The sequence below is a fragment of the Amblyomma americanum genome, chromosome 9, assembly GCF_052857255.1.
Source record: "Amblyomma americanum isolate KBUSLIRL-KWMA chromosome 9, ASM5285725v1, whole genome shotgun sequence".
NCBI lineage: Eukaryota > Metazoa > Arthropoda > Arachnida > Ixodida > Ixodidae > Amblyomma > Amblyomma americanum.
Window position 1 is genome coordinate 64,912,757 of NC_135505.1, and position 72,089 is coordinate 64,984,845.

General features: G+C 46.1%; 1 protein-coding gene and 1 long non-coding RNA gene across 2 annotated transcripts; both read left to right on the top strand.

Moving 5' to 3' along the window:
- The first annotated feature begins 6,438 nt into the window (after positions 1-6,438).
- LOC144104898 (uncharacterized) lies at positions 6,439-12,674 on the top strand. Its single transcript, XR_013308650.1, has 3 exons — positions 6,439-6,542; positions 9,831-9,921; positions 12,509-12,674. It is a non-coding gene; the product is annotated as an uncharacterized LOC144104898 (long non-coding RNA).
- An 8,033-nt stretch (positions 12,675-20,707) lies between these two features.
- LOC144104472 (uncharacterized) lies at positions 20,708-50,854 on the top strand. The gene is made up of 11 exons (XM_077637511.1): positions 20,708-20,823; positions 21,976-22,279; positions 34,788-34,942; positions 38,306-38,496; positions 39,924-40,008; positions 41,672-41,788; positions 45,216-45,305; positions 45,750-45,828; positions 46,926-46,998; positions 48,354-48,444; positions 50,661-50,854. Exons 4-8 carry the CDS (start codon positions 38,473-38,475, stop codon positions 45,770-45,772), a joined length of 339 nt encoding a protein of 112 aa, XP_077493637.1. The 5' UTR covers positions 20,708-20,823; positions 21,976-22,279; positions 34,788-34,942; positions 38,306-38,472; the 3' UTR covers positions 45,773-45,828; positions 46,926-46,998; positions 48,354-48,444; positions 50,661-50,854.
- Positions 50,855-72,089: the final 21,235 nt, after the last annotated feature.

The following is a 72,089-nucleotide window of genomic DNA, read 5'->3' on the forward strand; positions in this document are numbered from 1 at the left end:
GTAGACGCCGTATTATTCTCGTTTCTTTCCATGCGATAGTATAAGCGGCATGAAGGCCCTTTTGCTGTGTGCTCCTGTACCATGAAAAAGTTATCCGTAAAATTAACTCCTTTTAGCGGCCGTTCATTTTCAGCCCAAGCTCTCACAGCATGTCATTGGAAACTCTCAAAACTCTCGCTTCATTCAAAAACGTTTACATGTTATTATCAGGAAACTGATGATCGGGAAACAGCTTCGACTATGGATCCTTTTCCTATGTAAGCATGACAGTTTTCTCGACATGATTGCTTAACCGCGGCATATGCCTTGAGGCTACATGCCCACAAATTCTGTACAAGCACAATTTTCAACCAGAAGTTGTTGTTTTTTTACACGGGTTTTTTGTATACTCTTAAGTTTCATATGATTGTCATATATCCACAGATCTCCCTTCTGTAAGCTTCCATTTTTTTTGCTACTAACATTATTGCGATCACAAAACTGGTTCATCACACTATCGATGCACAGTGAAGCTTTGGCCTTATGTAAGCATTATATGTCAATAGTTTATCATATCTAAACGTTTCTAAGTTAATACCCAGAAAATAGCCTCCTAAACGCGAACCAACACGTTGTCATTGTGTTTCAGGCAAAAAAATTTTAATTATTGTTACAGCTGCAACGACAATTGACACAATTTACAAACTCTACTATACAGTGACTCGCCTGGCTGAATTGTCAAAGAAAGTGCGTCTCCTTTCCTTCTTCTGAAAAATATAATCGCATGCTTTGTAGTTTCAATCGCTACCTACCCTACTAGTAGGCCACCACAAAGTGTAGTACGCCACCCTGGTGGCTGAGTAGTTATCGCGCTCGGCTTGCTGACTCGAAAGACGCGGGTTCGATCCCGGCCGCATCGGTCGAATTTCGATGAAGGCGAAATTGTAGAGGCCCGTGTATTGTGCGATGTGAGTGCACGTTAAAGAACCCTAGGTGGTCGGAATTTCCGGAGCCCTTCACATCGGCGTCCCCCATGACCTGAGTGGCTTTGGAACGTTGAACCCCCGTTAACCGAACCAAAGTGTGGTACTACGGCTTCAGAGCCGCCTCGTACATGCGAAGCGTATATGCACGCTTGCCAAACTCTCTACGAGCTTGTCATTATACGGCACTAAGATTCGCCTAAGCAGGCGCACGAAGAGTTTATAGCTCCTGTCCTGATGGGACGAGTCAGCTTTCGCTTTTGTCTTTTTGTCCAGAGGCACCAACGCCAGTTGTGACGGCCTCTGAGGAGCAGAAGCGGCGGTGCCCTCGAATGGAAAACATGCATGGAAGTGCATTCTTCACGTGGGTGCGAGGCAGTCCTCCGGAACGACCCGACTCGAGGCGCGCTTACAGCGGGGATGGGTGAGCACGACTGACGCATCAGTTGTTTCCTTACAGTAATGGTCTATATACAGTCTATAGAATTCTTATAGACTCCATTTCCTTCCTACGGAGATTTCTTTTTGTCTATTCGTAGTCTATAGACAAAATACCACTCAAAGTGTATCAAACATTTAACCTCGCGTTTGGGGCAAGATAGTCTTTGGCTTATGTGTCATTAAACCCAACACACGCACTTAAACTCCAGCCAGTAGCTGAATGGCCATATATCCATAGATTGTCTATAGACCGCATCTGGGATTTGTATTGCCTATAGACTGTTCTCTAGGGTTTGTTTATAGAACGAATAGAGTCTCTGGACAGTCTATAGACTGTTTAAAATTTTTTTAAGGGTTAAGTGACTGCCCCACGTGTTCTATAGAGTCTATAGACATTATAGACATTATAGTACATAGAGGGTCTAAAATGTTTTTGAGGATTGACTGCCCGACGTTTGTACTCGTCGCCAATGAAAGTGAACGAGGGGTAAACATAATATGGCGCTGTTGCAAGAGCCGAGATATAGTAAGTTTTTTTTAAGAATGAAGTTTTCATATGCTCAGCGAAGTATTAATTACTGAGCCTTTATTTTGTTTTTGTATTCGAAGCATCGTGTTTTCATTCTTATGGTCTTCCCGATGGTTCCCTGGACCTGTATAGACTTCGAGAGCGTCGTGTAGCCGTCCTCATTTCGCGTTTTCCAGAGCGCTGTGAAACCTGTCACTTTCATACCGAACTCTTGCCTTGTGCGAGTGACACTGCGTGACCGTGTGTGATGTACGATGTCATGCGCCTGGCACCGCCATGTATGAGGCAGACTTAGCATATGCATATACTCACACCTGCGCCCCTACACATGCCCTATACCAGGTGTTACAGGGATGATTTTAAGTAATTTTTCATAATACCATTTCTGATGTAAAAAGGTGGCTTTTGCAGCATGGTATTGCCAGGCTTGCCGGGCATACATGCACAGACGCATACATGCACAGAGGCTTCATTCTGCTCAGCAGGAAGAACATGTCCAAGCGTGCCAACCGCGGCAGCCCGCGCCGCAACTCGGCAAGTTGGCGTTGTTGAGCATGTGGCTCTTCGGACAAATGTGGCTTACATGCGGAAGAGGTCGCACATTGGGTCTCTGATGTCATTGTTTTTTAAAGAAGAGGCGTGACTGTTGGGGGACGAGCAGAAAATGTTCGTGCCATAGCACCTTTAGAGGAAGAGAGAGTTCGTCCACTCCTGGCGTTGGCTCGAACATTACCAGCGCTATTTTGTCTGTACAAGTCGGTTACTCTTCAGATTACGCAGTGTGCTGATGAGTATTCACCGTATAAGCTGTTGAAACAAGCCCAAGTCTAAAGCACACCATCCTAACTTTCATTCACATCGTGTGCTTTAGGTGTAAGTTTTAGGGTGTTTAACATCCCGTAGTGACTCAGGCTATGGGGACGACATAATGGAAATTTTGACCACCAGGGGTTCCTTAACCTGCACTGACGTCGCACAGTACACGGTGCTCTAGAATTTTGATGGAGGCGAAATTCTAGAGGCCCGTGTATTGTGCGACGTCAGTGCATGTTAAAGAACCGCAGGTGGTCGAAATTTCCGGCGCCCTTCACTACGGCGTCTGTTAGCCCGAGTCGCCTTGGGAGGTAGGTTAAACCCCCCTAAACCCTAAGCCTAAAGCACACGATATGAATGAAAGTTAGGATGGTGGAAATTTCGTCTTACATAAATTGTCATTGGCGATACCTAGTGTACCAAATTTCATACGAGCAATAGAGCTTAAAATAGTTGGTCATCAGGCCTGCTCTCCAAAGGGTACTATATATTGCATGGGGCGGTACGGAAGGTGGGTGACCACATGTGATCCGCACGTTCGCTTGAAAAAAGCGCCAATTTCGGAACAGCGATAGACCAAGGGAAATCGGAAGAAGCTGTCATCCTCATTGCGCATCGATAATGAACGAGAGCATGAAAAAACAGTATTTCCGGCACTGAAACACTCCGGATCTTGAGTAGGGTTTTGGTCCTCGCAGGGGCGGTATTTTGTCGCCAGTCAGGAAAGTGAAATTGTGGTAAAATGTAAGGGCCACCTCTGCCTCTGGACGGCTTTTTGTCGGAATCTTATCTTTGGGAATACAACGACGTACTTGGACATGATTGTAGTTAATGTGGCTCATGAAAAATGGAGTTGCAGATATACCCTACGATAGTGTGTTGGACTAATATTGCGATAAACAGTAGCAAACTATATACGCAATGCCACTTAATACAAACTATATAATGTACCTTGTCCGTCTTGACGCAATACCTAGGGCGTCAAAAAATGAAATACATTCTCTCTCCTTCCCTTGGAAACAGTGAAGTGATGAAGGTAGAAATGAAAGAAGGAAAGGGGAAAGAGGCGCCATGGTTCTGTCCCGGTTAATTTGAGCCCCCTGCTGTTTAGTAATCGGGACACATCGCACAGCGCATGCCCATTCTTGGTGCAGGTCCATATGGAGTAACGGTACGCTACTTTTGAATTGTTACCTACCCTCCAGGTAGGCTACCAGAAAGTATTGTGCTCGGGCTTCAGAGGTACCTCCTACTTACCATGCGTATATAGGGTGTTTCACCTAAGACTGCACACAATTTTTAAAAATAGATTAATTTGAGTTGGGAGCGTGCTTTTTTTCGGCATAGCATTGTCAGCAGCGTAATGCATCAGAATATGTGCTATCTATGAGCTCGTTAAGTAAGGTTGAACTTTTTAACTATTACTGTTAGGCTCCGTAATTATGGAAGGCGTGTAGCCTACCGCAAGGAATATCCATACCAGTTTTTAGAATTTCGGAAACGCGGTTACCTCTCCGCTGTGGCCCAACCAGATTTTGCTGTTTCGAAGAGTTACGTGCACTGTAAAAGTTGCATTGCGTGCAAGCTTCTCGAAAGCCCGGGTATTGTAGAGCCATATAGCCATAGCTTGTTGGGCGAAAGCGCCCAGTGTAACCACGTTTTCGAAATTCTAGAAACTGATATGGGCATCACTCACATTGGACAAGGCACCTGTCGATAATTAGAGCCTAACAGTAATAGGTAAAAAGTTAACTATTCATTATTATTTTACCAGCCTGTTATTTAACACATCTTAGCTGTGTTCTGACGTACTAGCACGATGACAAATCTACGCCAAAAAAGTGCTCTTCTAACTCAAAAAGCCTGTTTGTTTTTTTTTACACGTCTTAGGTGAAACACCCTGTATACACGTTTAAAGCACGCTCTATTCATGTCATTATATTTCACATGATGCACGATTTTTTTGCTTCCAGTTACACGAAGAGCTTGTATATTTGCGTTAATGGGATGAACCAATTTTTCGCTTTTGCCTTTATTTTCAGGGCCACCCACGTCACTGGTGCCGGCGCAAAAAGAGCCGCGGTAGCCTGGAATGAAACGCATTCGTCACGTGGGTTTGGCTCCGATAGCGACAGCCGGACTCAAGGCACACTTGCAGCCGGGAAGGGTGACCACGGCTGACGCATCAGTTGAGGTGACCGGCCCACGTGTTCACTCGTCGTCAGTTGAAATGGACGAACGGCAAACAAATCATATTATGGCAGTGCTGCAAGGGCCAAGATATAGCAATTATTGAAGCAAAAAACTTCACTACGCTAGGTAAAGCAGTCGTCGCGTAGGCCGGAGAATGGCGTTGAACGACGTTCAGCCCAACCACTTTAGCCGTGTATGACCATATGTGGGACAGTGATGGTTTCGAACCCTTAATTGACCCCTGATCTTGACGCATGCCCTTTCGTTGACTAATGACCTATACTTGACCATTTACGTTAGGTGACCTTTTGGTTCACATTTCAAAAGAACGTCCGATGGGGTGATGTGAAGCCACGTGATGACATCCGATGGCAGTGTCAAAAGACCGTGTGCTACCACGTCACAGCCACGTGGTCGTGTGGGTATATTTAGAACGGCTGTCGGGAGCCTATAGCGGAGCTGCTATGGACGAGCCTCATACGCTTAGCCAGCGTCCTTGCTTTTTGCTGGATTCCAGGGTTGGCCAATTTAAGCCACTACCAATTTTTTTAAGAGTGAACTTTTCATATGCTCAGCGTAGTAATTGCCAAGTTTCATCAAGTTTTTGTACTCAAAGCAAGGTGTTTTGACTCTTACGGTCCTCCTGCAAATGTTTCAGTGGACCTTTTTGGACTTCGAGGAGGGTATCATTTAAGCAGCGCATTACGCGTTATGCAGTGCACTGCGACGCCTGCCCCGTCAAACGGTAGCAAACGAGGCGTTGTTTTGAATCGTTTGAGAAGGGTACTGTATAAGGCGCCACAATCTAGTTTCATGTAGGCCTATTCGAACAGGCCTTAATCACATCGTGGAGAATATTTTCCCCAATGTATTTGTTTACATTTGATGCGCGATAAGGGGCGTCCTTTTTGTTACCTCTTCCAGTGGTGTGCCGCACTTAGAACGCTCCAGTATGTGCACTGTCAGTGCAGGTTAAAGATCCCCAGATGGTCGAAATTATTCTGCAGCCCTCCGCTACCACACCTCTTTCTTCCTTTCTTCTTTCACTCTCTCCTTTATCCTTTCCCTTACGGCGCGGTTCAGGTGACCCTCAAGACATGAGACAGATACTGCGCCATTTCCTTTCCCCAATAAGACCACTCCTTAAAATAGGCTGCATGCTTTCTTCTTCAGACGCCATTTTGTGGAAGTTTCTCTGTGTCATAATCAGGCTTAACACTGCGCTTCATCATATATCGTTGGTACAGGTGGACATGAAGTAATGATATGCTGCATTTGAATTGTAATAGTTTTCGATAGCAGTAGGCAACACATCAGGTTGTATGATATTGCATACTGGTTGAAACGACACAAAGCAATACAGGGTCACTTTTAAGGTTTGTCTGCATATCAAGTACTCTTGCAGCCCTGGTTGTCATCGTGGAAACAGCCGGCTGATGACCCCAGTACCCCTGTCATACCCCGGCACCTGGTACTTGCCACGAAAGCCGTGAACACCGACAGAACTTGGTGCGATGGGGAGTGGCTCAAGACAGCCGAGTTCGGATAACATGTCCGCGCCGACGCGGCAGGTCCACATTCGCAGCGCCCAAGGAAAGCGAATGGTGAGCACTTGCCTTTCTAGACAACGGTCGCACCGTTGCGTTGAAATAAGGACATGCCGAAGAATATTCGGTGAAGTCTGCTCCCTGGCGCATATTGTTATCAGTGGTAACCAGAATGAAGATTCCCGATAAGCTGAACAGTCATCCGAATAGGATGTAGATGTTAGTCTGATATCTGTGAGCAGTTTTGAAGAGACACTGAGCACGGCCTTTTCTGACTTTGTTGATGTGTGTCCGGCAGGATGACATGCATTTATTTCCGAGCAATATGGATAGAAATTTTTCCATCACTGGCCTCAAAGAGCGAAAGAAGCTGCGTGTGATCACCGTTTGCGAGCGGAAACTGATGTGGCCTTGACTCGGAGATCCGAGCTACCAAAACCTCTCTCGAAGCGCTGAAAATTACTTGCGAAAGCGTCTGGTGGTGACCACACCTGTGTTTCATTTTTTTCTCATCATCGCGGTGATAAAACATCCGCTCTCAGCAAAAAATTTTTGAAGCTTTATGGGGTCGGCACATATTAGGCGTAGTACAACACCATAGTCATCTTCGCTTTTCGAGTCCTTGACCTGAAAATTTTGGGTGACTATAGTACCTATGCTGCTGTGAATTTGTAGGGCTACTTCACACGATATTGTAATATCGAACACGAATATGCAGCACTTCGCTCATTGGCCACTACTTCAGCTTGTCCAATCGTCTCCACACACCTGAGCGACTCGGGAAGGAATTCGTAGTGCGATTGTTCGAAAGTGCTCTGCAGATGCTACACAGGCATGCTTGGCACTACAAAAAAAAAGTGAATAGAAGCGTAAAAGGTGGTTGAGAGTTTTATTTGCAAATTCTGCCACAAGCATGACGCGGTACAAAACTTTAATTCCTGCAAGTCAGTAACACTGCAGAATCCGTGTATTAATTTTCCTGTAGCTAGCAAAGTTTTCCTTTGGGCGAGTTCTTTTTTTAGATAGGTAGTACGTCAATTCTCTTACACCAAAAATCAGGCCTACCAAAGCCTGAAAAGGCTTGAGTGGCAGCGCCTGGCAGGCAGCGAACATAGGCAAAACAATGGGAAAAAAGAGATATTGCTACAAACTCAACACCAGAAAAAAATTACACAGAGAGACAAATATAGAGATATAACTATTAGAAGGGATGACAGCAATTTCTAAAATAAAAGCGCTACGCGCAATTAGCATGACTCAGAGCTTTTTTCAGTGAACACCCACCTGCTCAATGAGATTCAAAATCGACTTGTTTTATATTGACTAAAATCATACAAGTGATGTCTCACGTTAACACTGTTGGATGTGATCCTAAAGTCCAGGCCAAAACAACCAAATATTGCTTGTACATAAACAGCAACATTTTGAAGCATTGTAACAGACAACGCACGCATTACTTACTTGCCCTGTCAAGTTCTGTCTTCGTTTGTCTTTCTTTTTCATTAAAAAATCGGTCTCAGTATGCAACATAACAACCGTGTATATCACGGTAAAATGTCGAACGACAAGCTTATTCATTTTTATTTAAATGAAGCGATGTGTATTTTGCGGCTTGCGCATCCCAAATTCTTGTTTGCCTGAAAACCCCCAGCTGAGAAGGAATCGCCGCATCATTTATTATGTGAGAAATTGGCTTACAATGACCTCTACTGTTCAGATTTCGTCGGATATTATCAAACGGCATAATACCTGCGCCACGCCCAGAAAAAAAGGCAGTAATTGCTTTTTGTCTAGAATTTTGTTAAGTCCGGAACCTCACTACATGCAGGTAGAAATTATTACTACTATAAAACAGTGAAAAAGTTTTTATTTCGTAAAATGCAATGTTCGTAAGGGCAAAACCTTGTTAAGGCTGTCCATTTGTACTAAAATTAGGATCCTTTTGCAGAAAATGTTACCGCTCTTGAGTAACCAGTCGATAAATAAGGCATTGACTCACGCATCGACCCGCAAGCCACGAGTTTGTCAGAAGTGCCCCAAAAGCTGGATCCAGTCACAATGGAACTACAGTGCAAGTGTCTCATCTAACTGAAATCTTTGAATAAAACACTTGCTGAACGACAGCATGTTCTTTTTAACGAAGTTTCCTGCTTTTCTGCGTAGTACTGCTGCTGCGGGAGGTATTTCTTCTGCAAAGGAGTTTTGTAGAACTCTTAGCTGGCGAACGGCAGTAATTCTTGGAAATCCTGTTAAATAAGGAAATTGGGCGAAATTTGTGATTTAGTAAAGCACTAAAGTTGTCCGCTTTACACGGGTAAGTGTTTCGCTAGTCCAAACACGGTCAAGGCGTTCGCGTGTCCTGGAGTGTGGTGTCCTCTTTGTCGACCGTGCATTAAAGCAACAGATCTTGCATTCTTATAGGCGAGATTGAATGCTGGCCCTGAGAGCTGAGCTGGCTCACAACAGATGTGGCACCAACTAGCTCTGGATAAATGGAATTCAGTGCGTGGATGATTACGATTTTGCCATAACTGTGGAAAAAAAAGTTGCCGCCACTGTCTGGAAGACGTTGCAGTAACGAGCGTTAGCTGTTGACTTTACTAGATTTGATATACTTCATAATCACGTGGTTTGGCTTCTGTACGCCACATTGCATTTTTACGTCGTCATTGGCACCCGAATTTTCCCGCCATCTTGGATTATGACGTCGCCCAAGCCGGCCGCCTCTTGGAAGAGTTACTGAAGTCATAAATTAAATACCATTATTGGCCGACACCTTGGATTGATAAGTGACGTCACCGATCAATCACCAATTGGGTATATCAGCGACCTCATCAGTCACCAATTTTGTATACTAATGGCGTCACTAATCAATCGCCAGTTGGGTTGCTATATGGATTTACTATGGGGCCGCCATCTTGAATTCCTCGGACTAGGAAAATTCCACGCCGAAGAGAGCTGGTAGCAGAGTCCAAGAAATCAAGAAACGTTATGAGTAAGAGGTAACGCTCAAAAGAAAACTTACATTTACCTCCTGGGATCATCACAGCCCTCTATCTGCCATCGCACATAACAGCCAGCAGCTGTCGACTGCGACTGATTTCCAGAGCAGCAGCTAGGCAGCATTCTGTAGTTTCCAGCATTTATACGCTGGTGCCTCTGCGCCGTCCCACATTTTTCGTTATATTTGAACGCGCTTAGCCATAATTAACGGCGTATCACAGAAGAGCGACAGCTCTAATTTTTAGGAAGAAATTTAACTCCACGCTGGCTAATGGTAGGTGAGAGGAAATAGGCAATTATACTGCCATGTAGACGCAAATTTCTTTCAATGCCTTCTCGCAGTCGGCGCTCTTCTGGGCACCGTGCACCGATGCCGACTTCATCACGGGACCGAAGGCAGTGCTTTCGGCCTGCTGAACATCTTCAGGCAGGGGTAAGTTCTCTTCTCTTATTCTGCTGAGTCAGGCACGACTTGCAAACAGGAGTGCGGTTATTCCTGGTGCAAGAAAGAACCGTAACTGTATCCGCCCCTCCTACGAGTCTCCTGCACAAATTAGCACCTGCTCAGTTTGTGCCATTCTTTGGGTGCACACACCAAATCATTCAGCTTGTTTCTTCAGCAGCTGCCACTGAAGCTATAATAAGTATTGGGGTGACAGGTAATAGCTATAATAGGTATTGCATTCACACAGAGACCTGCCGCGGTTAACACCGAATTCGAGCAAGAGCAAAAATATTAGCGTCCACGTATGTCGCTAAAAATCGTACCGCATGTGATCGCCGACGCTTCAGAGGCTAGAGTGAGTGTGTCGTCATGCATGCGCCGCCCACTAAGGCGCAGCCAGAACCGAAACTAATAGCAACAACTAAAAATTCACAGTTAGGTTACGACAGTGTAACGCGAGATTCAGATGGAACTGCTTAGGACCACTGGTGTAGTGTTCACGTGATGACCCCTGCACTGGCAGGCGGCTGTTCCAAACAGAGCGACACTCGTGCTAGAACGGAGCAAGAAACTCGGAGAGGTCATCAAGAAGGAAAAGCGAGACGTTCCACGTAATGGCCGATTTAAGAAAGGTTCTCTAAGGACTTGGGGACTGTGGGGGCTTCACGCACGGAACCTAGTTTGCTCTAGAGCGTCGCCACAATGACAATTTTGAGTGGCCGGCCGATGTTCGGATCATCGCTTCTGACTAAAAACAGCTCCGTTGCATGTTAAGGGGCGAGCTCGATTTTGTGTTTGGGCCATCGCCGAAAGCCTTGTTGCTTGGAAAAAAACTAAGGGAGAATTCAAGATGATGTTCAAGATGCGCTACACAAGCACGATAGAAAGCCGGAAGATATTTCAAAAACGTTTAAAGGCGAATCCGTAACAGTCTATATTAACGAAAGGAGTCTGCTGTGTGAGAACGGCAAGACTCAAGGGAAGAAATTCTTGTTGACCAGCGGTCGCGAGAGGCCTGCATTTCTATGACGTCCAAATAACATAGGGATGAGGATTCTCTGAAGAGGTGAGCAACAAGCACTATGACCAGGATTCTATGAGAGGAAGTGCGTTCGCTCATGATGAAGAGCTTGGGCAGGATCAGCAGTTAACCACAGTTACGTTGGTGACCAAACAGGTACCTCGACGCATACACAGAATACCGCATTGACTGGGGCACTCACAGTTCAGTTGTGTGGTTTTTAAGATGCCCTTGAGCTGCACACAGAAGCAAGCATGAACGGGTTTGCCGGAATGTTACATAAACAGAACTCAGCGGGACTGTGGCTCTTGATTGCTGTGAAATATGTGACAAAGTTTGTGTACCCTGTGCGCAACACATCCACGAGAAGTGTAGTGCGAGTTTACGATGCCACATAAAGCACGTACAGTTTGTTTCGCGGAAGGCAGAGCTTTGGCGAAACCAGAAAAGTGATCTGGGAACAGTGGGCAGTGATCTGGAGGAATTGCTAGATGTACGCTGGGAGGCGCGCAGCTCTTACTCTATAGTCATTAAAGTGCTGTTCTGTAAACTGTAAAAAGCAGTTAAATTGAATGGCGCGCATTTCAACGCAAAAATACTTGTTACCCTTGTGCTGCGCTTCACATAAACGCCATTTCGAACATTGAATAAGGAGCGCTATGCTTTTCTCTAAGGCGAGGTCACTGAAGTCTACCCAAAGGTTGTGATTAGAGCAGGTGATATCGCTTTCATGTTATAGCAAACAAATGTTTGTTGCTTTTAGGGCAGTGACACTTCTTTTGATGCGGTACCTGTGCACTAAGTCATTGGTTGTAGAAAAAGAGTGACACCAGCGGCTAATTCCTCATGGGTAAGATCGCTCACAATTCCGCTGCGGGGCATTCCTTTTTTCCGCGCCTGCCCGTACATGCCAAGTGAGAGTATCTGGCAGGTCACTATTTTCCCAGCAACAACACGGCAGCAGCACATTTCGCAAAAGAGTTTCAAACGGTGACAAGCAAGGTCTTCTTTATGTCGTTTCAGAATGCTTGTTTTGAAGGCGATGCATTCTCGGGCTATTTAGGCCTCTTTAACATGGACTGAATCCTACCTTGGCCGGACTAATGTTGTGTTGTGTTGGTTTAAAGGTCTCATAAGGATCTGAAGCTACCATGCTACAAGCTAACGGTCGGGTTAAAGGAGGCGTTATTGAGCACAACGTATTTATTTACATGTACGATGTGATACGGCGCAGCGCATCCTTTTATGTTCTCTGTCTCTCTAGCATGCAGCATGTAAAACCGTCTGGTATGCTTAAAATAGGCTACACACTCCATGGTTCAGGTGGTACTTTGTTAAAATTCGCCTCTCTTGTAAGCTAACTTAAACTACGCTTTACCGTAATGATGTTAGTGCAAGTGCATATGAAGTAACAGCATGCTGCTTTTTAATGGTAATAGTTTTTCATAGGGATGGGTACTATACAGGTAGTACGTGATCGCATGTTTATGACAACGACATGAATCAATACAGAGGCACTTTTAAGGTTTGTCTGCATATCAAGCACTCTTGCAGCCCAGGTGACGGGTGCGGCTTTTTTTTCGTCATGGAAACAGCCGTCGGAGGCACCAAATGCCCCAGGTGTACTCCGATACCTGGCCAGGAAAGGCGTGCAAACCGACACAGCTTGGTGAAACGTGGCGTCGCTCGAGCCAGCGGAGTTCGAATAACATGTCCAAGCCCATACACGCTGTTGCGCCGAAGGAAAGATCGAATGGTGAGCCCTTGCCTCTCTTGAAAAACGTAGCTCAGAGCCGACGCATTCTCCTACCGAAGAATTGCATTCCGTTAACCATAAGCCACATATCACACGCATCTGGGGAGCCACAAAGTGCAAGAGATCCCATTTCTTTTCGAACACGCAAACTAAGTTGCCCGAAGAGTTGCATTCCCGCCTGTAAATTTGTGGGCGTAGGTGCCCTTTAGGGTCCGGTGGAAGATTAGCCTCCTGGGATGCATATACAGTTTAGCAAGGGACCAGCAGCTCACTATAGGCATCGAGGTGCTGGAAGTGGTGAAGGAACACGTCTACTTAGGGCAGGTAGTGACAGCTGATCCAGATCGTGAGAGGGAATAACTAGAACGATAAGAAAAAGTGGGGTGGAGCTCATATGGCAGGTTATCTCAGATCATGAATGGCAGTTTATCAATGTCCCTCAAATGAAAAGTGTACAACAGCAGCATCTTACCGGCAGTCACCTGCAGGGCAGAAATGCGGAGGCTAACAAAAATCATTCAGCTTAGGTTAAGGACTACGCAGCGAGCCATGGAAAGAAAAATGAAAGTTGTAACGTAAAGAGACCGGAGCCGGCAGAGTGGGCGAAGGAACAAATGCAGGTTAATGACATTCTAGTCGAAATCAAGAGGAAGAAATGGTGTTGTGCTGGGCATGTAATGCGAAGGCAAAATAACCGCTCGTCTTTAAGGGTAACGGCGTGAATTCCAACAGAAGGCAAGCGTAGCAGGGTGCGTCAGAAGGTTAGGTGGGCGGATGAGATTAAGAAGTTCACACGCATAGGGTGGGTGCAAGTGGCAAAAGACGGGGTTAATTGAGAGACGTGGGAGAGGCCTTTGCCCTGCAGTGGGTGTAGTGAGGCTGATTATTATTATTATGATGATTGTGATGATGATGATACAGCGCTGGACTGGCTGGTCTCCCCTCGGCCTAGATGACTGCTTTCCCGCGCAGAACGTCGCGACCATTTCCTCGTCTTTCGCGCATAGTCCCCGGTGCGCGACGCCAGTTTTCTATAAAAGAAGGAAGAGTCTGTACGCTGTAGGCTTACAATGCAAGCAAGGTTGTTTGTTTCAAGACGCAAAGTGCTGGCGCCTACGACCACAAGCGAACAGTGCCTGCCATGTATTCACAGTACGGTTTACCTACCTTGATAAAAGGCGCATCCCTTACCAACGGATCCGTTTTTTTCCTCGTCAGGCTCAAAACTATTTGTGCATTTTGTGCGGCCTCTACTTTATGATTTTCTGCGCTGTGTTAACTTGCTTACCGGCAATCCCGGCCGATTCGGCGACATGTCTCGGAGGCCTAGAGGCAAAAAAACACCCGTCTGCTGGTTTGTCAGTGCGATTTAAAGAAACGCAGGTTGTACAAATTACTCCAGAGCCTTCTACCCACAAACACCTTCTACCCACGGTAGCCACGGCGCCGCCACGCTGAAGGCTCGAAATGCTGCCGTAATATAGCTATCGATACAACAAAATTAGCTGCGGTTTAACTTTTGCTGAACCTGGTTAGAGAGCGAAAGCTGTCATGTATCTGGGCAAGCAGACGCAACTTGGCATCTGTAACGTTGAGCGCGTTCTACAGACTCCGTTCCGCCAGCGCGCCCACCATGCCACTCTGGCAGGTGGCAGTTAAATTAATGGTTGATCGCGAGAGGTTGGTCACCCAATGAACGCCGCGTGCTGCCTATCGCTGCTGTTCCGAGTGTGTGTCAATGTTGACAGCGGTAATGCATGCAGCCCACATCTCTCTCTCACCACCGCCACGAACCTGAAACCGTTATTGAGGCGTCTACTGACACAGGGAGCCAGTTATGCGCTCATCCTTTCCTCAAAATCATCGGAGTGTAGAGAGTTGTCAACGCCAACGCCAATGAACACAGAACGCCGACAGCTGTCGCTTTTTACATGCCGTATTAGCTGAGCAAATCCACATACTAATTTTTTCGGTCTATGGATGTTATTATAACGTCGAGAGCAGTAGACACTTTGTAGCTGTTGACCGGAACTGGGCGGTCATATGTTCTAGCTTCAAAAATCAACTGAGAAGTGAATTCTAGGTGTCTCGGTTGCTGCGCGGAAACTGGCCAGATTTGCGACATTTCTACTTTATTTTGTTGCCTTTTCGGGCTTCTGAGGTCTTCCGTTTCCTTCCTGGGAAATCACAGGGAATACTAGAGACACCGTGGCACCTCGCGTGTGCAAAATATAGCGGCAAAAATGTAAATCTATTGACAAAAAAATTCGAAACTAGTTTTTAGCTTTGTGCACCAAGCTATAGCTTCATGCATCCAGACGTAATACACGCTGTTTTTTGCTGAAGCTTCTTCAATTTGATAGCTGCATCAGGTTCGCTTTTTCAAGCGCTTCTTTCGGAAATTCTTTCGCACTTCTCGCCTTGAGAGTTACGAGGGTGCTTCTTTTCGTCTTTGTTCTTTCTTTTTTTCTCTACCTTTGCGATTCTACTATGCAACGAAGGAACCTGACTTTCGGTCACTTTTTCGCAGCCCGGAAGGCACCAGCGGGTAAGTGCAGGAGTGTTCTTCAAAGCCTACTGCGTCGTCTCGTGTACCTGCACCGCATGCAGACTTGGCTTTTTCGAGGCAGTCCTGCAGCCTTTGTCACGCTACTATGGCGAGGGGAGGGGAATTGACGTTGAAAAATCCCTGTCCGCGATGTCCAGTACACGCTTTTCCGTAATCGTAGCTGACCTGCAATCCCACTGAAGCTCCTAGCTTATATTTTGAGTACATCCTTACTTCTTAGTTTACTTACGGCGAAGTATGCGCTCCGAAACCAGATGAGGGAGTTGCTTTCCTTCTGGCTTTGGCAACTTCCCATACTCTGCTTTTAAACCTTCTACTTCCACCAATCTCTAATACATTAGAAATCGTTTAGGTTCTGTAGGAGACGGTTAAGTTTAAACGCACTGCTTTTCAACCGGTTTGTTTAATTGGTGTTAAGGCAGAGACTTTAGCCAGATGTCGAATTATGCTCAAGAAAACAAAACAACGCAGAAGCACAGGACATGAAAGAAGCAACTGCTATTTATTTCGCCAGAATCGAGATATATACAGCTGGAATAAAAACGAGTTGCTAGTCGGCGCGTAGTGCTCTCGTGTTGTTTCTCGTCCCGTGTTTCAGCGCAGTTTTTTCTTCTGTTTAGGCAATCAAGAACCGCTCATGATTTGGGGTGAAGTGGGGATCGAATGTGAAATTTATTATCTGACATAGAGCAATGTAATCTGGCACGGTTATTAAAGTAAACTGAATGATTAAATGCAAAGGTTGGCTGAAATACCTTGAGAAGCGTCACATTATAAATTGTTATAAGTGCAATGCTCATACAAATACAAATCCTGCGGTTTCTGAATATTGAATTGTTTTCCGAGACTTCCGCCGTTTGATCTCCACGTAGTTTTAAATCCAGAACCTTTAGTTATATATACGTCAGATACAGTTTTCTGTCATTTTTACGCAAGGTTTCTGTTGATATTTATTGGGAAGCAGATGTCAGATTGTGGTGTAACAACCTACTCTTAGGATCTTTTTCACTACACTAATTAATTTCCTAATTGTGTTTAGTAACAAACGGTGTGACATCATTCTTCATAACGGCACATAACATCATTATTTATTACTCATTATCATTAAACTTAGAACCCCTGGAGGACAAAATTTCCGGAGCCCTTCACTACGGAGGCCCTCATAACTTGAGCCGCTTTGGGATGTTAAACCCCCGCACACCCATAAACATTCGTTCGTCTGGAGTAGCGCCGGCTGCGAACATTCGGTGTGTGCCTTCGAATAACGAGTAGCCAGTTATGTTAGGAAAAAAAGATGGAAATCGAAGTTTCTTAATATATTCATTGCATAAAAAAACTTTCTAGCCCTTTTAAATTAGACAAATGAATTTAAACTAGAGCATACTTTTTCACCGACCTGATCGAAGATAGAATAGTGCCACGAGTCGTGCTGCAGTAGTCAGGCTGTCAATCTTTGCGGTGTCAGATATGGAAACGAGTGCTCGTGGAGAATAACTGTTTCCAGCTCCCCGGAACCCTAAATTTCTTCCCATTATTTCCTTGACTTACAGGGCTTGAAACCGTGCCTGTTCAGCAGGGAGCCAACTGAGCCTCCAACCAAGCCACCGCTGGGGATCACCACAGACGCTTGCGGTAGCCGTTCACAAGGTAACCCTGTTTCCGCCACTGTTTCGGTGCATGGTGCGAGCTACAGGGGGCACTGACTGCACACAATGGCTGCTCTAGCGCTAAGCATGTAGTTGCCAAAATAGGAACAACGCCCGGTGGGAAGACTGGCGGAGATAACCTCGTATCTTTGCCGTGCTCTTAACACTCACAAAAATTTCTTTATACAGTCTATAGACTGTTCATAGACATCTGCCTGTAAAATCTATAGACTCTCTGCAGACAAACCATAGAGAATAGTTTTTAGGCAAAGGAAATTCTATAGACAGTATATATACAAATCTATAGATCTATGGCTATACACTTTTAGTAGAATTTTATCTGTAGGTAACAGTCTATAGACTATGAATACACACAAAAGAATATGTAGGAAGGCAATAGTCTGCGCAGTCTACAGACTCTCTGTAGACCAATTTTCTAAGGCGTGATACCGCGTATTTTCGTTACGACTGATTTCTCTCTTTTTTGGACGGCTTTTCCACTTATGCCGGCAGTGTTGATAGCCGTAACCAGTGTTATTCCCAGACTCTGTTATCTAAAACGGGATTTCAAAAACAAAAGTTGCTAATTCGATCATTCATTAAGCTGAAAGACATGTGTACTGTGCTAAAGAAAGTATAAACAACGTGCCTTTTGACTAGTACCCTTGAGCACCAAGGACCTGTAGAACTTTTCACTGTCTGCAGCCTGATTCAGCTCGTGTGCGTGTTTGGCAGTGCTGCGCATGCGCAGTAGATGCCTGTATAAAATCCGCCAATCAGAACACTGCTGGCACACAGTCAAGTGGAAATCTGGCTGCGCTCAAAAAGGCAAATGTAAAAAATTAGCTGCGGTTTAACAACTGCTAAACCTGGTTAGAGAGCGAAAGCAGTGGTGTATCGGGAAGCAGACGCGGCTTGGCGTCTATAACGTTGAGTGCGTTCCGCACACTGGATTAGCAGCGCGCCCACCCTGCCACCCTTCCAGGTGGCATGCAGTTAATGTTTGATCTCGAAAGGTTGGTCACCCAATGAACGCTGCGGCCTGTTCTACCGTTCTCTGCCCGCAAATCGAAAGGTCAAAAGTCAAGTGGTGCGAAACCCAGGAGGACCACATATGGTAAGGCGTGTAGCCACACTTGACCCCAGGCTCACATGGCTTTCCCTAGCGTAGTGAACCTTTCGCTTCAAAAGTGTTATATATGTATTCTCAGAGTTCACACAATACAGGTCACTCCGCAGATTTCGTGCCCGCAACGTACCATTGTTCTACAGAATGCGCGGTACAGCTTGTAGTCCGTGTTCGTGCAATTCAGTGGGTGGAAGCTCACGTAAGATTCTCTTTCCGCAGCCCGGCCGACGTGGACCACCACTGTGCCGCATAGAATACTTTCGTCGCGTCTGGAGGAAAGTCCCAAGTGACCAGCCAGCCATTGACTTCCTTACATCCACTGCAATGGTAGGGTGAGTCCTTAGTTCTCAGTGAGTAGCGTGCGGCAATTATCTCAGCTGTAGTGTGGTAGAGAACTTGGAATATCAATACAACAGCGCATACACAATTCCCTGAATTTTCTTCCTCGTGAGCACCACACAGGGTGAAACATATCGTCTATGCTGGTCCCGTCAACTGATCTACCTAAAAACCGTGCATCGTACGCAGTATTCTTCCACGTTTGAGGGCTAATATAATACGGAAGGAAATATAACGATATTTAAAGACAACACCAGTGTCTCTGAATTTTCAGGCTTCGACATATCAGAAGCCGCTAGCTAGGGTACCACTTTCTTCGCCATATTTTGTTTCCATTGAAAGCGAGTATTTTTTAGCCTGAATACATTGTTCAAGCCTCAAGACTCAACAGACGATTTTATTATATACCCTGACCACTGTGCCAGTAAGCATTTTTACAGAGACGTGTAAAATTTGAGCAAATTTTCACAGTTAATGGAAATATAAAGCATTGAAAAGCCACGATTTCACTAATCAATGCCCATGAGATCGCGGAATCACTTTCGATCTCGATGATGCACAGTACACTCGGAATTAAAAAAAAAAGCTATCTATACATACTGGAGCAAAAACCTGGCTGCAAAAATATGGTGGATGATGCGCCCTCGAGCTCCCCGTTTTGTAAACTATTGATAAATTTTCTCAGAACAAGATAAATCGCTGCTAGGTGTAGCACATCCTTTCTATACAATTTTATACAGAACACTTTAAAGAGCTAGCCAGGACGGTTATGCCACTTGCACATTGACATTCACAACATTCGATACATCCGCATACTGCGGTAATCGTTTCGGAGTGAAGCTCAAGAAATGAGCATGACAAGGCACGCGCCTAAGAAAAATTGGTATCTTCACGCCGCTGAGGCAATATACAGCTGTTACCTTGAACCGAGGCGTGCGTTTCCTGTGGCCCAGTCGTTCTTGTATCATATTTCAGGGCTATTTACAATTGGAGCTGAGTCATTCCTGCACCTGGTTAACGCCTGTCGCGGCCACCTCGACGTCCGCACATCGCAGTGCAGGTTTCGTGTCTATCTTTGCTGGACAGGCGACATAGTAGCAAGTCTCCTGGAAGGAATTTATATCCGACTCCACCAGTAACCTTGAACTACAGTGTCACATGCATATCGTGGTCTACGTGGTAAACGACACAAAGGTAGCGAAAGATACGTGATATATAATGTGTACTCGTATCGTGGCTTTAGCGCCAGCTTCAAGCAACCGAACTCCGCTCCCCTGGCCGGCAAAGCAAATTAGAGAAGGGCAAGGAAGGCATTCAGGCAAGTGAGTGCGCGAAAAAGGTCTCTGGCCAAACTGGGTCCCTGGGCCCACTCCATCCATTGGCATGTATGTAAGTATATATGTATAGGCTATACGTGACCGAATACATGAGCTTTTTTGGCCGATTGGTAAGGTGCTTAACCTGCACCTGCGAATATAACGCTTTGGGAATGTGTCTGAAGTTTTCGAACAGCGCTTGTCGACGATCTTGCCCAAGAAGTCTCCAGACTGCATTTCAGCAAAACCGTTTGCGGCATGGAGTCTACAGATGTGCACGCGACATTTAAAACTTGCTATTTAAGCTTCTGGAGCTGTTTTCTCGAAGCTATAGTGAGACCGGCCACATTGGAAATATCTGCTGGACGGAACAAAATAGTAGAGCCATTTCGTGGCCACACAAAAGGATCTCTTTTCTTTAATGGCAGAAGATAGTCTGCAGCTGTAAATTTTTCTTCTCTCACGTGATGCGGTGTTTTTTTTTAAAGGACACTCTATCTGTCTCGTTACAGAAACAGCTTCGGACTGTAAAGAAAGTAATTAATTGGGCACAAACGTATATCTTCTAAAGAATTGGGCAGCAAATCTGTTTACGTTGAAGTGTGCGCCGCGCGCCAATTCGTAATGTTTTTGAAGTAATCATGTTATTTTTTAAACTGGAGGTTCGTGACGAATTCACAGCAATTTCCAGGTATTTCTCGACTGTAGAACATAATGCTTGTCTGCAAGGGATAAAGTAGATTTTACTGGAGCGAGGACCTGCTTCAACTAATCGTCGAATGGACGCGGAAAGCTAGCGATATGTGCCGTTAATGAACTACTGGGCAAGACGCGTCAGATCTTCCCAGTCCTTACAGGTTACATGGGGAAGAAACAACCACTGAGAAGTCATGAGGAGTATACGTCCGAGCGGTGCACATTTATGATAGATGTGCTTCTTCGTTGTGTGTGGTTGCAGTTGCCATGATGAAGTCTTATGTAAGATGTTCGTTGCACAGCTCAGACAGAGAACAAGACCAGTGCTGCGCCTGGAATGCCTGCAACGCGTAAGGCTGCCAGCCAGCCACTCAGCCACGAGAGTTCAGCGCAGCCACCGTTGTACTACAGTGGCCCGGTGAGTGATCGCTTTCGAATGAACGGGAATCCAAATGTGTGTTTCAGATTCTTAATTTTTGGTATTATTTTGTATGTTACGTACACATTATTCGAAGAATTTTGTTCTCTGAAAATAATAATATTTTGGGGTAAAAGAGGTACGAAAAACGTCCTGGCAGAGGCAGCATTTTCGCGCACAGCGCTATTTCGGAACCTTTCAATGAGGTACAAATCAAGGTATATAAGTTGTGATGGGTATGTTTTGCGTGCGAAAGGCAAAGGTTAAAAAACGTGTGTCAGGTTTATTTCTGCCGTAGCGAAAGAGTTATTGGCTCTTAAAAAGGATTTCCATAAGGCAGCAAGTGTAAGATAATGGAAAGACTTATCAACAGATTTTATGCCAGGCTAGAAATCGCACACACATGCACCTAACACACAATTTATTGTTTTTGGGAGCACAGCCACCAACGTGCCAGCACTGCATTGTCCCACTTTCAGTTTGATATTTTTTTGCGCATCGTCGCACGTGTTTTAAAAAAATTTATGAATTTTACATACCAGTTCATCCTCACCTTTTATTAAGGGATGATCCCATTGTACCATTTGTGATGTCATTGATTATTTAAATTGAATCAGAATTTTTTGTCATCATTTAAAGCGTTCATTTTTTACTTCAGCATAACTTACTGAAAAGATATACCTTGGCACTAACGGGAGCTGTAGCCAATCACGGTGGAAGGGAACTCTATTCTTGCTCCTGGCAACACAAAGTTAAATAGACATTTTTCTGGCGCTCTTTGGCCTTAGTTGCTCGTGTGTCATTAAACTCCCAACTAACTTATTAATGCAGCAAGTCTCGCATGAGGCTGACTTTAGATTTTTTTTCTCCGTGATTCTGGGACGCACCTTTAAATTTTGAAAAACTGTGGAGCGTCTGGGGCTAAAAGAATTTCACGACTTTTGTTTCTTAAACACGAGAAATATTGTCTGTGATTTCTCACCTGACGTGTCTGAATATCATCATCAGCCTGACTGCTCCCGCTGCCGAACAATGGCACCTTCCATATCTCTCCAAATAAACAAACCGCTTGTCAACCAGCCGCCACCACCTGATCACCGCAAAAATCTAATTCTCATCCTCATGCTAACGGGTCCTGCTCACAGTTTGTAGGTGATCCACGCACTGTTCCCGCTTCGTTCGAGCATCGCCACCTTTCAAGAGCGGGTGCTCGGCGCCTACCTGTGGCACGCTCCTGCTGATTTCCAGTCATCGGCAATACTCGGCGGCCTCGTGCCGCTGTTACTATCGCCTACGCCTACCTGCGCAAGGAGCCGTCATCATCCACTGCGCAGAAGACGCCATCAGCAACGACTGCAGCGCCCGTGGACACGGTACAAGTACCCTTGAAGACAAGCGCTCATCGGGATTTGCAGCCGTGTTTTCGATGCTAACGGGTCCTGCTCACATTTTGTAGGTGAGTGTGCCCGCCTTGCGGACATTACTTTCCTGTTACTGGCTGCAAACCCCACGTGTGCATTGTTGACTGGGGCATGGGTATCGATCTGTGCACGTATCGTGTCCGCATAGGCTCTTTTGTCGCACGCGATAGAGGGACGAGCTCGCAGCCTCCGGTATGGTTGAGGTCATCAGGTCTGCGCCATTTGTGGAAACCGGGTGGGCACCTACCTACTGTCTTGTTCTGTGTCACGTACCTACTGGTTTGTGCTGGCGACGTGGAAACAAATCCAGGCCCGGACAAATCGGAGCACATTCTATCCCTCGTAAAAGAATTAGCTTCATCATGTGAAAAGTTCCAGAAGGAAACATCTAGCAAACAGAAAGAAATTCATACGAACGTCGCAGAAATCAAACGACAGCTCTCAACAATTGAGGATCGCCTTGCTGTCGTCGATGACCTGCGCGAAGACGTCAACATTGTGAACTCATTGATAAATGAATCTCAGGCTCTGTTAAAATGTATAGAGTCAAGGCAAACAGGGCAGGCAGATCTGGTCCTTGATGACCTGAATAACCGGATGCGCAGGAACAACCTGGTTTTTAAGGTCATTGCTGAAACTCACAAGAGAATTGGAAAGACACAGAAAAGGTAATCACTGAATTTACATCGGCAAATCTTGACATCCAGGCAGGAGAAATTGAACGAGCCCACAGAGTAGGACAGTATAAACAAGATCATGTCCGCCCTGTAGTAGTAAAGTTCTTGAACTTCAAAGACAAGTGTAACATCTTAAGGAACGCTCACAAGCTCAAAGACATAGTTATGCCCCGGGTCTGGATTGCAGAAGATTTTTCACCAAGAATGCAATTCATACGAAAAAAGCTCCGGGATTTTGTGCGCGCGCAACGGGAATCTGATACTGAACAACCTGTATATATATGACAGCTCGCAAGATCGGGTAGTTTTACTTGAGAAGCGTGAAACGGCCAGCCCCAAATGACGTAGAAACAATAAAGTTGAAGGGGCACTGTCCATCATCGTGTCCAACTTCCGAAGCCTGTTAAACAAACAAGACAAGCTGTGCGCTCTCATTGAATGCTGTGCTGCCGATATTATCCTTGGCACTGAAACTTGGTTATCGCCTGATGTTACGAACAACGAACTGTCACTTTCAGGCTGTTTCACGTTGTTTAGAAAAGACAGGCTGACTTCTCATGGTGGCGGCGTGTTAATTGCCATCCAAAACTGCTTTCAAGCTCGCATTGTGGACACCGGCTCCGACTTGGAAATTTTGTGGGTTGTGGTGCACTTATCGACCGCTGTTACTTGTGCCATCGGTGTATGTTATCGCCCGCCAGATGCACGGATTTGTTGACGAAATCGGCGAATCACTCAGCTTTCTTGCAAACAAGTACCCGAACGCCGAAATAATCCTGGCTGGTGATTTCAGTTATCCCGGAATAGACTGGCTGGCATGCGCACCCACTAGTGGTACAAGACAACGCGAATGTATGGCATTTCTTGATTTACTTTCCTTGTTTAATCTGACCCAAACCGTATCCTGTCTAACGCGTGGAACTGCCGCCTTAGATCTGGTGCTGACAACTGAGACAGAAAATATGCATGTCAACGTACTAGAGTGCATTAGCGACCATAATGTCATACACAGCGAGTACGCCCTACCGATTAAAAAGCCTGAAATGCAAAATAAGGTCATATAAGATTATACTCGAGCAAATGTCGACCAAATCTTGAGCGAGCTTTCGTCATTCTCCGAAGAATTCTTAAACACATTTCTTTATCTTGACAGCACGGAAAATTGGAGAACAGTCCATGACAAGCTAATTGAACTGAAAGATAAATATATTCCAAGAATTACCATTGCCCCATCAATGCACAATACATGGTTCACTTCACAAGTAAAGCGATGCTTCAATAAGAAGCGTTTATACTCTTGAGCAAAACAGACTGCCTCGAATGGTGATTGGGAGTGTTACAGGAATCATGCAGCAGCTTGCAAGAAAAAGATTGAGGCAGCTAAAGACAAATTTTTTAATCACGAGATATTGGCTTTATTAAAAATAATACCAAAAAATTTTGGAAAGTAATAAATCCCAAGTCCTCAGCTAGAAATTTATCAATTATAAAGGATGACGAACACCTTTCGCCATCACAAGAAGCAACAGAATTTAATTTATTTTTAGTTCCGTATTCACTGAAGAGATGCCAATCCCCCCTGATCTTAACTTCACTTCTATTAGTGCCACCATGAATAATCTGATCATCACTCGTGAATGGATAGAGGAAGCTATTGACAGACTACAAATTAACCCGTCGCCTGGTTCAGACGGCATATGCCCTAAACTGCTAAAATTAACAAAACCTATTGTATCTCACATTTTTACTGCCTTGTTCCAGCAATCCCTTCACACCGGGTGCGTACCGGACTCCTGGAAACTTTCTCGTGTTACTCCCATATTTAAATCCGGTCACCAATCCATGCTAACAAATTACCGACCTATCTCGTTAACCAGTATACCCTGCAAACTGTTGGAGCATATCATATCATCAGCCATAATGAAATACCTAATCGAACACAAGTTCTTTTCCCCTAATCAGCATGGTTTCCAGCATGGTCGTTCGTGTGAGACGCAGTTGTTTGAATTAATAACCGACCTTCATCATGCTGTGCACGATAAATGAAGGATTGGCGCTATATTTATTTATTTCGCGAATGCGTTTGATAAGGTACCCCATGATCGTTTATTACTGAAGCTAAATTCTCTCGACATTAACAAGCAAATTATCACCTGGATTACTAACTTTCTTACCAATCGTTACCAATATGTCTGTGTAAATGTGTGTTGTTCTTCCCCAACCGTGGTAAAATCTGGCGTGCCGCAAGGCTCGGTGCTTGGACCAATTTTATTCCTGATCTGCATTAATGATATAAGTGAATTTATTACCTCTACTACTAGATTATTTGCTGATGACTGCGTTATATATAGACAGATTACCAAACCTGACGACACCAACTCTTTGCAGTCAGACCTGGACAGAATCACCACTTGGTGTGAACAGTGGCAAATGCCAATTAGCGTCTCTAAAACACAGGCTATAACATTCACCACCAATAACCAGCTTCAAAATCATTGTTATTCCATGAATAGTATTCCCATTGAGAATGTCTCTACAGTCAAATACCTAGGTGTTCATTCTTCGTCTGATCTAACATGGAATAACCATATCAATGCTATTGTTAGTAAATCATCTAAAGCACTTGGTTTCATCAGACGTCACTTGCACCAAGCTGATCCTGCCCCCAAACATTTAGCCTACACTACCCTCGTCCGCTCAAAATTAGAATACGCATCCTTAATTTGGAACCCGCATCAATTGTACTTAATTCACAAACTGGAATCAATACAAAATAAAGCAGCGAGATTTATAACTAAGAACTATTCACGTCAGTCCAGCATAACGGCAATCAAAGCATCGCTAGCAAAGCAAAGCAAAGCAAGCAAAGCATCACCAATAACGCCAAAATATATGCGCGAAAGCAAAAAATTCTCTGTCAGCTGTTCTGAATTTTTTTCGAAATTCCAAGGCTGGCACTTAATCCGCCAAGCATGCCTATACCCTGGGAAAGCTTCCAGTGGCTGCGCATTGGCAGCTGCGTGGCGCCAGCTCACAGGCCTGAGTCTTCGGCTCGTGAGCGCTCGCGAACAGCGCGCTTCTGTAAGCCGGTGTCTCGCACTCGTAGCTTCCACGTTGCGGCCCCAGAAACCTGTCCGCGAATATTACTTTTTAATAAGCAAGCACTGTACGACTTCGTTAGCGGTTTAGTATCATCACAAAGCTTGTCATCACCATAACGTTCGAATGAATTAAGCTATAAGAGAAAGATTGATTGCATTAGACAGGACATCACAAAATCACGCAGGGAAAATCATGAGGTTCATGTGGGGTAATTAATTAGAGCTAAAAATGTCCAAACTGGTCGGCGCCAGAGCAAAAGTGGCGCCAAATTTCAAAACATGAGAAGTGGGTGGAGCTAAAGCGTGACGCCAAATTTGAAAGACCAGGAGTGTGGGCGGAGCGAAGCATGGCGCCAAATTTGAAAACGAAGCATGGCGCCAAGTTTGAAATCTCAAGATCGGCCATGATGGAACTTGAATAATTTATGCAAACAGGCAAAGAGGGTAAGGAGGCGTCAATGCTTACGCATTCCTCCAATGCGGGTGCCGCAGTTACCTCATAATTTTTATAGGCCAACATGATCTGGTACAGAAGCAGGATGGGGTGGCGCCGCTGTCGCCAGGTGTCTCTCACAGCGGTGGGTGTGGCCCATAGAAATGCACGTAAACAAATTATTTAAACAGCGTCCCCATAGCCCATGTTTCGCATACGGACGTTGAACCCCACAATTCAATGTAATTTTTATTTTTTACGCTAACAAAAATGGTTCAGCTTAAGTGCAACGCAGCGAGCTATAGAAACGAGTTAAGAGCTAAGAGAGAAGAGGGTTAAGAGAGAGATAGCAGTTAAGAGAACGAAAGCGGGCATTGTGGGTGAGGGAACAAACGCGTGTTTATGACATCGTAGTCGAAATCAAGAGAAATAAATGGGATTCGGCTGGGCATGCAATACGAAGACAAGATAACCGCTGGTCCTTAAGGGTAACGGAGTAGATAACAAGAGAAGGCAATCGTAGATGAGGCTGGCAGAAAGTCAGGTGGGCGGATGATATTTAATTTGGTTTGATTAGAGGATTTAACGTCCCAAAGCGACTCAGGCTATCAGGCGTGCCGTAGTCGAGGGCTCCGGAAATTTCGACCATCTGGAGTTCTTTACGGGCACTGACATCTCACAGTACACGGACTTCAAGAATTTCGCCTCCATCAAGCAGCAGCCTTTTTTAAACGCGTCCGAAGATGGCGGCTGTCCAGTTAGACGTCTAAGTAGCCGTGTACTGGGAGGTATTGGAACGCACCCTATGACACCGTAGCGAAGTGAGCCGTATGTATGAAGTCGATGCGAGGAAAACCGGTCTCGCTGTGGCTCTGTTGGAGCCTTGTGAACTCCGCTTGAGAAGCTGAGGATGAGTTGTGGCATGCAAAAAGGGTATGACCTCAGACAACTCATTCAGGGGTGCTTTGTTTATTGGTTAGAATTTTCTAGGTCTCCGACATATGAAAATTGGACAGGTCGCCGTGGCTTTCGTTTATTCTTGCTTGCACAGTATTAACTTTAAAAAATAAAGCCTGATTCTCGTTGCTCGCGCTCACAGGTGTTTATGAAGCCGCTCTGTAAATTGTTACTTTCAGTTTATCGAACTCATGGCCTTTTTCCCCGAGGTGCTTCGATAGAGGGTGGTTGGGGAGGGACTGAAGGGTAGTTACTAAATCTGAATCGGAAGGATTTGTCTGTTTGGCCTATGTACTGCATTCCTCACTCGCCGAGTGTGTGGCGAGTTTCAGCCCCGGCCGAGACGTCAAGAGCAGTACAGTATTTTTTCACTGTCTATTTTCTCTCAGGCATGTGTACTCTCTATGCAGCAAAATCAACTCGGGGCTCTCAAAAACGCCGGCTACAGCAGCGCCCTGGAAATTCGAACCTCGACAACAGGCAAGTAGCCACAAAATTTTTCCGCACAACAGCGTTCTCGTGCGCCACTTTTTACGAAGTGTTTCCCATTCTGCGCAGTTTCCAGTGATGTATAGGTGCCAGTTTGATGGAAGTTATCGGATATCGTTAACATCCAGCATATCAGCGGAGCGGTCTTAATGAAGACACGCTTTGTGAATGCATGCGTGATGTTGGTGCAGTGAGATGCTCTCGTGTTCCACACCAAAAGTGTGAAGTGGAAGTGGCACGAAAGCTCCAGGTTCCTTCCTTGAAATTAACAAAATGCAGCTCCGCTAAAAGTATTTTTGTAACCAACCCTACTGCTCAGCTGCTGTTCAGCTTCTTCGTGCTTGACTATTTAATGAACTTTGTGCTTCAAGCTTCAGCAGTCTTTTATCACACACTACACAAAGGTAACAAGTGGTAGTGATTCGGCCCCAGATATTTTGCTGCCCCAAAATAAAATAAGCATGCAATTAACTTGAGGGAAACCAAAATATAAACAAGAGCAGTCTTTATGCGTATTTTTCTCCACTTTTAAATCGCAAGTTTATATTCACACTTTGGGTTATGAACCTTTCCAAGAGAGCTTAAGCCGAAATGTCAACGACTCCCAACAAAAACAACGTATGCTTGATCATTGACATCGCTGCACTCCAGAAAATGAGCCGCCAGTTTTTATTGCAGCATTAATAAAAGCGAACTATCCTGAAGTATACCTGGGCTATGAGGTGCTTAATTAATAATAATTCGGGAAGTTCGGTCTTTTTCGTATGGACCGATATCACTACACGGGCATATTAGCGTTTCAGCTGCATCGTAATGAGGCGTCCGCAGCCGGAAATCAGGCCAGCGAACAAGTGCTCAGCAATACAACATGCGAACATCCGAAACACTGAATCCTTTCGGAGGACCTCTTTTGTAGTGGGCATAGCATGGGAGCTGGTGATGCTGCTGGCACACTTTAGTCACCCCTGAAGAAGGGACCGAGTTTGTCCCGAAACGTTGGGTAAAGTTAAAAATAGTCGTTGGCGCCAGTATACGGTATTAGTTATACGGGCTACCATTCGCTGGGGGTATAAAAATAGTAAAGGTTAGTTGCGGTGACATTCCAGTCGTGCTTAGTCATTGTCTCTGACAGAGACAAGTAAATCATTTCACGCAAACCTGGATGGTGAAGGCCGTAATATATATCATCAATATAGTGTAATGGTTGGGCAGCACCAGTGCTCTCTTGTACTGGGTACGCCGCCAGGAAAACATGCACACTGGCTGTACGGGAAAACCTGGTACGGGTCTCTTTTTGCGTTCTGAGAAATTAAGAGATTTATTTCACTTGAGCGTGTAGACTTGCGTTCGCCAAAAACCGTGTTAGGGCTGGGTTACTGCATCATAATCAGGAAATCGCTTAAAGAAATTTCTCAGAGTAAAACTGTCAAAATATCGTGGACGGCTGTGGTGTTGGTTGGCACCGAAGTTACAATTAATGGGGCTAACCTGCCCACCACTGCACTCTCCGTTAGTTCGGAGGGGGAGGAGCGACAAACTTCTCCACTCCGCGTGCGAAAGATTGTGATTCGACTGCTGACCGGCGGTAGGGGCCACGCCTGATTTGTCGTTGACCGGAGGCATGAGGAGTAGGCAAGTTCCGTAGCGAATTAATTAGGCAAACAACAACCAAGTATTACAATATGCCCGACAAGGTAGCGCCGTACACTGACGTGACGCAAATAAGACAAGCACCAATTGAACACGTTAACACAACAATTAACACAAAGAAAGAAACATCAGGGCGATTGCTATACAAAAATGTTACGAGACGGAAATACAGTACAAAGGATTACAACGAGAAACACAGAAAGCAAAAATACAAAGGTAAACGAGTTGAAGTGAGTGGTGAGGAACGATGGCTTAGCTGCGGAGTGGCAAGGTCCGGTCGCAGGGAGCGTCGGGCTGCGGTTGCTCGTCGCGGAGCTGATGGGGGCTTGCGGATACGGGTGAACTTGGTTTCGAACACTCAGCCTGCACAGGTGGTTCATGATTCAGATGAGACATTGAGTTGATCTTGGTGTTCGATGGAGTTTAAATGAGCTCGCTCTATTGATTTCAGCAGATGAGAATGGGCTGGAAGAAGTTCAGCATTCTGTGCCATTTTTTTTCTCACAAAGTCAGACAGCCGAAAAGCCGGACTAGCCCATGACCGTAGTGATACTCTGAATCGCTTCTGACGAAGGACCATAGTGTTTGAATCTGACGCTGGTCAGAGCGTACGAGTCTTGAGTCTAACTCTTCACTGGGGAGTGAAACACGAACTACCTTCGCAGGCTGAGTTGTTCAAACTGGGTTTGCCTCCGAAGGGGCGCAGCGGGGTTTGCGGAGCCTCCTCCAAGCACACACCCCTGAAGAAGCCGGGTGCCGGGCCGGGGGTGGCTTGTACCCATTTTTACCGGTGTGTGTCCCGCGGGGGGTTTCGAACCAACCACCTCCCGCAGCCGAGGCGGACGCCCAGACCACTAGGCCACGACTCTGGAGCCCTTCACTATGGCGTCCCTCATAGCTTGAGTCGCTTTGGGAATATAAACCCCTGTAAACCCCCCTAAATATTTACATTGCAATTCGTAAAGTGTGCACTGATGATTCCCGTACTTAGACGAAAGTAAACTGCAATCCTGTAGCAAATCCAATCTCGGGTGTCGATGCTTGCCGGGCTTACAAGTCTTTCTTATCAAGGTATCAACAGATGCTTAATGAACTTCTTTTGGTATCTACAAACAGTGCGGCGGAAGTACCTGTATTACGTGGCAAGCGAGCATTTGCCATTTAAGGCGAAAGCCTTTCTTGGCTCATGAGTGGCGTGGACAGAAGTTGTAGACGGAAGTTGTCCGCAAAAAGAGGAAAGGAAAGCCTTTCGCATTTGCGCCCTTAAGGAGACAAGTGCAATCCTGTAAATTTTCAGTGCTTTCGAAGTTTCTTAATTCTTAATTGACAATTTATCTACTGGGCTGGGGACCTAGCGACTTTGTTAAAGGGAGTCTGCAACGTAAATCAAGGATAAGTTTGTTACTCTGTATGCAGAGTGTATGCAGTGCATGCATGCAGGACGTTGTGACTCCTGAGCGACGAAAGAGATTTCTGAAATCATATCTAATATCTTAATATTCTCTTGAAATGCCAGTCTCGAACTGATCGTGTCGCAACGCAGCGGCCATTTTCGGCAGCGGAAGTGAGGTCGTATCCAAACTTGGCGCCGCTTTCTGATTGGTTGCGAGTCAAGTTTGATCCTAGTTGATCCAAAATATTACATTCTGAGTGCTATAAATTTTTCGCATGCCACAAAAAGTGAAAAGGATTGAAAGCCAAGGAAAATTAATAGGAATAACGCTTGGAGGGGGACACTTTCCATTTCTCTTCAGACACTCGTTGAGGCAAGCACCGCTGTCCACATATTACCCAAAAATATGAAGAGAAAAGCCGGACAAGAGACAACAGATGAGCGTGGGGGGTGAGGTGAAAGGAGGAGGAACGGTGGTAACCTTTCAGTCCTACCGTCAAAAAAGCATTGGGGAGCATTGTTTGTTCAGTTAGTCACCCATGCCCTGTCTACTGGGTGTGCACAGGGGGACGACACTGTCGAAGTGCCTAGCTGTGGGCTGTCCCAGCAAAGCAACAAGTGAATGCTAGCTTCCACTGCCTATGCGTTGGGCGCGTTCTCGTTGGTAGCGCCCAATCTCAGCACTGGATGAGAGGAATGGCCGAATTAAATGCGTTTTTGTCCGATCTTTTTATTTAAAGTCTTTCCAAGAGGAATAAGTTCCGTTTTCATGCTGAGAGTGTATCTGGAGCGCATGATAATCCATTTAATAAGATTAACCAGTACTGAGGAAAACATCATGGTGGCCATTCAGTGCAGGGGAACGGCAGTTTTTTTATCGATGTTCAATTAGAAACAGATCTGAGGTAAATAACTAACGGACACGACGTTCCAGATCATTCCAGTGCTGTCTGCGCGTATTGGGAAGAAAGGGTCCGTGAGGGGTCGTTAGGACTAGCGCCAAAACAGTGCACCTTAATTACTGATGCGCTCCTTCATATTCAGTGGAATTGTCAAGGTGGAGGCTTATGTAAAATGATCCTGCCTTAGCACTGCCTACGTCGACCTCTCCCCGGTGTGGAGTATACCTTCGTGGTGGACGGTCGCAATGCTCCCCTCCACTAATCCATCGCAGCGTTTATTCCACTACACTGGCCGGCTGAGTGCACTTTGCTGAATGCGTAATGGCGAGCAGATTGTGCAAGTCCTTGCACGTTCGAAACAAATGGAACGACGTTACTTCACAACCGCAGGTGGTCGAAATTTCCTGAGCCCTCCACTACGGCGTCCCTCATAGCCTGAATCGCTTTGGGACGTTAACCCCCAAAACCCATAACCGTGCGAGGCGGCTCGGGAAGAGCAATCTGGGTCGCAACCCAACCAAAGCCCCGCCGGTGGCAGCACCTGCCACGAAAGGGCAGTGGCGCATCGCTTGACGGCTGCGCCACTCGCCAGGAGAGGTTGGAAGACTCCCAGGTGTCTATGAATGTAGAGAATGACCAATTGCGCATATATCCGAACAGCTGATATTCGCGAACACTGGATCTGAACACCGCAATCGAAGCAAAAACCGGATTGCTAGCTCACTTAACTAGCATTTGGCCTATGCTAATCAACCATCATTTATTTTTTGTGTTATCGTCTTCTCTTCCCCTACATTTTTGTACTCCTACAGTTGCCATTTCGATCGTCACTTCCTGCTCTTCATTACAGTCTTGCTGAATACATTCTTTCGCGTTCATTTTTACATGTCTTCTTCTTGCGTTTCACCCTTTTTCATTTTTTTCATCTTTGTCTAACTTCATTTAAAGTTTATCCTTCACTAATAAATCTGCTCGTGCACGGATTTCATCATCTCTATGTGCTCATGGAGGCGTCATGAAGACCGCGGCCTGATTTTACTTTTACAATTAGCTTTCAATTCAAACGTTCTACTTTTGGCCTTCTTTCCGCCTTGTTTATTTATTTTCCATTGGTTTGAGCCTGCCAGTGCCTAGCAGTTGCAGAATTTTTGCTTGTGGCGCTTTATCTTTGCTATGGCCGGAGGCACTACTTTGGTTCATCTGACTGCAGGGATCAGTGGAACGGAACTAGTAGTGCGAATGTCTGTACTGTTATCAGATATAAGTTCACGCATGAGCAGATTGCGATGGCTGTGCCATAAGACGAAAACGGGATTAGGCTTACGATATTGCTGTCTACAACCATATATCGCCTGCTAATGTTCTTTCAGGACAAATGTAGTCAGTTAACAGTACTGTCGAGCGCATTTTTCAACGGGCTTATGAACGCAAATTTCTCTGCACGTCGTAAGATTGCACTGTAATGCACAATATATGCACAGATCCCCCCTTAGGACACTTGTGGCTTTCTGCTATTTATTGTCTAAAACGCACCCCATCTGTTTTTGTTGCAGTTTTAAGAAAACGCCAGTGTTAGCGAAAAACAAAAAAAAACAATTCTAAGAACGAAATTTTTGTAATGTTGAGCTATTATTCTCCAAGTCTTGCAGTTACTTCATTCCGGAAATCAGTATTTTGAGCATAATATTAAATTTAGATATCCTCTGGGCGGCATTTGCGAAGGAGCCGACATTTTAACAACATTCGATTTTAGATGTCTTGCTATTCTCCTATGCCGCTATCGCCCTATAAAACACATAGAAATGGAGAACAAGCAGAGATAAAGGGAGTTGAGCTGAAGGCGCCATGTTTCCTGTAATTGAAACATATTCTTCTATGACGGTTCAATAAAAGTTGATAAACTGGCTTGAATGTTGAGAGCTTGAATGTTGCCATTTCAAGTGCTGTAAAATGACTAATAAGGGTAAACTGTAAAAGCAACTTCATTACTGTCCTTGCTCATCAGATGAGAAAGCCATGCATTAAACGGTGTTTTCATTGCGCCTTTTTGTGATCCTGGGCACTAAACGATCGCTCATTAAAATCAAAGAGTCTTAGGATCGAACTAATATAACATCCCGGCCAGGGCGGTATAATTTCGTTGGAGGCGAAATTCTTGGGGCCCCTGTACTGTGTGATGCCAATGCGCGTTAAATAACCTCTGGTGGTGGAAATTTCCGGAGCCCTTCACTACGGCGTTCCTCACAGCATGAGTCCCTTTGGGACGTTAAGCTCGGATAACCAACCAACCAGAAACGTGAAATCATTCTGATCAGTATGTCTGTAACAGTATCTTTCAATATTGCAAAGTTTTCTCACAATTAGAGGTTCAATAAAGCTGGATCTGTACCAACTGAAACATGCAGCAACTTGGCAAGCACCTGCATTAATTCATAAGTAATTTATGTACTGCACACTTATCAGTCACCAATCCCTCGTAGGAAAGAAAATCAGTATCATTCATTCTCATGAAAGAGCGCGTGTGGTCTGTCATTGTTAGTAAGGCAAAATGGTCTGCAGACACACCATGGACTCCTTAAGACTATATTGCCTTTTTATAGATTGTCTATTCATAGTCTATATATAGACTCTCTATAGACAGTAGTTTGCTAAAAGTCTATGGCCCTGAATGTATAGATTATCTGTAGACCGTCTCTAGGATTTGTATTACCGATAGACTGTTCTCTATGGTTTTATAGACTTCACAAACAGTCTATGGACAGTCTATAGACTGTGTAAAAAAGTATTTTGTAAGGACGAGCCAGCATGTCTTCTTGCTCTTCAATTTACTGCTATATCTTTAATTTACACTTTACTACCATATCTTGTCACTTTTCAAGATGCCAGCTTTCCTTTTCCCGAGTTAATGGTTGTTTTCACAAGTAGCTTCCTTCTCTTGAAGCTGCAAGAACCAGTGGCGAGGCCGGTACCGCTGTCGGACGAAGAACTGTGGCCGGCTGACAAATCTTAAGTGCATTCGTCACGTGGGTGCAAGCCGCCTCGCCGACAGCCGGACCCGCCTGCTGCTCAGCTGATGCGGCGGGAGAGCTGTCGACGGTGAGCGAAGTTTCAACCGGAGCATTGCATATGGCTAACTGTATGCCCTACTCTTCGAAGAGTAAATGTGTAACAGTAAATGTGTAGCCCAAGTGTTTTCGAAAACCCTTGAGCCACACGTTTACTGTTACCTAGTATATTCTACATTTAGATTACGGGATTTTAGATGTGCGGATCAACGAGATCGTCTTGCGTGAAAGAGCTAGACCCGGTGCACAACTTGGGACTGCGTCTTGCTACAAGTGCATACAGGACGTCACCCGTAATTAGCCTTTGTCGAAAACAATGAGCCTCCCCTTGAATTTGGAAGAGCTCTGCTGACATGCGCGTACGTCTATAGAATCAGATCACTTCCAGATCACCTCTTATAGTGACCCAGTGCACGTCCAGATCGATATTCAGTAATAAACAACAAGCAGAAAGGTCATTACTAATGTGATTTGAGGAAAAATGCTTTGAAATCGAGTTACTGGAAACACTACCCGGCACGGGGCACAAGCCCAAATCACTTCCTCCGTGGTACAAACTCTCCGCAGTGTGCGATCTCTTTCGCGCCTCCGTAAGAAACAAACCCCACAGGAGCGCATCATACAAGAATGCCTTGCACTTGTGAGAATTACATTGAATTTTCCATGGATCAAAAACATGCCTTTATGTTGGAAGCGCAGTTGTAAAAGACAACTTGGAGGCAACAATACGATTACTGCAGAGCTCATCGATGTTTACAGCCGAGTGTTACGTTGACTGCTTCGCAATTAAAAATATTGCGAGAGGACATTAAGAGATTATCTACACAGTCACAAAGCATTCCTAAAACACTACACTCAAGACACACAGCACATCCGTTAATATAAGACATATTCCACAGTATAGCAACAGCAGAAACATATGAGGAAGAAACAAAATTATGCTGGGTCCCGGACCCAGTCAGCATAGCCGGTACCGAAAGAACCGACTCTTGCGCGGGACGAGCTCACCAAATCAAACCGAACCAGAGAGAGTAAATATTGCGCACAAAGATTGCTTAGAACTAGTAAACAGGGAACCAATAATGAAATGGCAGTCAACTTTGGAATTTTGAAATCAACAAACTACACCTGGTAACGCCGATTCTTGGCGAACTTGAATCGTGTCAGCACCACGAACGCTTTATAGAAGTGTTCTTATATCGCGTTCGCATTGGACATATTCCTGTTACACACAACTTCATACTGATGAAGCAAGAAAATCCTCTTGTGAATGCGACGAAGTGGTCAAGACAAACCATATTTTATTTTCATGCCGATCAGTAGAAGTACTAAGAAAATATATTTCACAATATTTTACAACAAACATGCCCCTTTATATCCCAGCTTGCTCTTAGGTGCGCATAATTATTCCGTCTAATGCCTCTGCGATTACACACACACGCGTGCACGCACGCACACACAGCGGTTATAGCAGTAACTTGGCGCAGATTGTATGGAAAACTACAATGTCAATCTCTCTTCTTCACTATGCTGTCAAACGAAGCAGCAGGCAGACGCTCCTCCGAGTAATCGTTTCATGGACATACAGACTTTACAACAGTAAGAAAAATTTTATACATAACTAAGACGAAACAGAGTGAAAATGTGCAAGAAACCACTCCCATTTTTAGTGTTAACTTTTTAACTATTATTTTCTTGCAGCCAGCTGGTATTGTATAGTTAATAGCAAATAACTTTTAACTTTTTATCTAGTCGCACACGGTAGTACCCATGTCAGTTTCTATGTTTTCTAAAATACCATTCCCGTCAGCGGTGCAGCGAAAGCAATTTTAGGGCTGCAGGCGAAAGCGAAACCGTGGAATCAGCAAGACCTCTTTTTCTAATTCAAACGCGTGCACTCGAGCTGTGCGCAAATAGAGAATTTCACATATGGGTCAGATAGTGCTGATTTATTATTCCTTCTCGATTGCAGAGCTCCGGACAGGACAGATTACCTTGGCGCGCCTTGCTTGTTAGGACGAAAGAGTGAACATATAGCGGAAAAAGCCTATCAAAAACGGTCATTTACATGCAGAGCTTAGTAAAGTTTAGTAAAATGGAAGTTAATCTAGTACTAACACCACTTATCCAGTAAATTCAGGGCTCCTAAATATTTCGGCATCGTTGTTAGTGCATACACATGAAATCCTGACGCTCTTCGCAGCTAAACAGTTCACCCAACGCCCAATTTGGGCTTTAATCACTTCAAGAGTCTGGCGTGGTTCGGATAGCAAAGTTCGATTAACACTACTCGTCGCCACTCTGTACATCTCATGCATGCAAAGATCGCTACGGGATGCCTCCTTTTGTTTCACGGCAATAATGGGGACATCACAATGAATTCTGAATGCATTCTTTCACAGATTCTCTGCACGTCTAGGGACAGTCCGTCAGCCACCTTTCTCGCAGTATCCTCCCACAGCGAAAACAGTGCGAGGATTTGGAAAGCTTGTCCGTAGTAGAGCTGAGGAAATAGGAGAATGATTCGTTTCAGGGACGATCTATTGGAAGCGCCGCTTATTGGTCACGTGTAATTTGACGAATGAAATAAAGCCACCACTTGGGTCAGCGTTAACGTGCGAGATGGTATGGACGCGTTAACCCGTGGAAAGCTGTTAGTTCTGTTGGTTACAAGATAGCAAAGGCATTAGACGGAATAATTATCTCTACTTGCCATATAACTCGTCGCCTTCATTGTGGAGATGATACACCCTGACCCTCATCGCTACCCTTGAAGGCCAGAGTTCTCTCAACATTTTAGAATAATCTTCTACATTTACAAAAAGCGCGCCGAGAGTTCAATAATAATACGACAAGAAGTGCGGTTCAGTCAGCCTTTATGTTGAGTTTCCCTCTGTTATTTTCAACCATAACATGTAGCAACTTGTAGGTACGTGCCGTAATTCATAACCAGCTTAGTTTTACGTATCTCTGCCGCGGTGGCTCAGTGGTTATGGCGCTCGGCTGCTGCCCCGAAGACGCGGGTTCGATCCCGGCCGTGGAGATCAAATTTCAATGGAGGCGAAATTTTAGAGGCCTGAGCACTCTGCAATGTAAGTGCACGTTAAAGAACCGCAGGAGGTCGAAATTTCCGGAGCCCTTGTCTACGGCGTTCCCCTTAGCCTTAAGTCGCTTTGGGACGTTATACACCCATAAACCAGCATCTGAGTTTAGAGCTTTTAAGGAGCCCAACCTGGATAGTTGAAAAGAAGCGCACTTGTTTGTTCTCCATGTCATATAGATGCAGCGATTAGTTATACACTGATCACAGCAAATTATACGCAGTACTGCAACATCTTATCGCTTATCTTGATGACTCCTTTTCTGATCATAAATATTTTGTTTCATTTTACAGAACTCCTTCACGTGGTCCCCCTATCATGAAACTGAAAACAGCAGCTTCGAGGCGAGCACCGGTCGTACATAAGCAACTGCGGCTCCGCATACAGACTGAAGTGCATTCGTGACGTGGGTGCAAAGGTGGCCACGGACAGCCAGACCCGCCTTCTCCTAACCGGGGGTATGGAGTGGCAACAGCTGTCACAGGTGAGGAAGGTTTCCACCCGAGAAGTGCACGCAACGGTCCCCTAAGATTCATCTTATTCATATAGGATGACCACTAAGACACTGCTTTTGTGTCAAAATAGCTGTGCTATAAGGCTAAATGTAAATACAAAGCTATACACGTGTTTAACGTGTCCTGATATCGCACAGTACACGGGCCTCTAGAATTTCGCCTCCATTGAAATTCGACCGCCGCGGCCGGGATCGAACCCGCGTCTTTTGGTCAGCAGCCGAACGCTATAACCACCGAGCCACCACGGCGGCTGCGCATGAAATGTTCCCTAACGCTAGGGGTCCGGAGATGGCAAGCTTCACACTGACCACTGCTTTTTTATAGCGTAAGAGGATTATCCTGCAAAGGCAAGAATGTGACGACGCACTAAGCACAGAAAGGCGCTTGGCTACTGAGCCAGAGGACCCGGGTTCAATGCTGACTATGGCAGCGCCGTTTCAGTGGAGGCGAAACACAAAAGGCATCTTTCGATTGTGCGATGTCAGTGCACCCTAAATATCGGCCGCTGGTCTAAATTAATCAAGAGCCCTCAACCGCTCCTTCCCTCGTATCCTGAGTGACATTACGCTTAGTGACATTACGCTTAGTGACATCGCTTAGTGACATTACGATACCACACCATACTAACTTTTTTCGTTGTACTGCGTCTTTGAACATAATCCAGATGAAATCAACATGATTTTTAGAACGGTAGAGACCTGAGTGTCCTCCTTTTGGGAAAATTCATTGATGCCATACAGGGGTCTCAGGAAAGGTGGTTTGGTCCACCCGATAGTGCCTGCTGCGGTAACGTGGTCATGCCCACGATTGACTGCATTGCCTGCCCTAGAGAAAGAGCTCTTATTTCTGGAATTGACTATGTGGTGCTAACCTCCACCTGGCACCCTATTTCGGCAGAGGCTAAGTACACAATACACCCGTCAGCTCTGCACTGTCTTCGAAAAGTAAAGAACCCCTTTAAGCCTAACCTACTTAACCCGGAGTCCTGCGATACAGTCTCTCATAGTTAACAGCTTTCGGACGTCAATCCTGACGTGTTGTTAGAAGCATGCGCTCTGGAGCTAGCAAATATGCTGTTATGGTCGCCTTAGTTTGCAATGAAAGTGTCAATAAAGCCTTACTGGAACCGTTTGTTCTCAAAACCTGTCTTTTTCAGCTCTCGAAAACACCTAAGTTTAATTTAGCAGTGCAAAAGTTCTCGAGTAATCTACACTACATTCGTAAATGTTTGGGAGAGCTTAGAGCTAATTTGTAGATGCTGTTGTACCAGTAGGACATACCACAGCCGGCACGTCTTGCTAATAAGAGAAGTCGCCGCAGTCAAAGCTGAGACGTGATCGACATTGTTATGTGAATTTTATAATTTAGGCGGAATTCATTTCTCGCTCTTTTATAGGGCTCTCCTCTGGATGTGGTACCTGGGCAGAGGCCGGGGCATTCCGAGCGCAGATGGTTCCGTCGCCTTTGTCCGAACCTGAGCGGTTAGTTCGCTACTATCTTTGCTGGGAGTTTTGGGGGACTCTCCGGTTCCACTAATTCCTCTGGTGAACCTTTGGCACGAATACCTGGCTGCTGGCTGGTCGGATTTACAGCGTTGGTCGAAATACTTAGACCTCAGGATTTTCTTCCATGGCGAAAACCTGTAATGGCTCACCGTTGTACGTCCGTCCGCCCGAAAAATCTGTCGCACTATGACGTCATCAATGACATAATTTATATAACCTGTATACTCCTAGCAATTAATAAGTAATGGGTCATTAATCTGTAATTAGGCATTACTTCGTACTTAGTTAAATAAATGAAAAATAAATATAAATAAAGGAAAGTTTTAAAAAGTAAAAATGATAGCTAAACAAAAATTTAAGTGATAAAAACGGAATACAATAAAAATTAGAAAACAAGAAATAAATATGTAAATGAAAATAAAATCAAATAGTTATAAAAGTTATACATAAAAAATTAACAAGCAGCCAAAGTGGGCGCAGAAAGGCTTCCGCCTCGCGCACTTTAGATCGCCAAAGTGCCCCCTGAATTTTCTTCAGCTGCGTATAGTCAGAAAAATATGGCGCCGAAAGTAAGAAAATCTCTGGAGAGGTGAGAACAGAGGATTTGCCCCTCGTGAATGGTATCCCGTAACCACCCACCATAGACTCTTTGCCCTCGAGTTTTCTCACCAGCGCTGTGCATGCACCCGCGGTCAATTTCATTGCAAACTGATCACGGCGGTACGGTTATGTTCTTACACACTGGAATGTACCGTCTGCTCACGGCCTCGACTTACAAAAAAAATAATGGGGGTCGGCAGTGTTACTTAGAAACAACTCCCTAAGATTGTCTTATCAAATGATTATTTACATGAACAGTAAAAGAGAGGTTGGTGCTGCATAGCGGCTTCGGCTACTCCTTTTTTCCAATTCATAGCAAGCACTGGGTCCGACAACGTATAGTTTAACATAAACGCAAGTCTACAGAACATGATGTAGATCTACAACATAAAAAAAGACATACAAAACGACGATTTATAGTTCAACATAAACAAAAAGTACAAAACATATAACGCTTGTAGTACGAAGTACAAGCGTCATTTGAAGTAACATAATGAGCTAACAAAAACGCCTTGAATATTAACAGAGCAGTACACATTATAATATACATGGCCTGCTATAATATTTTAATGCCTTATAATTTTCCAATATTAAAGAAAAAATCGGTCCAATAACGCTAGACATGGTTAATCATTGGTCTCGAGACAGGTTGCTTCGGAAGAGCAACCTGGGTCGTTCAAGCCACACCTGTGGCGGCACCTGCCATAGCAGGGCAGTAGGGGATCGCTTAACCGCTGAACCAATGCGCCTGGGTTGGTATGCGTATACTCTCAGGAATCTATGAATGTTAAGTAGAGAATGATTAATTCGGCACATATCGACATTAACCCATTAATACTATTGCGTCATATCCTTCAGGCAGAGATTGTTTTCCCGGCAGGAGGGCAGGCCCTGGAGTGATCAAGAAAGCCTTTTTAAGGCCGTCTGAGGTAGCGAGGAAAGTTACCACAATGCTTCTCTATATAGGACATGTCGGTCAGTGCATGTCGCCGAAGCGGTAGTCGAAGCGAGCCAACTTTCTCGCTTCGCTCTCAACCAGCAGAACCAGCGGTGCTGAAGGGCAAGCAACAGCCGCGGCAGACTGTGCAGTCTGCAGTGCCTTCGTCACGTGGGTGCGACACCGGTCTTCTCCCAGTGCAACAGGGATGGGCTGGAGGTGAGGAGGATTGATACTGGTCTGTTGTGGAAGTGACTGGCCCGGTGACTTTGCCCATTCTAAATATATGTACACCTTCTAATCTGCTTCGACAGCTCTATAAACTCGCACATTCTCTTTAAGCACTGTACGACATTAAAAGCGATTGCCTTGTGCCCCGCCTCCCCCCATGTTTCTGCAAAAATGGCTGGCGTGTTCAACGTGGCTTGAACCTAGTTACACGAGCGAAACCTCTGTTAAGCATAGTCTCCACTATCAAATCAAACGTGAAGGTCAATGGTCAAGGTCGTAGGTAAAGATCAGGTGCCGACTGTATCAAATTGAATGCCAAGGTCAAGGTCAAGCGTCAAGGTCAGCATTCAGTTTGGCGTCTAATGGTCATAGTCATGATTACGTGGTCATAATACCATAGCTTGGGTCATGCCACCACGCAGTTAAGTTCGGTTTGACCTTGTGCTGCACTGAAAGTCATTGTCTCATCCACATCGAAATCGGAAGTTGTCAGTGCACGTTAAAGAACGTCAGGTGGTCTAAATTTCCGGAGCCCTTCACTACGGGGTTCCTCATAGCCTGAGTCCGTTTGGGACGTTCAGCCCGCCACTAACCAAACCAATTTCCAAGGAAAAAGAAAGAGAGTTGAGGAGAAGTAACGTGTGTTTGACTACAGGACAGGGCAAGAGAGGGTTATCTTTTCAGGCACTCGTAGGTGAGAGAAAAAGAAAGGTATTAGCGAAATAAGGTTCTTAAACATGATAATTTTTTATCATAAGAATACAGTACCTATCAAATTAACGAAAAGCGCCGATTTTTGTGAGGATAATCGGTACCGGTCGCTTTTTTTGCACACGTGTGCGAAACCTTTGGGCGAGGTCAAACCGAACTTCACTACGTGGTGGTACGACCACGTCATCATATGACTATGGCAATTAGCTTACACTGAATACGACAGCGTGGAAACGCGCTCTGGCTCCTATTAAGCACTGGTGTCAAGTATGATTAGTCCGTCGGCCACATTCGTCGCAGGCGCTCCCTCCCTCTTTACAGTGCCTACCTAAGTGATCACTAGCAAAAAACTTACTTAGGCTGTAGAAAGCTTGTGCGTAGCTTGTCACGAATTCTGTGAACAAATCATTAAAGGTTGGCTGAACGGATTATTCATTCATTCATTTTTATTTCCTTAAAGGCCCCTTTCTGAAGGGCATTACAAAAGAGGAGGGTGCAATGTGTTGTATGTAATATTTATTGGTCATGTGCTATAGTGACAATAAATAGCTGTTGGCTCTGCGCGTGAAGTTTGCGGGACAGGATATTGCTGCAGTGTTGTCTGCAAGGTCGTTCCAGTCGACGGCGGTACGAAAAAAGAATGAAGATGAAAATATTCCTTTGTTACTAAGTATAAGTGATTCGCAGAAAAACTATGTAAATAAGTGAGAAGGCTTGCTTAGTATATATAAAAATAAAATAAACAAAAATTTAAAGATTAAAAATGAAAATAAAAACTAAATTTTTGTAATAAAAATAATAATGAAATGAAAAATTGAGAAAGATAGGAAAAAGAAAGGATTTCGCGTTTCCGCTCTTACTAAGCAGACAGTGCAGTCCTGTAAGTTTTTTTTACTCCACCTTGCACAAGTGTTCCCATTAACGTATATCGCGTTATGAACTGGATCCCCGCTATTCACCTGGAAGTACTACTTATTGCCACTCTGATTATTTTCCTTGAAGGAAAATGATCTCGCTACAGCTTGGTTTTCGCGAACCTGTACCTCGGGAGCCGCTTTTTGTAGTTTGTAAACCACACCAGGAGAGCGCTTAGTTAACTCTAGGCGCAATGGTCCAAATAATGCAGAGATGAATTCAGTTTATCCGAATTCTCAACGACAAGACTGTTACTCCTCTCGCAGCTTTAGGGAAAGATTTTGCTATTCAGGAAAGTTAAGCGCCATAAATGATGTAAGCTTCCCCACTACCCACCGTGTGGTTGAAGATCCGAATAATTAGGATAATGATCCGGAGCTTTACAACCGGCACATGAAATTAATTCGGACTGCTCAACTGCGGGGATTTTACATTTAATGGCCCACAGGCTCCTTCGTGATGCTGAACCCGACATACTTGCCTACTATCACGTTTGAAAAGTTCACCGCAACAAGCCACTTGACACGTGCCATGTTGGCAGGTAGTAGCAGAGCGAAACGCCATCTGCCACAGAGAGAGCGGACGAAATTACAACCTGAAGGTGACAACAGCTAGAAAGATACCGGCTAGCAGCGTACACTAGCTCCGTAGCTATAGCAGCGTAACACGGTACCTGCCACCGATGGCAGGCGGCGTGTGAAGAGCTCTGTGCTGTGCTCAAATTTCGCACTACCGACAACTGTAATCCTTAAATAACTTTAAGGCGAAAGCCTTTCATGGCTCATACTGTCGTCAGTCCGTTTGGAGAGGGTGTCACACGTTTAACTCGGAAAATAAAAAAAGATAGCAGAAAAATATTGGATCCTTCAGATAGAGGAGAAAAATTGACCTAAAAGCCGTTTGAAGACTGTAGAATACTTAGTTAATTATTTATACGCAAAAATGTCCAAATTGTGTCGAAATAGCGCGGACGTCGATATAGACACTGGAACGATGTAACGTCACAACCACCGGAAGTCGTCACGGCATAGTGAAAGATGTCACAGAATGGCCGGCTTTCGCCTCTCAACACTTTAGTTGCCGAAGTGTCACGCAATTTTCATCGCACAACTACGTCTTTCAGCTGGTGCATTCAATCCTGAGGTGTTCTCGCTGCACCAAGTTTGGCACAGGTCCTGTTAAAATAGCTTTGAGCAATACTCATCCGCCGTGGTGGCTCGGCTGCTGACTGGAAAGGGGCGGGTTCGATCCCGGCCGCGGCGGTCTAATTTCAATGGAGGCGAAGTTCTATAGGTCCGTGCACTATGCGATGTCAGTGCACCTTTAACCCCTGGTGGCTGAAATTTCGGAACTTTTCACTACGGCGTCCCTTCTAGCCTGAGTCACTTTCGGCGTAAAACCCCGTAAACGATAAATTATGAACATAGTGACTGATATGTCAAAGAATAGCCATACCGGCTACGTATTCATGGCCCTTGAAAATTTGAAAACTTCATGCCTGCAGCGCCTTCTGCCAAACAGTTGACGTCGATTAAGATTACTGACAAAAGTGGGCGACGTTTATCAACTTGCTTCACCAGTGGAGGCGTGTTAAGAATGATACCCTCTCCGTGCAGTTCAGATCATAGTCATACCCTTTGGGGAACAATATGTCCACCCCTAAATACTGCGTATCTACCCACACACACCTGCCCTGCTCCGTACAATTGATGACTCACAGAAGTGTTGTGGGGGAAATTATAGCAGTGGCTTATTAGGTTGCAACCCTTATTTTTGGTCATTTTTACAGGATGGGCGTTCTTTTTTCTGGATGTGGTTCCTGGGCAGAAAGCGATTTCTGACAGCCTGGGATTAGAGCGCCTTTGGCTGAAACTCTTCGGTGAGTTCGCTTCTATTTCTGTTTTGTCGGCGAGTGGCGCCATTTTCTAAGGCTCAGAGAACGGTTCATAATTACGAAACAGTAAGATTCACACTCAGAAAGATTCCGTGACCACCTGGCACCTAGTAAATAATTGGAATTTGAAAAAAAAAAAAACACTTTGTTCGTGAGCGCTGCTTTCAGCCGGAGAAAAACGTTGAAGCAGAACTAAGTGCCACGTTCCGTAGTTTTAGCCCGCGTAGACTTGTACATGTACTGGAGTACAATGCGCTCGCATATTTCGGCATGCTGTGCGTCACTTGACTACCACCATTGTACAACTGGAGTACAGGAGCAGCGTTTGGCTTAAAACACTCGCTTCACTAAAACCCGGAAGATGACCAGTAATAGCTTGTAATCACAAGTTTACGTTGTAACATCAACATTCTCCTGGTGTCATCGCAGAGCTGCTGTTTGTTTGGATGTAGTACCACGCCTCCAACCGAGATACCGGGGGCTTCCAGCGCCTGAATCAACTTCATACGTAAGTCAAGCATTTTTTGAAGCGAAAAGCTTCACTACGCTAGGGTAAAGCAGGCGTCGCGTAAGCCGGGGAATGGCCTTGAACGACCTTTAGCCCAACCACGTTTAGCCTACCTAACCTAACCTAACCACTTATGTTGTCGAACCCTTCACCCCTGACCTCGACCCTTGGCCTTTAGTTGTCCTTTCACCTTTGACATTCGATGTCTTTTGGGTTGACCTATGACCTTAAGAACATCCGATGGAGTAATGTGAAGCCACGTGATGACATGCAATGGGGGTGATGTAAGACCTTGTGATATGGCGTCATAGCCACGTGGTCCTGTGGGTATTTGAACAGCTGTCGCGAGCGTGTAGCGGATGTGCTATGGACGAGCCCCAGACGCTTAGCTAGCGTTGTTGCTTTGCGCTGAATTCCAGAGTGAGCCAAGTGGAGCCACTGCCTTTTTTTCCTCGGTCAGGCAGGTATATGAACTGAAAAGCAAATGTCATAGTGTACGCGTCAACGTGCCCGTTGTTCGGGCTGTTTATCAAAGCGGCCTACTGGTGAGAATCCCGTGCCCGTTGTTTGGCGCCTACCCGAGTAGTCGATCACAGTGGTATGCTATTCCATTCGTGTGACATTGAAGTATATCACCTATCGCCTCCACACATGTCAAATAAGTCACCTGCTGCGGGTCTCGAATTTTTTCGTCGCATACGGCTGGCTGTGTGCTCAAACGGCGACTGTTCATTTCCAGTTGCACATGTATGGATGTCTGCTTTGGCGCCGGAAATCTGGTCAAGGGATTCGTCTCAGTAACGTGTTCTGAGATATGGTATTGGTGTATGTGCAAATGAATGCCAATGTCATGGCCGAAAGGTTGTACGTAGAGAGAATCTAACACAAACTACCCGTTCGTGTTTAACGTCTTCGCCATCAAGACTGCGTCTGCCCGTGCGTCCCAAAACGTTTGAGAACACTGTGGCAACCCGCACTGGTGAAATGGGAAAGAATGTCCTGCTGCAATGACTATAAGCGCGTCTCTTGTGCGTCTATGTGCCTCTTTGTCACTCTGTCATTCTTTCCTCTCTTTGATGAAGTCATCACTTTTCCAGGTGACTTCAGCACAATGTCCCCTTCCAGTCCGTGGCCAAGACTGGAAACAGCCTCGAGCGTATGCCCCCCAATGTGCGTATATAACGGCCATATTAGCAAAGTATACATCTCATTTGAACATGAACATTCTTACTTCATATTTACACTGCAGTACATACATGGTTATAAACTACATATAAGCAGGAGGCCCAAAGGAACTAAAAAAAAGGGTACCCTATACCTACATGAACCGTGTAATAAGCCAGCCCACGCGCAACAATCCGAGCTGTAAAAAACATAAAAACTACGAAAAGACGCGCATACACAGTAAATTAATGTGAACCACCATTTCTCAAGGCAAGAACATATTATATCTATTGTTACTATTAGTGCCTATGTTTTATTTTTTTTAACCAGCACAATGGCCTTTGTGGTTTCAGTCAGGAAGGGATTATTCCTCGTTGTATGCGGAGATATGAAACCAAATCCGGTTTCAAACGGAGCGAAAACCTTGCAGATAAATAATTTCAGAAAAAAAAGAAAATTGGTTTTTGGGTAAAGGAAACGGCGCAATGTGATACAGGCGTAATATCCATTCCTTAAACCAACTTTCATTTCACTTTCCTGCCCTTACGGCGCGGTTCAGCTGTCCGCCGAGAGATGAAAGACAGGCGTCGTTTCCTTCGAAATTTTCGCGTCATCTTGTCATGTGGCCTTGGTATGTCATCATTTTGTAACCTGACTTCGAAATTTTCTGCGTCCTTGTCACGTGATTTTGGTATGACATCATCACTTATTATCACTTCCACATCGTTATCATTCAATAGCTATTACTGTAATTAGTTTTGTTGTCATTATTTATCGTAATTAGTTATTACTAATCTAACGACATGATGCCGTCTGTCTTCATAATGCCATATTGCGTTACAATCACACATTCAGGTTGTGACGTCATAGTGCGGACACATTTTGCATACACGTAATGCGGACATGAAATTGAGATTGAGCCATCTAATGCTTTCGCATTTTTCATTAGATGAGTCGCTCTATGCTGTTAAATGCCCATAAAGCATGAGGAGAGTGACTGCAATGCCAAATAATAGCGCTTCCGTTAATGTATTCAGGGCACTTTGAAATTTTGAAAATGTCACGCCTGCAGCGCCATTTCCCATAATGTGGACGTCGATTGAAATCACTGCCAAAAGTGGGCGAGGTTTTTCGACTTGCTCAACAAGTGGCTGCGTGGTAAGAGTAATACCCTCTCCATGCTGTTCTGGTCTTAATCTTACCTTTTGAGGAAGAAAAAACACCCACCCATAAATACTGCCTATCTACTCACACCGATCCGCCCTACTCCCCTACAGTTGATGACTCGGTGAAGTGTTAGTGGTGGAAATTATAGCAATGCCCTATTATAGTGCAACCCCGATTTTTTGTAAATTTTACAGGATGGGCCTTTCTGTTTGGATGTCGTACCTGGGCAGAGCGCGAATTCGGAACAGAACCCGGGATTTAAGTGCATTGGCCTGAAATTCGTCGGTGAGTTCAGTTCTCTTTCTAATGTGTGGCAAATGGCACCATTTTCTAGGGCCCAGAGGAAAAAAAATTAAAAACGGTTCAAAATCACGCTACAGCACCTGCTAGTATGAAAGAAGAAAGAACTGTTGACGAATCACACAGCACCCTTGATGCAGGAAACGCTAGCTGGATTTAAACAAAATCCTAAGTACCCCCTTTTCCAAAAGTAACCGGCCAGCACGTTTCTGCTTCTCAACAGTATAGCGGAGCCTTTGCAGAAGCCTTACAGATCGAAAGGTGTCTGAACCTGTGGACAAGGGCTCAGCTTACTCTAGACAAACTCTGAGCTTAAGGGCCGCCATAAGTGCTTCGTTACGTGGCTAAGAACCAAACCACCGTGGTTCGGTTACTGTTGGCAAAGACGGTACATCTAAACCGCTCCACATCACATCGAGTCGAGTAGAGATCTTAACCACCGCATTGGCTAAGCCGTGCGACGAGACTCAACGTGAACAGCCTCATCAATTTAGAGGGAAAAGAATACAGGTGAAGCTCGAAGATGACGGCAGGAGTGTTTCTCTTAAGTTCCTTAAGAATAAGATGCTGTGGTTGCACATCACGCGTCCACGCAACAACCACTTCATTTAGGTCTGACGTTCTCAGCCTACTTTATGAACTTTGCCGTTTTAAACAGTGCCTCGGCAGAGATTCCTAATATTTGTATTGTTTTCGGGCCTTGTATTTGTGCAATATTTCTCCATCTTGCCTACGTCTCACCGCAAGAAGATTGGAAGCACGGTAAGCAAGACAAATCTGCAGAGTTACCACGCGCCAGAGTGGACAGTGCACATAACCACCATATTATGCGATAGCGCAAGGACCTCGTATCGAATTAAATAGCACGTGACAACATCTCATGTCACACTCGGTAAGATTTCGTGGCCATCTGGCGCCTAGAAAATAATTGTAATTTGAAAAACAAAACTCTTCTGGTGAGCGCTGCCTTGAACTGGAGGAAAAGGCTGAAGCAGAGCTGAGAGCCTCGTTCCGTAGTTTTAGCGCGCGTAGACTTGTGCGTCTACTGGAGTACACTGCGCTCACATACTTGGACATGCTTTGCGTTAGTCGACTACCACCACAGGAGTACGAGGGCTGCGCTTGGCTTAAACACTCGCTTCACTAAACCCGGAAGATAACCGGTAATAGCATGTAATCACCAGTTTACGTTGTAGCAACCATATTCTCCTGGTGTCATCGCAGAGCTGCTGTTTCTTTGGATGTGGTACCTCGCCGCCAACCGAGGTACTGGCGGCTTCCAGCGCCTAAATCAATTTCATAAGTAATTAAACCGTTTTTGTTTCTCTCTTTGCACTCACTCAGACATGTTTATATATGAACTGAAAAGCGAATGTCATAGCGTACGTGTCAGCGCGCCCGCTGTTCAGGCTTTTTAACAAAGCGGCCTACTGAGAGACAGCACATCATTTCGGGTGCATGACATATGCACAGAGGCTTAGCATACGAGCGCAGTTAAAAAAGATACGAATCTGTGCTGACAAGCAGTTAAGCACAATGCCTGCTTATTCGCACACACCCGAGCGGGGGATCACGGTGCTTTATTTATTCAATCACGTGACACTGCAGTGTATCTTGTTTCGCAGTCATCATATACGAAAACTGCTTAGGGTTCTCTTATGTTTGTCGTCGCATACGGGCAGCGGTGTGCTCAAACAGCGACTCTGCATTTGCGGTCCTGTTATATGGTATCGGTGTGTGTGCAAATGAGCAATGCCAATGTCATGGCCTGTGTGTAGTATGCACAGGGAATGTAATGCAGACTGCCCATTCATGTTTCACCATCGGGACCGTGCGTCTGCCCGTGCATCCCAATAAGATGAGCACTGTCGTAAGACTTTTTAAAAAAGCAAGGCTGTTCACATGTTATTGTTTTCTGCACTTCGGAGATTCAGTTGTCAAAACGTGAAGGTTAGCACACATCCTTTGACACAATCATAGGCTTGCATATTTGTTGTGGTCGTATCGTTCAGCTTTCTCAGCCCTCCCGTATTGGTACTCTGAACAGTTCTCATTTAGTTCTATTTTGCCGCCAAGGTGGTTGCTCACCACTCGACCCCATTGGCTCAACATCGTCTCGTCAAAGCTCTGGTCGACTGGTGGAAGTTGACCTAACGAAAACCGAGCTTACGAAGTTTGTGATGTATAGAACAAATTTACAGTGGCCGCCGGATCCACTCCAGCTGGGCCTGGAGCACCTCATCATCTGGGAGGACTGGAAGACCCTGCTAAGCTCTGAGGACCCCGTCCAGCAGAAGACACCCACGGACCGGGTTGCTGATGTCATCGACCCTAGGAACATGAAAGGTTTAGTGTAGTGGTGTCGTGCGGGGGCCAAAGGGCCTCTGTGGCCAAAAATCCTGTCATAATAAAGGTTAACCACCACCATCCTCGCAAAATAAATATGACTCCTTTTACATTATGAAAGAAAATTCATCCACTTCACTGTAATATTCCTGGAGATCAAAGTTAATTGGTAAAACGTTCTTGAGGGCTAGTTGGTTCATTTTCAAAGAACGTTAGGACGAGGACAGGAGGTAAAGAAACGAATAAGGCGCCAGGGTTGCAGACTGCCAACCGTTTATTCAAGGAAGCGAAAGCACAGGCTGTTCAAGGTGGCAACCCAGGCGAGCGACCACTTTTGTCACTCGCCCATATACAGATAAACACAGGGGGAGACTCCCCAACTGGCAACTAAAGCCTTTTTCACATTTGCCTTTTTGAGAGCAAACGTGTCACCACTAGACACTGCCAGCACCACTCTGATTGGTGGATTTCCCACAGGCATCTACAGCGCATGCGCAGCACAGTCCAACACGCACGTGCGCTTAAGCTGTGAGCAATGAAAAGGTCTATACTTGAGGCGAGGTGAATCAACAAGGAAATCTGAAGTCGCACCACGTAGCATCTTGTAAATAAAAAACTATCAAAACAAACATGCAGGGATGGCATACTGTCTCTTCACACTCCAAGAAACTGGAGTAAAGGCGGAAAGTGACGAAATAAAAACACGTGCCATGGGAAGAGTAAAGGCGCAAGTGAGGCAATAAAACGTGAGATGACCACGCAGACTGCCAAATGAAAAACAAATCAACCAGAGCAAAGGTGGTGGTGAGGCAGTAAAACGTAACTCAATGTACGAAATAAAAACATGAATGAATAAATTGGTTAACAGATAAAACAAAACACAGAAACAGTTAAAATACCGCGTCAAGAAAGATTTGTTTCAGGCGGGTTTAACGTCCCAAAGCGACTCAGGCTATGAGGGCTCCATGGTGAAAGGTTATGGTATAATTTCGACCGCTCGGGGATCTTTAACGCGCACTAACATCGCACAGTATACACTGGCTTCTAGCCTTTTTGCACCGAAATGCCACCGCATAAGCCTGGATCGAACCCGCGTTTTTCCGGTCAGCTGCCGAACACCATCACCACAGCCAAAATTTGTCACTCGTTTCATACTGTGAAATGCTTCCACCACCACCCGCTCGGTCTTCCACCACCACCCTCTCGGTTAAGTCTTTCGATCCGAACAAAGAGCATTTTCAATGATCGCATTTCCTATGAAACTCTTTTTTGCCCTTACCTTACACGCACCTTACCCTCCCCTTATATACGCTCGCGCTACCACCAAGTCCACACAAACACCTCCTGTACCCTCTACCGCCACTGAAAGCCACTCTCGATCATATCCTTTTCCTCTGCTCGGCGGATACTCCCCCGTGCGGCCTGGAGCACGTCTTACCACTTGGGAGGCTTGGGAGACCCTACTGCGCTCCGAGGACCCGGCAAGCAAGCCATCGCCACAGGCCGGGCTGCCAGCATCATGAGCCTCCGGTACATGAATGTTTCAGTGCGCAATGGGGATGTGCGAAGGCCCAAGAGACCTGCGCGTTCTTAACTCCCCTGTGTGTAAAAAAGTTCCCACCACCACCGCCACCACGACAAAAATAGACTCGGTGAACTTCTTGTCCTGCTTCCTACTACACTGGGGCCTACTATTTTTTATTTACAATACTGTGAGCCCTATGCGAGCTGCTACAGCTACAGTGGGGAAGGAAACAGAAAAGAAATGCACATTAGAAAAAATGCACATTTTGACCAGAAGTACAACTGCAGTTTTTTGTCAAAATTCTCGGCTGTATCAGTATCGTAAAAAACGTGCGTATTCAGACTATTATATTCAACAATGCTTTTCGGGAGGAATGAGCACTTGATTTCAATTCTAGTGTCATCAATGCAGACACTCTCATAAGTGTACACGGTGCCGAGAAGCCGACCTTGACCGAGTATCGTTATGCAAAGATTCAAGTAGGGCATAACTTGCAAGAGATCTTTCGTCGTAGTGCGTTGCTGCTCTCTCAGGCCTTCACTTACTGCGATAACCTTTAACATACACAGGTTATTAAATGAAGAGAGTAACGAGCTGTATGCAAGCGCTGAGTAATGTTACATTAGCGCGTTTAACAAACCTGCATTGCGAGCTTTCCAATGAATGTGGGGCCTTCTTAGTCCTAGGGTTGTAGGACCAGGAAATGTGCTTGAACACGAATTGAGACTTAAGGACCAAGTAATGCAGGCAGTTATCACTTGCCAATCCGTGCGTGAAAGTGAGGCCTCTAGAAACAGATGCGTATGTTTCAAGTATGTCACTGACGGCGTCTTCAACATATCCTCTAGAGTCAAGTGTAGCATAACTAGGTAATCGTCAACTTAGCGAAAAATGAGCGAAACGTGCCGACTAGAAAGGGGTTGTGCGAAGCGCTGATCGAATGCTGATAAATATATATTGCAGAGAACAGCTAGGTGTAACAGAGGTTCGGATACAAGTACCAGCCTTCTGTACAAAAACTCTGCCATTGAATTCGATGCCAGTGTAAGCCTTAAATATCGGCAATGACTCATTCACAGCTCAGTCACCGAGTGACTATTGAAGAAAGAAAGGATGATTATGGTGGTGGTGGTTTTTTTTGGCGCCAGGGCGTCTGAGGCCAAAGAGCGCAAAACACAAGGCTTCTGGTCGGCTCAGGCTAAATTATGGCACATGGTAAAATCAACACCGGATGTACAGGGCCAAATAGTAACGAGTATGTGTATGATTCTGGTGTGTTTCAGAGGGTGTGTAAGTCGGGTGGAATGTCCTCGGCAGGTGTATAGCATCTAAAAAATTGTGGCAAGACTCGTTACTTATAAAACATACATTTCGACCACCTGGGATTCATTTAACGTGCACCGACAACGCACAGCACACGGGCCTCTAGAATTTCGCCTCAATCAAAATTCGACCGCCGCGACCGGGATCGAACCCGTGTCGTTCGGGTCAGCAGCCGAGCGCCATAACCCCTGAGCTACCGCGGTGGGCGACACGCCGTCAAAGAAATTTCACGCTTGTGATACGCGTTTCTTACGGAGACAATTCGGGCCCACCTGTCTACATCTCCATCCCTCTTTGAGTGTCCCACTTATAATAATAATAATAATAATAATAATAATAATAATAATAATAATAATAATAATAATAATAATAGGCTTTCTGAGAAAGGAAATGGCGCAGTATCTGTCTCATATATCGTTGGACACCTGAACCGCGCCATAAGGAAATGGATAAAGGAGGGAGGGAAAGGACAAAGGATGAGAGAGGTGCCGTAGTGGAGGGCTCCGGAATAATTTAGACCACCTGGGGATCTTTAACGTGCACTGACATCGCACAGCACACGGGTGCCTTAGCGTTTTGCCTGCATAAAAACGTAGCCACCGCGGTCGGGTTCGAACCCGGGAACTCCGGATCAGTAGCCGAGCGCCCTAACCACTGAGCCACCACGGCGGGTTAGCCCCAACCACGGATTCAAACACCTTTCCCGGGGCTGCGTTTAACTAAGGGCTGTTTCGGGCTAATTTTAAGGCATCAACAAAACAAAACTAAACGCGATAGCAAATTTAGTGTCTTACCAGGAGGGAGCAGAAGACCACGGAAACCAAGTGCACACAATATTGGCAGAATGGAAAGCCCTTCTTGTAGGCCGTACTGTGTCTCTTAGTCCAGCAAACGTCTGCTTGATTGATGAACACCAGGTGCTCACTTTGAAAATGCCGCGTGCAAAAACAATTATTGTCCATTTGGTTTAATGTGAGAGCCGCACTCACATTACTTTGCTCGTTTAGCGAAAACACCGCCGTCGACAGAAAACCGTGGCAGAAACGCGCACGCGAATGACGTCATCACCCCTCCCAGAAGCGTTACCGCCGCCCCCAGACAAGAAAGAGAAACACTCATCACACTGCGGATGGTGACTCTCCCCTTCTGAGAATGTCCCCCAGCTCCACGATGAATAGAAAAGGTTTGGAGCCGTCCCTCCTCCCTGGGGACCACGTCAGCCAGATAACAAAGCAGATCGTGCTCAAGACGGGAGCCGCTGGCCAGCTCCGTCGCATGCACTGGGCGAGAGGCCACTGTCCTCATCGCTGACTTGATGAGGTACATGTAAAAAGTGACATGTCACCACCTCAGGATTCGCTGGAAATACGATGCGCCATATTTACGTATTCGTAGTCATATTCACGTAAACGCGGCTAGAGATAACACTAAAGGGAGAGTCCCCGCCGCCATCAGTTGACCTTCAGCTTTCGGAGAGGAATGTTGTGGCGCTGTGGGGTCTGCACCGTTTAAAGCTGAATCGCCTGCGTCTAAGTCATCAGGCGAGACAGAAAAGCGTGGCCGGAGGAGGCAGCTCAATGCAGAAGTAGTATACGGGACCATCTCAAAGCAGTGAATTGCGCGAAGCGAGCTACTCAACAACTCAGCGACAAGTAATGCTCCCACATTGCCTATTAGAATTGCTTAGGTGCCCCAATAAATTTCTGTGAAGGCAGAACCGCATCGGTATAAAACGGTAATAATACGAAACTGCCGTTATTGCGGTAGGAACGCCTGCGGCACTTTCGTGACCACGTGGCCCAAGAACAGGTAGCGCCGGAGCACCCTCCAGCAAGGCTCGTTCAGGTCGTCGATCTGCGTCCGCATGTCTTCCCGGGCGTGGCACACGACGCTGACGCGAACGACGCCAGCCATGACCATGAAGGAGCGCATGTCGTCGAACGCGCACAGTGCGGCCCTCAGCTCAGCGGCGGCCTTCTCCACGGAGATGCATTCCACCTGGGCGAACTCCTCCAGCAGAGCACGATGGTGGAAGACGCGTTGCATGGCACCAGCAGTTATCCTGCGGAGACAGCGGATGGTTTGGGACGAGACAGACTGAGTTGTGACGTGCGCTTCCGAACAATGGCATTCTCTAAATGACCATCCACGAAGTGGCGAGAGATCTGATTTGATTTGCTGACGGCTTGTCACCTCACACCGCGTCACGATTTGGTGTCAGGTTATTTCCTGTCAGAGTCGATGCGGACGAAAAAGACAACACCTGTTTGGTAGCGAAAGATACACTACGCTAGCCGTAGTGATTTCAACTGACTTGGCCATCTGCGCTTACTGCGCAAGCGCGAGTTACGCCACAAGTGCGCCGCGCGTGACGTCACAGCTGTGCCGCAGCGACCGCAGCCGAGTCTGCCGCCTCGCCCACTTCCAAGCTGCGCGGGGACGCCACGGCTAGCTATGCGCCTTACTGCGCATGCGCATGGTGTCGAATGAATACGGGAGGCGATGCGCTCGGCCGTCAGTTGCAAGCGATGGAAGAGAAGTCTTGCTCGTTGCGACAGCTTTCGCTGCGTATACTAGCCTGAGCAGAAGTAAGCCACCAGTAATTTTTCTTGCGGGGGATCTAAAAAAGGCTTTAAAATACAAAGCTTCCATTTCGAGTTACTTTCGCTATGCTCATACTGCATCTCCTGCATATTGGATTTTCCTTAAATTGGGCACATCAAGAGGCACATGAAAAAGAAATATATTGATGAGCCGCTCGAGATGAACCTGGAAGAGTTTTCTCCTGTTTGCCATCGCTCCTGTTTGCCATCTCATGTAAGCTGTCACTTTTGAGTCGACAACAACATATATAGCAACAACAACATTGTCGCGAACAAGATAATCAGACAAGACGACAAAATTCAAGCGGTGCATAAGTACAAATGATGAGCGGTAAATTTTTATGGCTCAAAGGCACCTGCAGTCAAAGAACGTCATGACAAGGTGTTCTCGCCTACTCGAGGTGGAGTCTGCGACCCGTTTACCAAGCTTTTCACCCTGAAGATGCCGGGCATCAAACCAGAAAAAGCTTGTACCGATTGTACCACATCTGCATACCCGGAACCTCCTGCATTCGAGGCGGATGCTCAAACCACTCAGCCAACCCTGCCGTAGCTTTGAATTTAGCTGCAGACACGAATCAAGAATATCGCATTGGCTGATATACCAACTTAATGACGCATCACTTATTAAATATTCCGCTCCCCTCCTAAAGCGGGATACCTGCAGTGTGTTTCATGGATGATCTACACTTCAACCAGTAATCGCGATGGGTTCATTCGTGATGCAATGCAGCGCGCATTATTGTGAGAGGGTAGAACGCATGCATTCGTCTGCGTTGCTTATAACTTTGTCTACGTGTTGCCTCCATCGCCGTGAATGAGAGACGCGGGAACCTTGCGCAGCAAGCATCAAAACCCAACAAAGGAAAACTGTTTCAGAACAACATCCGAGGTAGGAAAATGGACACGTTTTTGTGAGCCACATTTGACAGAACCTGCGCACTACTATACCAAATGGTCTTGTAACATGAGATCACCAACACTCCACTGCAGCGAGACAAACAAGTAAAGGGGAACACGATGCGCCCTCTATTCCGTACGTTCCCTTCACTCTTGCACCTCGTGAAATTCAATTTGAAGACACGCCGGCTTTCCAACCTTCCAGCGGCTTTCCCCTTTGTCGCAGTAATCACTTTTTTTTTACCCTAGAAGAAAGAAAAAAACAAGGCCATTTGCTGAGAGATTTATGAAGACCGGGTTAACAAAAAAATGTTTCAACCGGTTTTATAACGGCACATCGCAGCAATATGAATAGATTCCCGTAAATAAGATGGCTTGTAAAAGTGTGTTCATCTTCATAATCATCACCTGACTACACCCACTGCAGGGCAAAGACCTGTACCCTCGCGGGTATCCTCAAGGCCGAAGGCATTATAGAGGAGAGTGGCTACATAAAATTAAAAAAAAAACAACTTACAGTGCAACAAAATAATTGGTAGTACAGAAGTTATGGCTTCCAACCCGGTCCTTTGCCGCCTATGGTCGCCATACCCCCCTCCCTCCAATGTCTTAATCTCATCCGCCCAGAACTTTAGGCCACCCCCTGCTACGCTTGCCTTGTGTGGGAATCCACTCCACTACCTCTAAGGACCAGCGGTTATCTTGCCTTCGCTTTGCATGCCCTGGCCAAGCCCACTTCTTCCTCATGACTTCGACTTGGATGTCTACAACCCGCGCGTGTTCCCTCGCCCACTCTGCCCGCTTCCGGTCTCTTAACGTTACACCTACCATATTTCTTTCCATGGCTCGCTGCGTTGTCCTTAGGCGCATTTATTAGAGAGTACTCTGGACATGGCTCGTTCCTTCTATAGCAGAAACATTCGTCCCTTTCTCTGCTATTCTAGTTTCTGCATATAATTATAAAACGGCGCGGCAAAACTATAAAAAAATCGCATTTGGGACATTTCACCTTAGTGAAATTGTCTCTTAGTGCATCGCCCTGCCAAAAATTGGCAGTGGCTTAACTTGGCTAACCCTGGAATTCAGCGAAATGCTGCATGGCAGCTCCAGGCTCGTACATAGCAGCTCCGGTACACGCTCGCGACCGCCGTTCAATATATACCAACACGATCACGTGGCTCTGACGTGGTGTCACATGGTCTTACGACATACCCATCGGATGCCATCACGCGGCTTCACATCACCCCATTAGATGTTCTTAAGGCCAAAGGTCAACCCAAAGGTCACAAAATGTCAAAGGTCAAAGAAAAACGGTCAAACACTGAGGTCAGATGTCAGTTAAAGCTCAGGGGTGAAGGGTTCGACACCATAACTGCACCACATATGGTCATACACGACTAACGTAGTTGGGCTGAAGGCCGCTCAAGACCATTCTCGTGCCTAAGTGACCACTGCTTTAGTGAAGCTTTTGCTTCAATAATCTCTGTACTTTCTTTGAAGAACGAACGTACCTTTCGAGTTGAGCTCTCATCCGGAACTGAGATGCACGTGCCACAAGACAGGATTTACGCCGTGCCGTGTCCAGGACAGCGAACGCGTTTGGGTCCGAGTGATCGAGGAACTGAACGCTGACCAGGGTGTAGTTGCTGGCAATGCCTCTGGGCAAGTGCATCGGGAAGAGTTCCACCATCGGCTCTTCAACAGTCACACCGAGCCTTCTGATGTTATCACTGCGCCTGATAACATCGGCCAGTTTTTCAATGTCTTTCGCCTCCACGATGTGCAAGCCTATCGCAGCTTTGAGATGCTCTGGTTTCTTGAGAGCGACTCGATGGTGGCTGTCCAGCTTACGTTTGTATAGCTCGCAGCCTTATCGGTTGCAGTCACAAAAAGACGCTACGTCTTAAGTGTGGTTGTGTCTCCGATGAGGCTGGCGATGGGAGACAACGGATCCACCTCACTCGGATGCGGGGAAATGCTCAGCGTTACTGACGTCACATGACTTACAACAGATACCTCGGCTGTCAGCATCATAAGTTCTGGAGCATTGTATTTAAAATCAGGCCGGATGTCGACGAAGCTCTTGCACCGAATTAGGCTGAAGCTGTTATCGTAGAGGGAAAGAATGAATGCGGGTTCGAAAGTAACTCTCTCTTCTGCTCCACTTTGGCAGATTACCATGCAGAACTCGTTCAAATCCGATACCGACATTTCAACCCAACCTATGGTGATCCTTTTGAGTCTCTGCTTCAACGATAACACTTCGAAGAACTCCTACCACTGCGCTGGCCGCCAGAACTGAAACGGCAGCGTCATGTCTTCCATAGTATCATTGCTTGTCAGACTGGGGAGCCAGCTATCACAACGCCCACCCCCGTCAATGAAACACTTGTAGGCAGGATGAATGTGGAAGCTGCGAAGCACGGTGTTTTTGGCAAACACACTAGAGATGAGGTCGAGCGCCTCATAATCGAGAAAAATGTCCTCCAGTTTCAGATTGAGGATGCTTTCGTTATCGCGTAGCGCCCGCAAAACACGCTTCCCGCAGGAATCACGAAAGTCGCAGTCTCCATCAAAACTCAGCGTCGTCAGTGTGCCGCGGTTCTTGAGGTACTCTGAGAACTTGTCGCTGCAATCGTCGAAGGTCTGCTCCAAAAACGAGAAGTTTAGCGCAAGCTCTCTCAAAGAGGCATACCTGGCAATCGCATTTAGGAGGTCCATTGAGTCCATGTCATAATTCCAGAGTCCGAGAATATGCAACGACTCCAGTGTGTTTGTCTTCTCCAAAGTTGACTCGAGCGCTCTCATATGTGCCATGCGCAACTCTGCGTCGGTTGTGTACTGAAAGTGCCTTAAATTCTTCAGCGACGGGATCACGGAGAAAAATGGCTTGAGTGCATCTCGGTTGGGTGTGAAATCCAGGAGGGTGACACTCAGGATGTGCTCGTTGTCTCGAAGGGCGTCGCACAGGAGTGCGTCGCACACCTTCAGTCTGCCAATGACGACGTCAACCGCTGTCAGGCAGGGATGTTTCTTGATTAGGATGTAGAGGAGCGTGGCCACTTTCAGCAGCTTTTCAAGATCGTTAAGTGAGGCGAACGGAGCTACGAAGGCTAATTTCAACTCGGGACGTGTTCGCGCTCGTTCGCGGAGTTCATAGCGGCCCTGGAGTAGCGCGTCGTTCCATGCAGACAGGTGGTGAATGATCTGGCAGGCTCGGTCTTTGCTGCCGGTGCAGGGCAGTGTGCAGTCAAGCACTTCTCCTGTGAAGGGAGCCATGTAGCCGCCGACGCATCCCAAACAAATTCGACACGCACCCAACGTTGCATGCAACGACATGTTGCATGCAACGAGTGGAGTGTTATACGCGTTGACGGGTTAATAAAAGCAATTTAATTATTTGCAGAAACGAAAAAAAATGGCAAAATGCTCAGAATGAAAAGCCAATGCTTGATTTTGCGAATTAAAAAAGTAGTGTAATTGAGCAATGAATCAATTGAAAAAATTTTAAAAATAAAAATGCATACAAAGGTGTGATAACTGCTTAGAATTGAAAACTTAACCCACTACGCAATGGCATCATATCCTTAGGGCAGAGGATAAGAGACCTCTTCAATTTCTTATCCCGTTAATGCTTCTATACATTTCGCAGTGACGGTTAATTGTTAGAGAAATATTCAACCATATGCTTTATAATCGTACTATAAGAGAATTTCTGGAACACAGTGGGGCCTGGCACTGTGCTTTACTTGATAAACGCGTCTTTTGGCGCAAATATTGACGACTTTGCGCCATTAAACTCAGTACAACTAACTAACCATTCTATGTGTATGGCGCTTTAGAAAGCGATAAGTTTCAAAGAAAGCGCACCTTGCATTTGCGCACCCATCTCCTTCCAGTGTTGAATAGCGGAAGTATTAAAACATGCATGTTCCAACCGAAATCTGCTTTCTTTAAGGAACTTTCAACTTGCACCCACGACACGCCTTCAAAACACTTGAGCAGCAGTTTCGCCAAGCCATCAGGGAACGTTTATTTCTCGCAGGTCAGGTGGCTAACTCGTCATCGCGTATAACAATCCAATCAATCATCAGTTACTAGATCCGCAAATTGCGATGATAATAATTTATTTACACAGTCTTTGATTATTTTTGGCACGCGGTGCCGACTAGACGACGGCTTTTCGACCGAATGAGCTGTATACGCTATCGCGTGAATTAATTCTCATATTTTTGCATGCTCGGTCAATACGACAGTGAATCGATACAAGATGTTTTGAGTCGAATTTAAGGAAGAGTAGACCAGATCGCGACGGCAAGCAAAGCGTGAAATTTTGATGCCTAGCGCCTCGTAGCTCTAAACATGCTATTACAAAAAACTCGATAATTTACTGGCATGATCCGCCACATGTCCACTGAAAGTGAACTTGAAGCTGCCAAGATTGGCCTTTTCTAAGCACGAAAAAAAATTATGAAGTGAACCTTAGAGAACGATAAAGTGGTCGAAAAGGCGCACACAGGACTGCCTATGTGACAAGGTCTGTGTGGTCTGGGTGACAGTCACGTCAAAACCCTCGTGGCCACGTATTGCGAATCAAACCAAATATCTCGTCTATTCCACGAAGAGAAACAGTAACAACAATGAGACTAAATAAAAGAACGGACTGAAAAAGCACACAATTGAAAAGATCACATAACCAGGCTACAGGCAGAGCTTGTGTGTAAAACTGCCTTCTCTGTAGCTGGTAATTTACCAGGAAAGTGCCGAGTTCTGTCTAAATCCAGTGCTTGCCATGCTTACAGGTCAAAATATTGTGCACATTACAGTTGAGACCACTTCGTGTGCCTTCTCTTCAATACTGCGTAATATTTAGATTTTGAAAGAGCGTCTCATTTTTCCCCTGCATGGTCATATTTTGCCGCAGCGACAGTTGTAACTTGCAACGCGATAGCGTCAAGGGTCCCGTTCAGCGGAAGAGGCCGGGCCTTCCCATCGGCGGCGTCCGGCATTGCTGTGTCACGAGACTCTGGATTGATCGAAAAGGCCTGACGTCACACGTGGAGCGGAGTAACTGAAAAGTGAATAAAGCAATACACAAATCCGCATTTTTTTCCCAAGATATGCCGCCCCCTGGCGAGTGGGCGAGAACTTGTTGAAAAACCATGCACATGTCGCGTACCGAGCGGGATCTAATCGGGAGCATAAATGCTGGGACGCGTAGCGAAGCTTCTCTGATCAGGAGGAAAAAGGCGGCGAGGGACCGCTCGCCCCAAGGACAATCCATTCAGAAGCGAAAGCGGTTGGTTTTGCCCAGCGCATGCGCACTAGGATGTGGTAGATTTCAATCAGTGCAGCTGGAGTAGGAAAAGCGCGCATGAGCAGGGTGGCTGATTGAAAAAGGCGGGTTGTGATGACAACGTCTGAACAGCATTCGAACGTCATTGCGACATGTAGGTATACGCAGTAAATTAATTGTGCTGAAAAAAATAGGGGTTGTTAGTGAAGGATTGTACCTCCAACCCCCCCCCCCCCCCCCCCCCACCCCTCCCCCAGAAAAAGATAAATGGGCCAGCCTGCCTAGCCTTGGATGTATCGTGGTCTCCTCGTTGCTCGACGTCTATCACTTGTGGTAATCTTCTTTTCTTCCCACTGTATCTGAAGACACAACACAAAAAGGCAACAGCGAGTCCGAAGCGCTGCGAGCCTCACGGGATCCCCCGGTTGCTGTAAATATTGAAAGCATGTCCCGTCATGCTTGCTATGGAGCGTGCCTGAATTTTAAGGAACGATCAGAAGTTTAAGAACAGTTCCTGCATTTTCAAAAACGGAATGATCATCGAAGTACTATTCCGGCGTGCATAGCAGCCAAGCGACTTTCTAAAGCAAGCGGTTGGAAAGCACGAGAGGGCTACCGCCAATGTTTAGAAAAGCCAAAAGACTGTGACCGGCACTGGTTCTCATAGCCTCGACCGTTCCCTTTAATACTGTTTATATAGTTGTGCACATCTTGAGGACTCCTAGAAATTTGCAACCGAAGTGGCGCACCTAGGTCAGTAAAGCAGTGACACACAACGATCGCTTATACAGCAGCAGAAGGGCAAACGGCAGCGGAGGACAGCCAGCAAGGAAAGACTGGGAACCAGAGACGATGGGAACTCTGTGCGCTGAGCTGCCATGTCTGCTATACGATGCCTCACATTGGCGTTGCTCAACAGTTCATCATGCAAGTTTTCGTGCACCCTGCATGTACTACAGAGGTGAGAAAACTTGTCTAGAGTAACCGAACGATGCGGTGCGGAGCGAATAAATGTCTTGAAAAACACTGTAGCGCCGCAGAGGATGAAAACACAAAGAACAGAAACGAACACCACAGGCGCTTCTGTTCTTTGTTTTCGTCTTCTGCTGCGGTAAAGTGTTTTTAGGACAATGAACCAATAAGCCCACAAAGCCTGACTATACGGTACAAATAAATGCGCAGCTACTTTGCTAGGTGCAAGGTGCTTATATATGCAAGATACAACCCAGAGTTTGACGGAATACTGTCTGGCGAGAAGAGAACATTTCATAAATAATACACTCGACAAAATGTATGAAAAAAAAGGAAGCACGACGTTTCGGGGCCCGTACGGGTCCCTTGATCTCATAGAGCTCCGCATGGAACGACGGCGGCTAAAGTACGGTTAAAATTGAGTAGCGTCCGATTGTAGATCTCCTGCAAGATTTCCACGTGTCTTGTTGAGAGCATGCTTCATGTTATGTATATGAACAGATTCTAAAAGAAGGCGCGATGATGTTTTTCTCTGTGGCAATGACTGATGCTTCGTCCCAACCGAAGGTGTGTCCCGTTGATACGCTGTGTTGCGCCAAAGCATTAGATGTGGAGCGATCATTCGTGATGTAAATCTGATGCACTTTGAGCCCGCGTTCCAAGTTTCCGGTTTCGCCAATGTAAGCAGCGTCACAGCCTTGACTGGTATCTTGTGCACCACGCCCGGGTACCCTGAGAGATCTAGACGGTCTTTTACCCGGGCCAGCTTCAACTTGCTGGCAGGTACTTGAGAAATGTTCACGTCATAACATTTGAAAATGCTTCAAAGTGCTTCGCTTACCCCTGAAGCATAGTGTTTCCGGCAGCGTGTTTCCTTTCTGCAACCTGCAAGGTATGTATGGATGTCCGTCTGTGCTCGAGCGCCGCTATTATAACTAACTATCAGCACCTGCACTAAAATGTCGGCTAATTTCCTGCGCGAAGCACCGCCCGAGTGCTCTAGACAGGCGTTCACACCTCTGGACAAGATCCGAGAACAGAGAGCGCGGAAGACAGTCTAATAAAAGGATGCGCAGAACGCCTTAGAAGAGCGAGGTGAACGGGGAGCCAAGAAACTGCTGCGGAAACGCAAACGAACGCAGGCGCGGCAAACTGTACGCACCGAGGAACAGCCAGGGGCTGAACACGTTGCTCAGTTTTCACGGCGAACTGAACAAATAAAGGAATACCGGTACAGTCTGAACAAGAAGCACCCAATGTCCCTGGCAAATGCGTTAGTTCAGCTGCATTCACTGCTACGCGCGACACAGATAGCGAAGCTCAAAGCACACAGGACGGAGAGAACGTAACAGCGCTTAAACGTGTGTCTTGTTCCCTTTGTGCCCCTCCACGTAATGTACCAACCAGCCCACACTAGCCCTCTTCCGGAGTACGCGACTAACCACGCAGTCAGTCTGAAGAAGTCCGGCAGCAGTGACACTCAGCACGAGGAGTGCTAAGTCCAGCACAGTCCATGATCATCTGCCTAAGAGTAATGATGGCTGGCAGGTTTTAGCCCCACTATAGGGCGACCGGTGGGGCAGCCGTTTGTGTCTTTTTAGTGCTTCCTTGTAGCGGCGTAACGCTTGCTCGGCACATGTAGTAACGTAACAGGACCCGTAAATTCCAAACCCGCTAATGAAGACGCAAGCTCATAGGCGCCCTATGCAAGGGGACGCCAAAAGAGGCGTCCGTGTGCCGTGCTATGTCAGTGCACACTAAAAAGCCCGCGGCAGTCGAACCTAATCCAAGGCACACAAGGGCAGTACTACGGGCTAGTTAGTTTAACATTACAGAAAGGAAAAGCCGTAGACGAGACTGGCCAACATACAACCACTCAACGCGGCACTTCCCAAAGCTTGCAAAAAAGAAAATACGTGAGTAGACAGCTGATTTCGCAGCAAGCAACTGCGAACTGCGTGGTTTCATGGAGTCTTTTCTTCACGTTCATAGCAATCCAGCGCAATGGCACAAGCCAAAGAAAAGAAGACGGAAAAGAAGAAGGACGAACACAGTGCTGACTGACAACTGTTCAATCATAAATGCTCACACAGCTTAAATACCCTTAGACCAGCGCAAGCTGTGTTCGTCCTTCTTCTTTTCCGTCTTCTTTTCTTTGGCTTGTGCCGTTGCGCTGGAATACTATGAACGAGAATCAACAATACCAACTAGCCCAAGAAATGACTCTACTGAAGTCTTTTCTTGCAAACTTTTATAATAATTCCATTCAGTCAAATTGGGATATCTTTGTAGCTGAGGTTGCCCGTTCAACAAACAGACATATATTTCAGTTCGCAGCATCATATCTAACTCGCACGCGTCATGGTAGAACAGCCACGTAAATAATTTTTAAAAAAGAAAATACGATTTAATCGCACCGCGAAACTTTGACCATCTAATTCGCGCTGAGCTGCTTACAAGGCTGCCTCCAATACAAGCGTATCCGCCCTAAAAATAACAGCGACTACATCGTATCCAGTGCTTTACCGGACACGCTACAAGCAAATCCTAGAAATTTATGGCCTGTCATTAATCTCATATCTAGCAATTCGATCGCATTGGGAAACTAGTGCAGTGATTCAAGTGGTAATTGCGATGCTACGGAACTAAAAGATACTCTTGTTAATAATTTTTCATCCCACAGCTACACTCATCCTCCTGATATAGGTCATCATGATTATTTGGTGATCCCTCCAGTGGCTTTTTACTCAGCTGGTGTTGCTCGCCGAATTAATACTCCAAAAGGTAATTCCGGCCCAGGATAAGGTTCTGTTAATACTACATTCTGAAAGCAATAATTGTGCCTCTACTCAGTTAATGAAACCTGTTACAGTCACTGGACGCTCGCACAGTTCCTGAAGTGTAGAAAATTAAGATCATTCCACCTCACAAAGCTGTGAACAAGGCTTCTCCAGGTACTTATCGCCCCATACCTGTAACTAGTAGACGCTGCAAACTGCTTGACCATATCATATTTGCCACACGTATCGACTTTCTCGTGAGCAATTCGTTTTTTTCTTATTTGTAAAACATGGCTTCCGCAAATCATATTCATGTTACACTCAACTAATACAGATTGTTTACAACATATACTTGACAGGTCATCAGGTGCTTATTGCATCTTTATGGAGTTTTCAAAAGCATTCAATAAACTTTGCCGTCTTTTCCTTCGTCATAGTTTAGGTCACTTAAACACTGACAATAACTTGTCAAAATTTATTGAATGCTATCTAATTAATCACTTTCGATTTTTCTCCACTTGCGGCTTCAACTCATTTGTTAATGCACTTTCTGGTGTTGCACAAGGTTATGTTCTCGGGTCATTACTGTTCCTAATTTACATTAGTGATCTTCCTCGCTATGTGCCCTTTAACATACATTAGCCGATGACTCATTTTTGCCGAGTTCGAAAACGACAGTAGTATCAACATCGTACAGCTCGACCCTGGAAGTCGATATCACGTTACAACTTCATGCGTACGGTTTGTGTGTGGTTCTGCGCGAGTACTCCGGCTTCCCGCGTTTCGTGATAATAATAATAATAATAATTGGTTTTTGGGGAAAGGAAATGGCGCAGTATCTGTCTCATATATCGTTGGACACCTGAACCGTGCCGTAAGAGAAGGGATAAAGGAGGGAGTGTAAGAAGAAAGGAAGAGAGAGGTGCCGTAGTGGAGGGCTCCGGAATAATTTCGACCACCTGAGGATCTTTAACGTGCACTGACATCGCACAGCACACGGGCGCCTTCGAGTTTTTCCTCCATGAAAACGCAGCCGCAGCGGTCGGGTTCAAACCCGGGAACTCCGGATCAGTAGTCGAGCGCCCTAACCACTGAGCCACAGCGGCGGGTTTTCGTGATCGCCCAATGTGCACATTTCTCACTGTGTACCATCTCGTAAGCTGAGCTCAGAGATCCATTCCTGACACAGGCGCCCACACATTCGCAGGAGACACAGCTCGGCAGAGACCTGCTACTGTAGCTTTCGCTCTGCAGTATGGTCGCGTGAGAATGACTACCGTTGAGCGGAATCCAGCCGTTGCTTTAGATAGGATGCAGAACCTACGCGCCAGTTAGTTATGCAATAATTACTTCCCGCCGAGGAGTCCCTTGCGGCTTTTGCTATGAGAAAGCCGTATACGAGCGAAATTACTGCATGATCAGGTAACTATATTACGTAGGGCGAACTGTGCATAGCTCTACTAAGCTCTACAACAGCCGCGCTCCGTCAGATAACATTGACAAGTATTTCTGCCACACCCGCCGCGGTGGCTCAGTGGTTAGGGCGCTCGACTACTGATCCGGAGTTCCCGGGTTCGAACCCGACCGCGGCGGCTGCGTTTTTATGGAGGAAAAACGCTAAGCCGCCCGTGTGCTGTGCGATGTCAGTGCACGTTAAAAATCCCCAGGTGGTCGAAATTATTCCGGAGTCCTCCACTACGCACCTCCTTCTTCCTTTCTTCTTTCACTCCCTCCATTATCCCTTTCCTAACGGCGCTGTTCAGGTGTCCAACGATATATGAGACAGATACTGCGCCATTTCATTTCCCCCAATACCAATTAATATTATTATTATTATTTATGCCACCGATCCCGGCTCTCCACTTTTGTAGCGATTGCTACACGGAGCTACCAGTCGAGAATTTCGCGGTGAGAGGCAAGCTTAGCAGGGGGCGGCAAAAGGTTAGGTGGGCAAATGAGATAAGTTTGCAGGCATGGGTTGGGTACAGCTGTCAAAGGACAGTGTTAATTGGAGAGACATGGGAGAAGCCTTTTCCCTGCAGTGGGCGTGGTCAGGAAGACAACGACGACACCGAAGGTTGACAGGAACGCCTTTATTCCATCTCGGCAGCAGAGCAGGAAAGAGCGACACAGCGCACTGGCGTAACGCTTAAATAACCCGCGATATCAGCGTTTTTCATACGCGTGATGATGAACAAGAAATCAGCAATACATTCCGCGCGACCGAGGGTGTTATCACCGGAAGAACATAACAACCGCCTATCACTTTGCAGACACGGACACTGCAAAATGCGAAATATGAAGAGCAGTGTCTGTCGCAGACACGAACACTGCTCTTTATATCGTTTCATTTTATTTCATAAAACTTTTCTTCTCATTTTTGTTGTATCCGAATTATGTTTCGATTTTGTTTAACATTTTTATCTTTGCAACTTTGCATTGCGTTTCTTTCACCAGAGATACTAAGTAATGGTGGTAATGGCCTCACAGCCTTGTTTCACAATGAATAATCATGTAGCGACATCATCACTGTTGTACATTGTGATCGTTGCGGGGTGTTTGAATTACTGGCGCCATATCATGCGTTTCTGGAATCATGACTTTCTCTAAAAATCTTGATTACTCGACATTAGAATAAATAATTAGCTGTGGTTTATCCAAAATGACAAAGAAAATGAAAATTGGTTTTTGGGGAAAGGAAATGGCGCACTACCTGTCTCACCTATCGGCCGAAACCTGAACCCCACCGTCAAGGAAGGGCTAAGAAAGGAGTGAAAGAAGAAAGGAAGAAAGAGGTGCCATAGTGAAGGGCTCCGGAATAATTTCGGCCACCTGGGGAACTTCGACGTGCACTGAAATCATACAGCACACGGGCGCCTTAGCACTTCGCCTCCATCGAAACGCAGCCGCCGCGATCTGGTTTGAACCCGGGAACTCTGGATTAGTAACCGGGCGCTTTGGCGGATACTAAAATGAGAATAAAAAGACGCCCGTGTTTTCCGCGCTGTCAGTGCACGTTAAAGCTTGCCCCAAACATAAGGGGTGCAGAGCCTATCACCTCTGAGGACCCAGCCAAGCAAATCATCTCCAAAGGCCGGGCTACCAGCCTCATAAGCCTCCGGGACATGAACGTTTGTGGGCAGTGGAGCCGTTGGGGGAGGGGGGGGGGTGGCCCAAGGACCTGCGTACCCTAAACTCCCCTGTGTCTATTAAAGTTTTCACCACCATCATGCACATAGCCGCAAGAGGGAGCGTTAAAGATCCCAAGGTGGTCGAAATTATTCCGGAGCCCTCCACTACGGCGCCTCTTCCTTTCTTCCCTCAGTTCCTCCTTGCTCCATACCCTTACGTCGCAGTTCGGGTGTTCGCTAAGATGCGAGACAATTGCTGCGCCATTTTAGAACTACAGCGTTAAGGAGCTCGTGTCGCAGAAAAGCTTGTGTCGTCGGCGTCGGCCGTGAGCGAAAAATTCCTCCTCCTCCTCCTACTCACTCCTACTCCTCCTACTCCTACTCCTACTCACTCCTCCTCCTACTCCTCCTCCTCCTACTCCGCGAGTTCTACCTTGAACGATTAATATCTGGACGCCCCACTCCAGTTGTAGCCAACACAGTGCTGTGCGCGTGTGTGATTTATTTCCTCTAAAATGAACTAATCACGCGCACAACCTGGACACATTTCTTGTGTAAATAGTTTGTACATATTACTTCTCCCCCTATCCTCTCTTCCTGTCCCCTCACCTCTTTCATTTCATTTCTTCGTTCTGCCTGCTATCCTTTATTTCCGCTGCCCCAGCTCTGCCCCGCCGTGGTGGCTCAGTGGTTAGGGCGCTCGACTACTGATCCGGAGTTCCCGGGTTCGAACCCGACCGCGGAGGCTGCGTTTTTATGGAGGAAAAACGCTAAGGCGCCCGTGTGCTGTGCGGTGTCAGTGCACGTTAAAGATCCCCAGGTGGTCGAAATTATTCCGGAGCCCTCCACTACGGCAACTCTCTCTTCCTTTCTTCTTTCACTCCCTCCTTTACCCTTCCCTTAAGCCGCGGTTCAGGTGTCAAACGATATATGAGACAGATACTGCGCCATTTCCTTTCCACAAAAAACCAATTATTATTATTAGCTCAGGTGCTTCAGTATCGATGGCAGATGCCGGGGCTAGCAAAAATCTTTTCCTTCCTTTTCACTTTTATTTTAATAAACAACCACTACCACCACCACCACGAAGCTTGCGGCTTGCTGTCCGTTCGTTCGGCGCGGAAGCTATGCTGTCAATCGTAGCATCGGGTTTGTCGAGAACGATGTGCCGACGAACTACGACTGCAACGAGCCCCTCGCGTTTCGGCAAAGCGCCAGGCAGCGCTTCTACGTGGTTTGCCGCTCCGCGCGTCCATTTCACGGTACGTAGAAGCGCGGTTTGTCTAACGGACAAGCCGTCGCGCCGAACGGGCGATGTCGTTCCGTGGACTCCCTGGCAGTGCTGCAACACGCTGTCGCGTTCCACTCTTAAAGGCGAAGCTTAAGCGTGCTCCAATTTTTCCTTTCGTGAAAAGCAATTTTTATTGTAATTTATTCACAATAAAATTATGTTTCTGGCGAAAGGAAATCGCGCCGTTATTGCGTCGCATCTCGCCAAACAGCCGAACCGCGCCGTAAGGGAAGGGAGGCAAGAGGGACTGAGAGAAGAAAGGAAGAGTTGTCGTAGTGGAGGGTTCCGGAATAACTTCGACCACCTTGGGATCTTTAACGTTTCTATCTCTTGTGGCTAAGTGGGGACATACGCTCGAGTTTTTCCACCCTTATGGGGGGGGGGGGGGGGGGGCAATCGTTAACGTGGACTGACATTGCACAGAACATGGGCGTATTTTGCGTTTCGCCTCCATCGAAACACCGCCAAGGACCTGCGCGTCCTTAACTCCGCTGTGTGTAATAAAGTTCCACTGTCGCCGCGCCCGGGTTCGGACCCACCGCGGCGGGTCGGTTTAACTACTGCTGAACCTGGTTAGAGTGCCCACCCTGCCATCCTGACAGGTGGCAGTTAAATTAATAGTTGATCGCTGATTTTTGCTGCAGTGCCGCGTGTCTGCCACAATGTAGTCAGCACAAGTTACTGCATGCAGCCCCCATCTCTCTCACCACCGCAACGTACCTCAAAGCGCGACAGAGGCGTCCACTCACACAGGGAGCCAGTCATATACCCTTCCGTTCCTCAATATCATTGGAGCCTATAGAAAGTTGTCAACCCCAATGCCGATGAATACAATGAACGCCGACGGCCTATTGCTTCAGTTCTCAATGCCAACGCATGCTGCGGGCATCTGTCACTACCACCACGTAGCTCAACGGGCAACTGAGGTGTCCACCGTCCCAGGGGGCCAGGAGGAGGAGGAGGTAAGCTTCATTAAAGAAGAGGTATCTTGGCAACGCCGATATCTTGGCAACTCAGCTTTTTTAGTAAGCGTTAGTGGCACGCTTGATGCAACGCCGACAAAGCGAATAAATCCGCCTTTACTTTTCTCAAAATCGACAGAATTTTTAGACGCCAAATAAGATTAGACTGGGAATAGAGCGTCTTAATAGCTTCGAGCAAACACCCTATTGTCGTTGTTGTTTTCTCGGAAGCCATGGCGCATACCCACGTTGAGGGATTGGCCACGATTTGGTGAAGATCCAAAGACGAGAAAAAGTCATCCAGGTCGATCTCAAGCGGCTCATAAATAAAAATTGAAGAATCTGGCAAACTACCCTCCGCGGAGGCTCAATTGCTAGGATGCTCGGCTACTTAGCCGGACTACCCGGTCTCGAACCCGACCAGGGCTACAGCGTTTCGATAGAGGCGAAACGCAAAGGCGCCCTGTGCTGTGAGTTGCCAAATTAAGATTCCCAGGTGGT

Bases quoted from the DNA above. Each gene is read 5' to 3' on its own strand.
- LOC144104472 (XM_077637511.1), top strand. From the start codon at position 38,473: ATGGAGTGGCAACAGCTGTCACAG. The intron at 38,497-39,923 runs GTGAGGAAGGTT...GCTCTTTTATAG, and splicing joins AGTGGCAACAGCTGTCACAG to GGCTCTCCTCTGGATGTGGT. The intron at 40,009-41,671 runs GTTAGTTCGCTA...GCTCTCAACCAG, and splicing joins CCTTTGTCCGAACCTGAGCG to CAGAACCAGCGGTGCTGAAG.